We start from the raw sequence: 72,089 nt of genomic DNA, 5'->3' as shown, positions 1-72,089 counted from the left end.
TCTTCAAGAATATTTGAAGCAAAAAGCTCTGTGGTCAACATGGTGATAATATCTTACAAACCAAACTAGACAGATCCTCAATTAGATTATTTCACTGGGCCTACGATCAAAGGTTTTCCATTTTGGTATTATACCCCACAGTGTGTGGTCTGCAACCATAAGCTTTTGAGCAATATAAAACATAAATTTTGTGAAAAAGATACTGTTCTTCATGTATAAAATGGAAAAAAGAGAGAAAGAAGGAAAAGAATCTCATTTAGATATTGACAATGAAAGCAATTAATAAAAATAATGATTTATTTCTCAATTAATCAATAATTATTTCATAGATGAATGCCAAACCAACAATCACTCTGCTCCTGAAAGCAGATCACAGATCTACTATAAAATCAAGTAATCTAAAAAATTAGCCAGAAGAATATCCAAAGAAGTAGCTTAAAACAGTATTTTCATTACTACCAATGACACATTATTGTTTCAATAACCAAGAAGAGCTACTGTATAGTTACCATTGAAGGTGTAGGTATTCCATGTTCAAATATCCCAGTGTTCTCTTGCAAACTGTCATCAAAATAACCTTGAGGAAAATATCAAACTCAGAAAGCCCATGATGTCTTTTCCTTAGGTTAATCCCTTTGCAAATGTCAGTCTAGAGGTGTGACCCATCTGAATTTAATTATAGTCATAGTCAATGAAAGTTATTTTAAGCTACCAGGGACTATGTAAGCACTGGGATGAAAATACAAAAAAAAAGAAAGAAAGAAAAAAAAAGGAGAGAGAGAGAGAGAGAGAGAGAGAGAGAGAGAGAGAGAGAGAGAGAGAGAGAGAGAGAGAGAGAGAGAGAGAGAGAGAAAGGAAGAAAGAAAATGCAAGAAAGTGAGAGAGAAGAGGGAAGGAAGGAGGGAAAAAAAGAAAGAAAGGAAGGAATGAGGGAAAAGAAAGAAGGAAGGAAGACTTCCTACAATTTACAATCTAATGGGCCATGACAACACACAAAAAGAAAATGGAAATCAGGGAGTAGGAAAGAGGTCTGATTCAAGGGAATGATGGAGAAGTCAGAAAAGTTCTGGGGTAGTGTTCTCAGGTGAGAAATGAGAAGTTCTGAAGTGAACTTCCTGTTTAAATGGAAGCTCATGAAATGGAGTACCAAGACAGATGGAATCTTTCAGGATGCTGAGGCTTTCCTTAATAAGCTTCTTGAGAGCTATCTAAACCAATCCACTGCTATACCAATCAAACAGTCAAGAAATTACTTTATTGAGCTAGAAAAATATTAATAACAAAATTCATCTGGAAGAACAAGAATTTTGATTGAATTAATGAAAAAAAAATACAAAGATAGGTGTCCTAGCTGTACCAAACCTAAAAGTATATTATAAGGTAGCAGTTATCAAAACCATTTGGTTCTGGCTAAGAAATAAGAGCGGTGGTTCAATGGAATAGGTTAAATATAAAACACAGTAGTCACCAACTATGGTAATCTAATGTTTAATAATCCCAAAGCCCTTATACTTCTTAGATAAAAACTCACTATTTGACAAAAATTGCTGAGAAAACTGGAAAACAGTATTGCAGAAACTAAGCATTGACCAATATCTAACCTCCCATACCAATATAAGATTGAAAAGTATTCATGGTTTAGACATAAAAGGTGATTTTTATAAACAAATTAGAAGAACAAGGGATAGTCGACCTCTCAGATCAGTGGAGCAGAAAGGAATTTATGACCAAAGAAGAACCAGAGAACATTATGAAATGCAAAATAGATAATTTTGATTATATTAAATTAAAAAAAATATATTTGCACAAACAAAACCAATGCAGCCAAGATTAGAAGGGAAGCAGAAAGTAGGGAAGAAATGTACCAGTTTTTTCTGATGAAGGCCTCATTTCTAATATATATAGAGAACTGATTCAAATTTATAAGAATACAAGCCATTCCCCAACTGATAAATGGTCAAAGATGAAGAAAGTGATTTTTAATCATTTGAAACAGTGCCCTAAATCACCATTGATTAAAGAAATGCAAATTAAGACAATTCCAAGGTACCATTTCACATTTCTCAGATTGGCTAAGACAGGAAAAGATAATGATACATATTGGAGGGTGTTGTGAGTGCAACAGCTAGTGGTTGCTGGGGATCTAATTCTGACCATCAGAATAGATCCCTTCATGTGAGAGGATAATAATGATACAAGGAGACTGAGAGGCAGTTACATTTTCTGACCTCTCTCCTCTTCCCTCTTGCCTCCAATTTATTTCATTCCCAATTCACAAACAACAACTGTGTCAGTAAAGGCTGCTTTACACTTCCTTTAAGTGTGTTGTGATTCACAACTGTGGGATCTTTGGCACTTAGGCGTAGTCCTTAACAATTCCCCATTTTTTGTTTTATGAGAACATGATTCTTTTTCCCCTGACGGCATGGTCAGTTAGTTTGTGCAGTGGCTGTTATCTGACTCCGAATGCAAACAGCACTGTCAAAGTCTTTTATCTCCTATTCTTCTGGATGGTTGTAAGGTGAGACACTATAGCAGCTGGAATATTATAGTTCTATAAAAAATGATGAGCAGGCTGATTTCAGAAAAGCCTGGAAAGATTTACATGAACTGATGTTGAGTGAAGTGAGTTTCTGTACACAGAAGCAAAAGATTATATGATGATCAACTGTGATGGACTCTTTTCACCAATGAGTGATGCAAGAGAGAGAACTGTGGAGACTAAATATGAATCAAAGCATAGTATTTTAACCTTTTGTTGTTGTTGTTTGTTTGCTTTTTTTAAAATGTATTTTCCTTCTTGTTTTTATTTTTCTTGTACTGCATGATGTATATAGAAATATGTTTAGAAGAATTACACATGTTTAACCTATATCAGATTATTTGGTGTCTTGGGCAGGGGTGGGGGAGAGAGAGGAAGAAAAATTTAAAACATGAGATTTTGTAGAGGTGAATGTTGAAAACTTTCTTTGCACGTATTTGAAAAAATGAAATACTATCAAAAGAACAATTAAAATATATAACTCTCCCTTATCCCAAATAAGTTTCCTGAAGCATGACGGGGAATGCAGAGCTGTCCTACATCAGTCAGGCAAGAAATAAAGATTTGTACAAGCAACTTTTGATCACTGGGAAATTCAATATTCCTGTCTTTATATTGCTTTTTTTGCAAAGAATGTATTGGCTATTTCTATGTTTTTACATGTTTGCAATATTTTTGCACCCTAATACATGATCAATTTTTGTAAAAATTCCATCTGGGGCAAAGAAATATATATATATATAGGAATAATTTATAAGGCATCATAAATCTTTTAATTTTAGTTTGTCCTGAAATTTTCTCAGTTTCACATTTTCCCTTTTATCTTTCTGTTAGACTTACCCAAAACTGATAAAGGATATTCAAGTTTCTTGTCACTATTCTGTTAACCTTCTATGTCTTGTTGAAGTTCACATGTTTTCTTTATGAATTTGGATACTAAGACTTTTGGAGGGTAAAAGTTTATTACTGATATTACTTTGTTGCCTATAGTTCCTTTCACCACAATATCATTTCCTTGTTTGACCTATTTAATTTTTCAAATATTTGTTTTTGTTTTGTATGATAACATGATGGCAACTACTGCTTTTTGGGATTTACTTGATGCATAATAAATATTTTCCCCCATCCCCTCAGTTTTATTTTGTATGTATGTTTGTTTTAAAATGCATTTTTATAAGCAATAGATTTGTTTCTTATCCAGTTTGTTTTCTGATTCATGACCCATAATAATCTCTTCTTGCTCTTTTCTCTGTGTTTATTATCCAATCAAAACTTCCAAGATATCCATCTGTTCTAGGTTCTGCCTTCAAGGTGCTTTCTGCCACTGCCTTTTAGTGCTCCCTTATGGATTTCCCTTTTCTGATTGTGTCTTACTTGCAGAACAAAGCCAATTATTAAAGGTGTCAGAGGGAACACTTTCTCATGGTATTTTACCCCCAATCCCCTTCCCACTGATCTATTTCCTCTTTGTTGACTTCCCCCCCCTCTCTACATTTGCCTGGAAATTTCCTCCCTGTATCTCTTGTTTCTCTTTTCTCTAGATGCCAGTTGCCCACAGGAGTTCCAATTTCTCCTCTCCCAAGACATTGCAGGATTCAATTACCTAGGGCTTATTCAGCATAAAGTCCTAATTTGTCCTCACCCAAAGGAACATTATTTGGTGGAAACTCCCACTTTCATGACCTTTGCCTTTCCCCCACCTTTTCAAACTTTTTCCTCTTCTTCTTATCTATTCTTCTGTAGGATCTTCTCTTTCAGAGTCCAAAAAAGTCACCTTCCTCTAATTGCTAGTCTTTGATTTGACTCTGGCACATCACTTGCTCCTGTCCATTCTCCTGCCCATCTTCTTCTCTTCTATGTATACATGTTGTAAAGGAATTCCACAAAAGAATCATTCTTCTACAGGAAGGTTGTCTCCAGGTGTTCTCCATAGAGTCTCTTGACCAGAGATTTATTGTTACCTCTACTACTAGATTTCTGCCTTCACCCCATCTCCTAGTGTACCTTAGAAAGAAGTCTCTTACTAGTGTTTCTGTTGTCATTCTTGTTTTCTGCTTTTATTCACTTCTCTTACAATTCTGTTACTTGTGATGTTTGAGAAGCAAATGATCTCTTCAGTTCTGGTTTGCTTTATTTTGTCCTATATGTTAGGTTTAGGATAGATCGCCCTGGGCTGCATTTCTGAGCCCCCATGTCTTTTGAACACATTATTATTTTTTTTCTTTTCTTTCTTTTTTATAGTGGGTGCAGAAGAGTTTTATGTTATTCAAATATCCTTTGCTTTGATTTTGACAGTCTTTTTCTGGCTTATTTCTCCCGTTGTGGTTTCTGAATTGAAATGTTAAATTTAACCTCTATAAGTCTTGGAGTTTGCAGGTTTGATTTTTTTTCTAGAGGCAATATGTGTTTTCTTAAATCGGGATTCCAATTCTATGTTCAGAATTTCTGGACAACTCTCTTCTATTATCTCCTTCACGATAGTGTTAGTTTATAGTCCTGTCCTTTCTTCAGAGTTGTATGACTCTTAGGTTGTCGCTATACAAATTCTCTTTGAGATCTGTATGTGTTATCTGCATAATGAGCACATTTTATTTTAATATTTTTGCTTCTCTTCTTCTAGATTGTCCTTTGTGTCTGTGTTTTTGAATTCCCAATCTGTTATTCTCTCTTTTATTTCTTTGGTGAAGCTGACATTGCAGATTCAAGTTTTTCTATTCTGCTTATTATTTTTGCTGTGCAGAACATAAATTCTGCTCTTGTCATATTTCTCATTGAAATCACTCAAAAACAGTTTGTTGTTGTTGGTTCCATATTCTCAAATTTCACAGAGTGCCTTATAAAATGTTGAATCATTTTTCTTTACTTTGCAGAATTAAAAAAAAAATAAATGTCTGAACTTGTTTTCTCTCCCTAGATGCCATATTTCCATGTTAACTTTTTTTTCCTGTTGATTTATTTGTTTATGTTTAAGGTCTTTGAGATTTCATTTTCCTTAGATCATTGATCCTTTCAGTCTTTTCTTGTCCCAATCCTTATTTTCATTATTTTTCACTTTTTAGCTTCTTCCCTTTGGATTGTGGTTTCCATAGAGGCTATATCTCAAAATATCTCAGTCTCCTCTTATACTGGACAATGCACAGCCTAGGTGTCTGCCCTGGATGACTTTTGGGCAATCAGAACTAATCCAAGAGAGAAGCTGTACATCCAACAACAGCAATGTATACAGCATTGCTATGCTACTGTACACATGGGAGCAAAAGCTTATCTGGGGCTGCAATCCAAAACCACCAGTACAGCAAAAGGTTTGAACTGTGTCTCAACAGACTCAGAATAGCTGGTATTAGGGAAAGCATTCTTTCAAATGCCAAAGCCAAAAGATTCTTAACCGCTAGTGCTGGGCCAGAAAACTAAAAAACTGTGGTAGTGGAATAGGTCATTAGGATAGGACATTATGCATGAGTTATGTATCATATCACTAAGGCAAGAGTACAGAATCAGCTGGGAACAGTTCTTACAGCCCAACAGTTAATTCAGGCAGAAATCTAGGCTGGCGAATTATGAATTTCCCTATCTAAATGGAGACTGAGATGCTTTGAGATCCAGCTTCCAAGGAAACTACAATATGAGGGGAAGGAGTTAGAAAGTGAATAATAAGTAAAATAAGGTTTGGAAAAGAGGGAGACTGAAATTCTTGAAGTGTTCAGTAAGACTAACTAAATTAGATAGGCAGTCAACAAGTATTTATTAACCACTTACTATATGTAATAAGTGCTAAGAATTTGCAGAATGGCAAAATGTCCCTGCCTATAGGATCAGGAACCCATGCAAACAATCAGGTACTTACAAAATAATAGTATAAATGGCAGGTAATGAGCTTTGTCTGATAATTCTTGTGTTTAAGAAATTCTAATAAGCTAGTTAAAGGCTGCTTGAGCCTGTAAGACTGTCAGTGTGCACTATGCGTGATAGTTATTACATTTTGTTATTCTCTTTGGTTTTTGTGGTTTTGAATAAACTATGTAAGTAAACTATGTAACTAAAACATATTTGTGAGATTAACTCCATGATGCCATAATATATGATTATGGGCCACTGAAAGGCAATATAGACTTCCAAATCATTTGTACAACAAGATGATGGGCTAAACAGTTTCTTCAATTCTATGACCTTTCAAAAATAGAAGAAACCTCTTCAAAACAGAAATTGTGTACCAAAGACAAGGTATTTTCAAGCTTCTTCCATGGTCTAGAATGCCCAGGATACAAAAGAAAGTTTAAAAAGAAAGTCTAAATTCAGGATCTGATGTTTAGTGCCCCTGGGCTCACTTGATAATTCTTCTCCATTTCCTATATTACTTACCTACAGCAAGGCCACATTAGCATACCCAAGTATACAATAGAGGCTACACAGGCTTTCATCAAAAACCACTCTTGCACCCTTTTCTCTCCTCCTCTCTTTTCCAGCCATAAAGATCCTGGCTCTAGGCTGCAGAAATTTTCTTAGGCTTTGACCTGTTGGCCTGGCCACAAGCTCTTTAGAAACAAAACTGCCATTTCTTTAGAATATATGCCCAGAATATGTTTTATGCTATTTCTTTGCCGATTATTTTTCATTTTCCATGTTGTCTGCTTCCTGGCTGAGAACGATTTGAAACACAATTGTGCATGACTCATCAGCTCGTAAATATGCTATATTGAAATGTCAGAATTAGGATTTGTCACTTTGACTGGGCCAGAGCAAGGAGAACTGGACCCAGCAGACCTCATACTTGATGGCTAAGAAAAAGAAGGAGGTCTGTACAGGTGTGTAGAGCATCAATGAAGTTTGATATCAAGCATTTGGTAGAAGTTTAGGAGAAGAGGTATTCAGGAAAACCTGGCAATAAGTATAAAGTGTGTGTTTAATGACTCAGAAAAAAAATGATAAATAAAAGTTATAATGATGAATTTTAATAAATAATAATAATATCAAGAATTTATATAACATTTTAAAGTTTACAAGATATTTTATAATATTATTTTATTTGATCTTCACAACCATCCTGGGAAGTACATATGAGGAAACTGAAGCTGAAAGAAGTAAGTTATCGATGGTCTTACAGCTAATAAAACTGAATTAGTCAGATCTCTCTGACTCCAAATTCTGCATTCTAGTTTAGTCTAGTGGTAAGCAAAAGACATAGGAGGGATCCCAGGTAAGTAGTCAGTGTTTGATAGCAGGTAGTGAGGATAGAACCGTGTGTATTTGGGTACAGGACAGGGATTCAGTTTTTGGAAAAGTGGCAATAGAAAATCCCAGAAGTACTGGGGTACCTCTCAGGATAACAAGACAGAGATCCACTAATGAGAAAATAAGGAAAATGCAAGAGTTTATTCTCTAGAACTGGGTGAACAAGTTAAGGCCTTATTGGACTAGTCATATGGAAAAGTAGATTCTTAACTTATTGGATCATGTAGTTCTTTATTTTCCTTTACTAGGTGTTAGGGGCATAGTGGATAGAGCACCTTGGAATCTGAAGATTCATTTTCATGAGGTCAAACCCAGCTTCAGATACATCTGTAGGATTATGGGCAAGTCATTGTTTGTTTCAGTTTCCTCATCTGGAAAGTGAGCTAGAGAAGGAAATGGAAGTTTGCTCTAATTTCTCTTCCAAGAAAACCCCAAATGGCATCACAGAATCAGACACAGACCAGAATGAAACAACCCAAGATATTAGGGTTCCATGACACAGAGAATGAAGGGATAAGAAGGCATGGAGCCAGTGTAGGTATTCCCCAGCAGATATAAAGGACAAATTTATGTGTGTGTACCTGTGGTTAATAAAGACATACATTTTCAGAAGAATTCTTAATGAATTGTTTGAATAGGTAAGCACAACTACAAACATGAACAAAAATTAAATTGCTGGTTATGATCCTGAAATTGTTACCCTTTATATAGGAATCTGATGTGTTTGTATCATTATTTTCTCCTTTGATTCAGCCAGGTAAGAACAATCAGATTGAGAGGATCCCTTTGAAGTCATCAATAATGGCCATTGTAAAAGGGATTTGTTTTGCACCCTTAATGCTGACAGTCTCTAAGCAGGTACATAATAGCAAAGGCTAAACATGATGTAGTAGGTATCCATGTGAACCTTAGGAAATCATAATAGATTCAAAGAGGCGGTCTAAAATATTCACCTTCTGGACAGGGAGTTTAAAAGCATGTTTGTAGTGAGTAGAAAGTTAGACTTGTTCAGTTTTTGAATCTCAATGAAAATGGTGACAGTATGGTAAGACTCTGGATTGAGAATGAGAAGATCTGGGTTCAAATTCTGACTTCTATTGACTATGAGATTCAAGTTTCCCCACTGAGAATATAAAGATAGATTATTAAACTATCAGCCTGATCCTGTCTCCATTATGGAGTCTCTTACTAGTTGGGTGAAGTCACTTAACCCCACCTGCCTCAGATACCTCATCAGTAAAATGGGGATAATTATAAAGCCTCTCTCCCAAAGTTATTGTGATGATCAACTCTACAAAGTGTTTTGTAAACCTTGAAATGCTATATAAATTCCTGTTATTTTTATTGTTGCTATCCTGGCTATCTCATAGGGTTTTGAGTAGTAAAGTAGTGGGGAGCATTTCTCCCCCCTCATTATTTTATTTTTTAATTTTCAAATAATTTTATATACTATATCTGAAGCCTCACAATCAAATAGATTATGCATAATTGTTTTTGTTTTTTACTGATTTTTCTTTTTTTAATTTAATTTTTTAAAAATAGTATTTTATTTTTCCAAATACATGTAAAAATAGTTTTAAGTATTTGTTTTTGTAAGACTTTATGTTCCAAACTTTTCTGCCTCCTTCCCTTCCCTTCTCCCTCTCTAAGACAGCAAACAATCTGATAGAGGTTAAATATATGCAATTCTTTTAAACATGTTTCCATCTTTGTCATGTTGTGCAAGAAAAATCAGACCAAAAGAGAAAAAAAAAACCTATGAGAATGAAAACAAAGAAACAAACAAAAAGTAAAAATACTATTCTTTGATCCATATTTTGTCTCCTTAGTTCTGTCACTGGATAGGGATGGCATCTTCAGGAATACTTTGTAAACCATCAAACTTTATACAAATATTTGGTGATATTATTCCTGTAAGCATAAAAATATCACAGACATGTTGGTTTGAGAGCTGAGTAAGAACAGAGAGATAATTTTTATTCCCCTTCTTCCCCTCTCAAACTGTAATCAGCACCTGCATACTTAAAACATGTTTAAAAATACTTGGCTTTCTTTTTATGTGATCCAAAAAAGAATAAGGCAGGTCATTTGCATACTTGCAGAGATTAAAGAGACTCACAGAGAATATTACAGTCAATGTTGAAAAGAACAAAATGGGGAAGAAGATCTTCAAGTGTAAATTATAGGAAATGAATTCTAAGAACTGGCAGCTTTTAACCAATATCCTGATTCCCCACCTTAAGTAATATTTGAGATGGCAGAAACTAGGCATGGACCCACATTTAACACCACATACTAAGATAAGATCAAAATGGGTCCAAGATTTAGGCATAAAGAACGAAATCATAAATAAATTGGAGGAACATAGGATAGTTTACCCCTTAGAATTGTGGAGGAGGAAGGAATTTGTGTCCAAAGGAGAACTAGAGACCATTATTGATCACAAAATAGAAAATTTTGATTACACCAAATTAAAAAGTTTCTGCACAAACAAAACTAATGCAAACAAGATTAGAAGGGAAGTAACAAATTGGGAAAACATTTTTACAGTTAAAGGTTCTGATAAAGGCCTCATCTCCAAAATATACAGAGAATTGACTTTAATTTATAAGAAATCAAACCATTCTCCAATTAATAAATGGTCAGAGGATATGAACAGACAATTTTCAGATGATGAAATTGAAACTATTTCCACTCATATGAAAGAGTGTTCCAAATCACTATTGATCAGAGAAATGCAAATTAAGACAACTCTGAGATATCATTACACACCTGTCAGATTGGCTAAGATGACAGGAACAAATAATGATGAATGTTGGAGGGGCTGTGGGAAAACTGGGACACTGATGCATTGTTGGTGGAGTTGTGAAAGAATCCAACCATTCTGGAGAGCAATCTGGAATTATGCCCCAAAAGTTATCAAAATGTGCATACCCTTTGATCCAGCAGTGCTACTACTGGGCTTATATCCCAAGGAGATACTAAAGAGGGGAAAGGGACCTGTATGTGCCAAAATGTTTATGGCAGCTCTTTTCGTAGTGGCTAGAAGCTGGAAAATGAATGGATGCCCATCACTTGGAGAATGGTTGGGTAAATTATGGTATATGAATGTTGTGGAATATTATTGTTCTGTAAGAAATGACCAACAGGATGAATACAGAGAGGCTTGGAGAGACTTACATCACCTGATGCTGAATGAAACGAGCAGAACTAGGAGATCATTATACACTTCAACAATAATACTGTATGAAGATGTATTCTGATGGAAGTGGATATCTTCAACATAGAGAAGAGCTAATCCAATTCCAATTGATCAATGATGGACAGAATCAGCTACATCCAGAAAAGGAACACTGGGAAATGAGTGTAAACTGTGAGCATTTTTTTATTTGTTTTTTTGTTTTTCTTCCCAAATTATTTTTACCTTCCGAATATAATCCTTCCTTTGCAACAGCAACAATAACAAAATTCGGTTCTGCACATATATATTGTACTAGGATATACTATAAGATATTCAATATGTATGGGAATGCCTGCCATCTGGGGTGGGGTGGAGGGAAGGAGGGGAAAAATTCGGAACAAAAGGGAGTACAAGGGATAATGTAAATTGTAAAAATAAATAAATAAATAAAATTACCTATGCATATGTACTGTCAAAAATGTTATAATTATAAAAATGAATAAAAAAGTAATATTTGAGAAGTTCCTCTTCAAAGATAGATGCATCAGAGAAACTGGGACCATTCTCAGAGTCCTTCAGATGTGAAACCTTAATTCCAATAATGAAAATGTTTGGTACTTAGCAGATTTAAGAAGTAAAATACCAGCTTCCAAATCCCTTATCCCATAAAAGAATGATTTCTTTTCCATGGAGATAGAGTGCTTGTCATCAAGACTTGTGTTCAAATTCTACTCCAAATATTTATTAAATAATATCACCCAGGGGAAGTGAACTTCTTTCAGGCTCAGATTCTTCATCTGTAAAAGGAGTAGGTTACATGCAGTAGCCTCTAATATTCCTCTTCTGAGTCTAAATTTTTGATAGTATGATTTCTATATGATTTGTTGTTATTGAATCATTTTTGGCCATGTCTGACTCTTTGTAACCCCATTTGGGGTTTTCTTGACAGGGACTGCCTTCTCTTTAAGTACAGAAGCTGAATCCTCAAAATATTGGGGTTCCAGGCTGGTGTTGCAAGGTATCTCAAAAAAAATTTGTAGGTTTAGACCTTCTTCAAATCAAGAAGCAAAGATTTTATTATTGTGCCAATTAATGGTGGGCTAAAAAGTGTTAGGGAAGAAGTAAGGGACTACTTTTATAGAACAGAAATAATTTTCAGGATATGACATCTATAGTGTTTGGTCTTCTGATTGGATACAGTAACCATGGGAATTCAACTAGGTCCCCTTAAAGCCCACTTAAATTCAACAAAGGCCCTCTTCTATCAATTCCCCTCCTTATAGGTCTCCTAGCTACTAATGACATGTTCTTTTGCTGGGATCTTATTCACCCCATCAGTTTGCCATTTTCTTCTCTATAGATGAGGAAACTGAGGTAAACAAAGTTAAATGACTTGTCCATGGTCACATAGCCAGTAAGTGTCTGAGGCTAGATTGGAACTTGGGAAAACAAGTCTTCTTGACTCTGGTTTGTCCACTTTGCCACCTAGCTACTCCTTCTGCATAGTAGATTAGAAATTTTTTCAGAAAATGTAGAAATCCCATCAGTATTCCTTCAATGTCTCAAAGAGGCATGTAAATAACCTTGGTTTTCCTAAGGCTAGGCATTTGCTTTGTCAAAGCCTACGTGGGAGGGAGGGGAAGGAGGGGAAGAAAGAACTTCAAGAACATATCTAATAATGCTTTGTGTGCTTGTTTTCCTAGGATCAGCCTCTAATTAAGATCAGTGTCTCTCTACCATAAGGCTAGCCAGTAGTTGCTGAACCTTTTGGAATTAAAGTAATTCAGTACTTCTATTTTCTAATGGTTGGAACTCTTTCATTGATCTCTTTCATTTTGATTTTTAAAAAGCAGATCTTTTAAGTACTGAATAATATGAGTATTACTAATTCTTAAATATTGAAGAGGTATAATGAATAGTCCTTATATTAAAAAGTTTTCTTTAGATCCATAATGCATCTACAAGGTTAGACTGGCCTTGCTTTATTTTTCATTTTCTTTAGCATCAATCTTATTTTGCTCAAGGAATTATCAATGAGATACAAATGTCTAATTGTTATGGATATGTTGAAACCCAAGGTAATAAATGACCCCTTAAAAGATCTCATTTAAAGGCCCAGTGTCACTCCCAGTTTCTGTCTTCTGTAGCCTCATGTCCTCTTCATTCATCTGGATGGGAGCTGCCCTTTTGTTCCCAATTCCTGAAACTGTAACCATTGCATTTTGAAGATCTATTTTGACTTAAAAGGAAATGAAATCAGAGTAGGATTTTTTGATATAGTGGAAACTAGCCTTCTGGGTGTAATTCCATAGATCCTTAGGTTCACAACAACAACAACAAAATCAAAGAAGGTTTTTTTTTGTCATATGTATAATGGAGGTTTTATAAGTTCTTCTGCCACACAAATAAGTGACTGAATGATCTTCACAACATAACTTCTTCCTCCCTACCCCCAAAATTTGGTTTTCTTGCATCTTCCTGAATATTGTCAGTAACAAGAAGCTTACTTCATTCAGCTCCATGCAATGTTGGTCATTTTGATATGATCTTGCCAGCCTGGAACTCAGTGGTTTAGATCACCTTGATCTTTTCTAGAAAGTCCATGGCCTTTTCCACTCAAGTTAGAGTAAGTTGGAACCTTGGAAAATTTTGGCTTCTGGTGAAAACTCAAGGCCCACCAGATTTCAACTTCTGGTCAGAAAATCACTGGAAGCATTTTTACTCTTCAGCAAACTGGGGTTGTGTGTTAGAGAGGAGGGAGGCTCTCCCAGCTCTAGGCTTGATTTTATTCAGCTGAAACAAAAATTCTAGAATAGTCTTTTAGGTGTGTGAGGGGCCTCCCCAACCTCACCCCTGCCCCTTCCCTAGCTAAAATCAAGAAAGTTAATCATGCGTTTTTGTGAGAGTTCCAGCCTCAGACATAGGTCCCCACATCCTTCATAGGGCGGGGCTCAGCTCAGTGCTTCCCTTTGAGAAAGGGAGGAGTAGATTTTAAGGGGACCAGCAGAGGGAAGTTTCCAGCAGGTGCTTTTGCTGTGGACTGGAGGGGGAGGGGAAAGTGAGGTAAAAGACAGGAAGGGGAAGTTGAGGAAGCTTAGTAGTGGCTGGGAGGGGCAGGTACAGAGTATGAGTGGGGGTTCTAGGATTCAATTAAATTGATGCATTATTTTGATTTAGAAAGGGGGAAAACAAAGGCTTTTGGCTTTTGGAGAAATCTGGTTGCAGATGAAGTAGGCTGGGCAAACAGGAAATATTCTACCCCAACATCTTTAAGTCTTTTTTGAGTATGAGAACCCTTCTGCCTTTTCAGGAAAAGTTATGAAAATGTGCTTAGGCATGTTAATTCTGGAGCTGGAAGCTTGATAGTTGGAGAAGAGAGGGAAGTCCAGGGAAGAAAAAGAAAAGAAAGGGACATTACCTAGTTTCCAATACAAAAAAGATGGGGCAGAGCCTACACTGGGGGGGGGAGCAGACAATTGGCAGGAATTTCTCTTGTGTGGTGTCTCTTGGGCCCTTGGTTATACACGGTGGAAAACTTCCCTCTTCTCCTCAAACCAAGGCTGTTGGCCAGTAGCATGAGAGGAAGGGTATGGGCTATCTCAAAAAGATTTAGGTCTTAGTTATTCCCAGAATTCTAATGGTATCAATTTTGGAAAACCATTGTGGAAAGGTTATTGAGGATAGAAGGGGACAGACTCAGAGTTAATGCATGTAAATGAAAACATTAATTGTGGAGTCTGGGAATAGTCTGGGAAGAGAGGTTTTGCCTCTCTCTTGATTTCTCTTTCCATGTTCTATATCCCAATATCATACCCTTTCACTTATTCTTCTCCCAGTCTTCCCTGGGTTCCTGGAACCTCTTCAATTCCCCTTAATGTATGGTCTTTTCTCACTGAAAGACAAGCTATTTGAAGGCAGTGTATATATGTTCACAGGACTTAGTAGTATAGTACTAACACATAGTAAACACTTTAACTTTCTATTTTTATCTGTCTCTCTATTCCTTAGCCTTCTTAGTCTCTCTGGATATCTCTTTCCTTACTGACAAAATTGTGGAATTAAAGTCATCATGATTTTTGTTGTTGTGTTATTGTTAACTCATGTCCACCTACATGTGACTCATTTTGGGGTTTTCTTGGCAAAGATACTGAAGTGAGTTGCCATTTCTTTCTTCAGCTCATTTTACAGATGAGGAAACTGAAGCTTACAGGGCTAAGTGACTTGCCTGGGGTCAAACAGGTAGTAAGTATCTGAAATCAGATTTGAACTCAGTTCTTCCTGACTCATGGAAGAACAGCTAATTGTTGTGGCTAGAACTCAGGCTGTGGAGTCAAGGATTGAAATCTGACCTCATATATTTGCAAACTGTATGACAGTGAGTCAGTCACTTAGCCCTATGTGCCTCAATTTCCTCATCTATAAAATGAACTGGAGAAAGAAATGGCAACCTCTGGTACCTTTACCAAGAACAGCCAAATTTGTGTCACAAAGAGTTGAACACAATTAAAATGATTCAACAACCTCCTGACCTCAGACTTAATTTTTCCTTTGCACCACCACAATGCAGTTGCCCCAAAATAATCATGACAACATTTCAATATAATGCTTTAAAATCTGCAAAGCTCCTTCCAAAATTATTCTTTTTTATCCTCACAAAAATCTTGGTAGTTAAGGATATTATTCCCAATTTATTGCCAAAGCAGACAAAGATTAAATGTCCTTTCCAGGGTCATACAGTGTCTGTGTAGTAAGCGTCTGAGGATGGATTTGAAGTAACATCTTGCTAATAACTCCAGATTCAGCAAGCACTGCCTCGCTGCCTCATTTTTATTTCATTGTTGTTATGGAATAAAAGTGCTTATTTTCATTAATATTATAAGTAGGTGTATTGAAATGTTTCTGTCTAAATAAAAGTCAATTCCTCCCTCAAAAAAAATTAAATTGGGATGCTTTTTTTTTCTTATATGTGGTCTTCAACTGATTTTTCTCCCCTGTGAGTTAGTAAATCTCAATATAAAAATGGCTTTTCACACCTGCACATGATACAAAGTCCGTTGCAGAATGGTAACTCGGAATAGTTCTCAAGGATTTCCCCCACAAACTGGCACAAATTACTTGTTAGGCTGGACATGGCTCATAGGCCTTACTCTGCTCAAATCCCTGTAGAAGCATGTTTAAGTAGCTGAGAATGTATTCAGTATACAAAGGATTGATACATATCATAAAGTGTTACCATTTAATACTTTTCATTGGAAGAATGCAATTCATTATATCATGGTGTGTGTATAATAGAGGGGCAGTGAAAATAATTTGGACAAAAAGCCTTGCCTTAATAATAAAAAGTTAACTTTTACATAGTGCTTTAAAGTTTACAAAGTATTATTTAAAGATCTTCTCTCATTTGATCTTATGACTCCATTTTTATTCCCTTTTTATCAAAAGAAAGCTGAAGCACAGAGAGGTAAAAATACTTGACCAAGATCAGGTAGTTAATTAGTACCTGAGTCAGAATTTGAAATCAAGTCTTTCTGACATTTTGCTGTCATCCACTATGAATCTATCAGATGAAAATGGATATTTGAGATGGAATTGTATTTTTTTAATTATCTGGATAATAATTCCAAACTTTCATTTTGAATGTGAGGATACTGTGTCTACATTAGAATATATTGGTTATCTATCTAGATGTTTGATATTATGTAGACAAAATATCTCAATATTTGGCTATTTTTCAATTTTCATCCTAGTATATGGTATCATGTAAACATAGACACAACTTTACTTTAGCAGTTATGATGCAAAAAGAAAAATGACAGAGAAATAAAGCCCTATTATAATATGTCTTTCTATTACATTATACAGGATTAGAGACTGTGGAAAAAAATACTTTTAAAAAGTCTGGGCAATGTAGCTCCAATTTTTGAGCTGTATGATAGATACCATTGCATGTGATAATAATCAGTGCTAGTTTATATGAACACATATATGGATAAGTCTCGGAGATATTCTGGCATTGTTATTATGATGAACCTCTATGTAGGGAGTTCTCGTAAGGCAGCTTTGTCCTTATACCTAGTTTCTGCCTACCAGACTATTTCTGTAGGGGATATATACCCATGGTGGATGTGGCAGGTATGTTACTAATCTTTAAGAGACCTTCGAGAAGGCAGAAGGCACTGAGTTGATTACTGGTAGATAATAAGAAATCTGTCAGAATTTAGATGATCAAGATGTATCATGATTTATCTCTTGGGGAAGACACCTCTTCAGTAGGTTGTATCCAAAGTCCTCAAAAATATAAAACGCATTAGCCCTTTTCAGGGTTAATGAATCATTGTGGGAAGAAAGGGTGACTTGAAAGCTTTTATTTTTTAAAATAGACTTGGCATCTTTCATCCAACATAAAGTTAAATCAGAAATAAATCCCAGAGAAAAGGAGTGATTTCAGATATTTGGTAGCAAGTTTAACTGATCCCAAAGGTTTTGCTTGCCCAAATTAGGCACATTTCTTCAAGTGATATGTGATACCTCATAGTTCAAAAGGAACAGTGAAGAGGTACAGATGTCCTGGACTTTTATTTGAATCTCACATTCAGTATTTCACAGATTAACCATGTCAGACACGGATCACCTTGGCAGTCTAGGCCAATGAACTTGTTACATGCTTTCACTTGCAGAGGCAAGTTTCATGGAAATGAAATGGTCTTATGTGTTCTTTTTTTGTTATACATTGGCTTGACACATTTCCCTGTATATTTGAATTGCTTCATATTGATTGATTGTGACCAAGCATCTTTTCAATATGGAGCCATTTTTTTCACCATGTGTTCCAATATTATTTTGCTTCCCTGTTTAGTCTGAATGGAGCTTTCCAAATATTTACTCCAAACCATGCATTCATTTGAAAAAGAGCAAGGAATAAACTTCGTGTTATTTCCAAATCATATAATTAGCTAGTTCTCTCAAAGTCAGATTTACTTCTTTCTTCTCCTCAACAAGGCTCCCTCCTCTGCTCTAATCCAATCTACTCACCATTTCCTATATATTCTTGATGTTTCTTTGTGTTAGATTCATCTTCTGCTCATAGCTACAAGATTTCACACTGGAAAAGAGTCAATGTATGCTCCTGACAGAGAGAAATTGATGTGGGTTAAGATTCCTTTCTAATTCCCAGCCCCCATCAGATCTGAGCTAACTTGGGCTGTCCCTGTCCCCATTCTAATGATCTGTTCAGATTTCCCCAACCCCCACCCCAAGCATAAACAGTTCCTTATCTAAAAACCCATTGAATTCTATGCAAATTCTAGCCCTGGCTGAAACCAGCCAGGAACCAAAAGCTCCCCCCTCCCCCTTATAAAAAGGAGAACCCTGGAGTCCACTCTTTGCAGGAGCCCCAAACATTGCATCCTTACACTTGCTATGTCAAGGGTTTCTGCCCACCTGGTGCCAGCCCTGGTCCTGGTGTCTTTCTACCTTTAACCTTACTTGTAAACCCCAAAATAAACCTCTTTTATCAATCTAGGTTTTCAGGTCTGTAAATTCCTTTACAGAGACCTCTTCCGCTGCTACTAGACCTCATTTAACTCTGAATCCTTGCACTGAATCCAAAGGGGTTGAGGATTCCCTGTACCCTGAACCTGCCACTAGATCTCAATTAACCCTAATTTCATTTAGGTACCTCTTACTTAATTCTCATCAAAATGACTCCCATAAGGAGAGCACTGAATCAGCCAGAGTGCCGTTTTAGTAGTTGTGCTTTTCTGTCTTCAATTCCAGATTACTTTACTTCCTTCAAAGACATTGCCTCTGCTAATAACTTTTATTACTGGCTCAAAGATTTTAGCTATCCCCATACCTAACCAATCAATCAATTAATCAACCAATTAACATGTATTTAAGTAAGATACAGAGAGAAAGCCATTTTATTGCATGCCAATATTTGCTTCTCTTTTGAATATTAGATTTCAATTTACTAGCCTATAATCTGAACAACATTGCTTTGAATCAGTTATCAATTATTTGTCCTTTTTAATTGACTCTGGTCAATTTGATCCCCTTAGAGGTAAACTTCTCTAGAACTCTCTAGCCCTGCTCTCCCTCAAGTGTGGCTCTTAAAATAGGTCCTGCCCAACCTCCCAGTGTGGAACAAAGGACTCTCATCTGTTCCTTTGCTCATGTCTTTTCCACTACATGGTCTCCTTCCTCCTCTAACCAATCTACATCCAGAACCATCTTTGATCTACCTCAAAACCAGTGCTCCCTTCCTCTCTTCCTTCCCCCTTTCTCTATCTTTTTTCTCTTTCTCTTTCCTCTCTCTTTCTGTCTCTCTATCTGTGTCTCTTTTTCTCTGTCTCCATCTCTCTTGTTATCTGTTTCTTTTTAACTAAACTCTAAATTACTTGAAGCCACAGATCAAATCTGCCACTAAAAAAATTCACAGGCAATCCTCTAAAAAGACTAACTTGATGGAATGGAAGTGTGTGTGAGAAAATGGAATAAACATTTATTAAGAATGTACCATGTGCCATGCACTGTGTGCTAAGTGCTTTGCAAATATTATTTCAAGGGGTTCTCCCTATATATTTTTACTTTAGCAGCTACAAAACTGGAAAATAAACTTGGTGGATTTAATAGTAGGTCATCTCTAGAGTCTGATTTCAAGGAAGAAATAGACTCCTTTAGCTGAAAGGTCTTTAACCCCCAATACTAGACAACCTCCACAGAGTCAGTTCTGAGTTCTCTTCTGAGTCAAGATGAAAGCTCTTAGCACTTTAAACTCTTAAGGTCCTAAAAGCAGGAAGTGGTAGGGCTGCCTTCAGACTTAGCCTTCAATTTTTACCTGGTGTGTTGGAAGCTTTTGAAATTTTGTTCTTGTCTCAGTATCCCATGCAAAGGACTAAACTTTTTGGTCATTTTAACGTCTCTGACTCCACTTCAATTTTTGAATAGTCTTCCTGACTCTGATCTCTTCAACCTATACCTTAAACAAACTTCCTCTTAGTACTCCCCCAAACCCCTAATCCACACCCACAATGAGGCAAACAAATGGGTCACCTTTTTACCCATGGTAAATGTGGCCTGAGCCTCCAGAGATTCACCCCTGAACAGACCAGTAGTTCCTCCCTTCCTATATCAAGGAAGTACCTCTCTGGTAATACTTTATTATGTGAGCCAGTCATATCATTAAATTGAAAGATTTTGACACCTTTTATTAGGATTATTAGTGTTTTAAATTAAACAATGTGTTCTCATCTCCAAGATGTAGCTCTCTGAGAATTTTGGTGATTCTAGATACTTCTCAACAAAAGGTGCATCAGATAAATCTATTTTCCTATGGAAGTTAGCCCCATTCTATTATTTAAAGTCACTTCAATTTACATATAAAATATGTAATTTTTGGCATTGTTGACCACAGGCTCATCCACAAACTAATGTAAGTATTTCCTGCTTGCAAAGCACAAGATGATCTGGTTTTCCTCTTTGAAAAGAGAAGGGCACCAATTGTATAAGAAAACAAGTGGAAGTCATCAAGTTGTCCATGATTACCAAAGGATATGCAAGAAATATGTTCTCTGAAGTCGAAATTGCTACCCTTGGGTAACAGGAAAAGGAGGACATTACATTGTATTCAGGAAATGGAAGATAATGAAATAGATGCCAAGTACAGGACACCAGATAAATAATGCAACCAAATAAAAGACTTTGCATCAAATCTCTCCCAATTCATTTTTGAGATTTTATCTTCTCTAGGGCATTTAAACTTGGTCTCCAATATCATTTGTTGTAATAAATGGAAAGATTTCCCCAGTTACTGTGTTTGCTGGGTGACTAATACAAATAAAGTCATACTGAAATATCTACTCAATACAAACTGGCCCCAAGATTGAAAATTATCTCTGGGGAACTAAAGCCAATTCTTGAATTGTCCCCACCCCCACCCCCATTATGTCAAATGGGCTCTGTTCAAATGCCCTGTGGAAAGTCAGAACCAAGTCAATTACATTTAATACTTAATGCACATGAGCTTCACAAGAATTTGTGGCTCAATAACAGTGTTAAGAGGGTATTTTTCAAACATTCTTCTGTGCTTATTTCCAACTTAATTCTGCAAAGTATTGTAAAGGCAAATCTTTACCGGTTCTTTATTCTTTCTTTTGAATTCTGCTTGAATTTCTGCTGGCCTTTCTGGGAGTCCTTAGTAGTAGCCTTTTTGATACAGAGCAGGAAGGGAATAAGACTATCAGCACTTGGGGACATCAATTTTCATGTAACCTCCCTAACAAGGCTACTCCAGGACAAATTTATTTTTGTGGTTTTGTGCCCATTAAAATCCATATTTAATAACTGTGTGGGATGGGTGCTAGACCCCCTTTCCCAAATTAACTAATCAGAGAAATTTTCAGGTATTAAAAAAAAAGCATTTATTTAGTCCCTGCAGAGAGAGGCCTAAACACATCAAGAAGGCATCCCAGCTCCCACCATGTACTTGCAGACCTGACATGCAAGAAGCTTGTCAGGATTTAAATAGCAAAAGCCTTTTCACTGGATAGACTAAAAGGAAGTAATCATCCTTGACCAATGGTCACCAATGTTGTCTGCTTCCTGTGGGTCACGTCACTTCCTGTCACTGATTTATGGGGTCTGACTTTAAGAGACCTAGGCCCAGAGATCATGTGACTTCCTGCAACCTGAGGCCCAAGACCTCATTTTCTGGCTCTGCAGACCTCTGGGAATAGGGATCACGTGACTTTGGCCTAGTCTCAGATATCTTGAGAAAACAACAGCAACAACTAATGCTCACAATACTTTACTCACAATACTGTTTTTTTTTTCTATTTTTAAGGAACTGAATATTTTATTCTTTCCAATTAAATGTATGGTATCAAATAGGTGCAAGATTATAGATTCTCCATAACCTCACTTTCAACATCACAGTTAAACAATGCACAAGAGGAAGAGTGGGCTCTGTCCTCTCTTTTGACTTAGCACATAAAGCCTCATAGATAAAGCTCTTTAGAGAAAAGTAATTACCATACTCCTACCAGTCAACTCAGTAGGAGAAAATAAAACAAAACAGCAACAAAAAAAATCTGGCTTTTTCTTTCAAGAGGGTTGTTGAGTCTTGGTTATAATAGATTTTTGTCTTTTGAAAGGGATTCCTTGCTCCAGGAGTCAAGTTTTTAAAAACATAGAATAGTCCCAGATAATTATTATCTACAAGTTTGCCTGTTTTCCTTCTTTACCAAAGGCAAGAGTTGTAAAAGTCTTATTCTGACTTCATCAGCTAGAATATTGAAATTACTCTGTATTTATTTATTTGAATGTTTCATCCTATGATGCACATGGCTGTGCACAGGTATGTCCATTCTTTATGATTTTTTTTCCATGTTTGTCCAAAATTTTTTCTATAAAGGGGTCCAATGACTGAGTGAGGGTGGAAGGATTTCTTCTTCTTTTCCTCTTGATATCCTAAAAATGTTGATGGAGTGCACAAGTAAGCTTTACTTATGAACTTTACTCTTCCCAGTCCATTTTTTTTTATCAATCATTTATTTCCCTGGTAATGCCCTTTATTCCAGTTGTTTAAAGTTTCTTATTTGTTCTGTATTTCATCGTTTTCACAATCAAGATGTATATCACTAGCACTCTAATTTTTAATTCTTTGGATATTATTGTGTTTCATGAGGTAAAACCATAAAACAGCACTGTTATAGTATTGACATTTAAAAATGAAACTTTTTCTCAGTTATTTAAGAAGCTATTTAATTTCCTGAAGATAATATAGTCAGTTCTCTATCTGTTTACAACTGAGTCCAATATATTACCTATTTGTACAGTATACACAACACACACCCATACACATATATGTGTATTATATTGTATACATATATACAACTGCATTTCTATATCCACACATACACATAGATGAATAAGCACTGAAGACTATCATAGTCTGCATAATGCATTTTTCATCTATTTGTTTTTTCATCAGTGAATAGATACTATACTTTTTTGAATGACTATAGAATTCTTCAAGGAGTCTCTTTAATGTTTCAGGACATGAAATAAATGAATATTATCTAATCTGAAACTGGAGAATCTGGGAGAATTTCAACATTTATAAGGAATCACTTTTGTACTTAGTCTTTACAATAGACTTCCTCCATAGTGCATATAGCTTTGGTGAAAATGTTACTCTATTTTATGTCTCATCTGATAATTTTTGATCAGAGGGTCATCAATCAAGCAAGATTATCTCTGTTGTTTTGTCTTTCAAATAATCTTGAATAATTTTGAAGTGTGATTGAGGATATCTTGTTGAAAGGGAGCCTTTAAAGTATTTTGTTCTTATAAAAAAATGCTTTTAAAAAGTGGTTGACAAATAAGTACAATTAAATCCTATATTACCTACATTTTAAGTCATTAAGAATAAAAATGTATTCTAATGTGGAATATTTCTAATAATTTGCAAGATGATGACCTTAATATGTGTATAGGTTTTAAATAGATGAAAAAGAAGATACATAGGTAGGTTGTTTATTTCTTACTCTCAGTACTAATAAGTCCTGACTCTTCATGATCCCATTTAGAGATTTCTTGGCAGAGATACTAGAATGATTTGCTATTTCTTTCTTCAGCTTATTTTATAAGAGAAGAAATTGAGGCAAATACAGATAATAAGTGTCTGAAGCCATGTATGAAGTCAGAAAGGTACTTTTTTTTAGCTTTATACTTCTTTTGAGCTTTACTCTAGCAAGGTAGTGATCTAACTGTATACAAATGGTTCAAAAATATCTCTCAAAGGGCAGCTAGTTGGTATAGTGGATAGAGCACAGCCCTGAAGTCAGGAGGACCTGAGTTCAAATCTGATCCTGGCTGTGTGACTCTGGGCAAGTCACTTAACCCCAATTCCATCAGCAAAAACAAACAAACAAACAAAAAAACCTCTCAATTAGTAATGAGCCATTTCCCAGCTGTTAAATTAAAATTAATTTCTTTCCATGTATCTTTTGCTGCTCACCAGGTCCAGGACCATCAGTTTCTTTTATCAAGGAATGTATCCAAAAAGGGATGAAACACTTAATACATGGTAGAAATATTGGATTTGGAGTTAGAGGAATTAGATTTGAATCAAAGATCTATTACTAGTTTACTAGAGTCTAACGTCAATCATGACTTACTTTCAGATTTTGTATATTCCTAGATATTAACTTGCATTCTTGATTTAAAACATTAAAGTCTGAGTTAAAGTTCTGATATTTGTTTCATAAATTTCCTTCAAAGATAGGAGGAAAAGAAAAGAAAAGAAAGAACGAATCCAAGAAACATAGGTCTGAAGGTCTCCTGTGGTCCCTAAGTTTTTGGTTTGTATCTCATTCTTTATTTGATTCCTATTTTTTCTCATTTATCTCTTACCATCCTCATCTATTTGAATCTTTACTTTGATGTCAACATGTTTTAAATATAAGTTTATTTGATTCAGTGGGTTTTATTTAGAGCATTCCTTCATCCTTTCATTCTTTGGAACAGATAATGGTGTTAATTGGTGTCATGGTGATCTTTTTGTTTAAATACTCATCAATAGTATTACAATGGGAGATAACTCAATTACCCATAAAGTGATATTTCTTATTCCTTTGGGCTCAGGATAAAATCAACTTTTAAAATTCCTTTATTTATCTCTTCTAGAAATCCTATGGACCATCTTTCCATTCTGACTTAGGGTTAGGAATTTCTTGTGGATATATGACTTGATGACTGATTGCTAAACTGCACAAAGAAAGTATTAGTTTAGAGGCTGCTTTTTAAACAAACTTCCAAAGGCTTTCTAGGTTTGAGGCTACTTTATTTTTCTCAATCCCAATGTACTTTTGATCTTCTATACACGTAATTGAGGAGATGGAGTGAGATGAGAAGCACAGGAACAAAACTAACCCCAAAGGTCAAAGTTATTATTTTTTTCTGCCTGGCTTTATTCCTAGCATCAATAGGTATACATGGCCATAAATAAGATCTCCTATGATAATAACAATAATAAATAAATAAATAAAGATAGATAGATAGATAGATAGATAGATAGATAGATAAATAAATAAATTACATTTATATAGCATTTTTAGGTTTAAAAAGCTCTTTATACCCATGAGTACATTTTTTCCCTCCTAACAGCTTCTTGAGGTAGAAAATGCAAACACATTTAGCTAATAAAAATTAAAACTGTTTTATAGAAATCAAAACTATTTTATAGAAATTAAAACCCTGTTTTATATGTAAATAAGACAAAAAAAAAAGACTCCTATTTTTTAACTGTAGTGCAATTGTGACATTGTGTCTGCTTGAGAAAGTTTCTCACCCAGTTCCCTCATTTTACAGATGATAAAACTCAGATAACAGAGAGGGGAAGTATGTTTCTTAAAGTCACACAGCCAATGGCAGAGTTGAGGCTAGAATTCTTCCAAACTTTTTGTAATCAGGGCTATTAAAGAAGAGCTGGAATTTTAGCTCCTTATTTGTTCTCCATTCTACAGTTGCTCTAAGGAACATGCTAATTAGGTTTTAACTTTTAAGGGTCAGGCAACCAAAGGGAGCAGAAGAAGTTTATCTAAACCCCAAACCAGATAATCCGCCCCTATACCATGATGTATTGGTTGTTTATAAATGGATTTGTGTCCTGTGTTTCAGAGCAGGGGAAGTGGGCATTTTGACCATGAAGACAAGTCATGCATACAATTCACATGATTTTTTCTGCTTAGATAGTGATATGGCACTGGAGCTATGTAAGAGTCAGTCTTAGAATGAACAACAAGTTCTAGGTGCTGAGGAGCTGAGGAGGAGAACTAGAGGAAATGAGAAGTACAGAAATATTTCTGAGTCCGTAAGGAGATTTTATGCTTCTCAATTCACTAATATGAAACTGTTTCCCTACTACCTTCCAACTCCCCAGACAAAAAAAAGGGGGGGGGGGGCCTTGAGACCTACATAAGCAAGGAATTCCTGAGACAGAGTACAGGAAATACATCTTTAAATCTTGCATCCACTGCAACCTTCATTTTGCTGGAAAACAGGTCTTCTTCTTAGAAACCATGATCAGTCATACATTATAAGGTCAATTTACACATGTATGAGTCATGAGTCATGCTACCAGGTATTCTCAGTAATCTCTGGACATCCCTCTCATCCCACTGCCTCCCTATTCCCCCACCACAGTCCTGGAAACTCTTTGTGTATAACGCCTCCTTATTGAGATGTCACAGCACAAGGAATTTATCAAGAGGACTCAAGTTAAATGTAAGAGCAAAATATGTTTCCTTAGACAAATTTGGCAATTTCTAAATTTTCATTAGCAACCAACTCTTCTAAGGTACTGCTTTTACCTTGAATAATAACTTTGTAATAATGTGATGACTGTAAACAAATCATCACAATGTGTTCTTTGGACAATTTGTAATGCTGACACATTTATTAAATGCTTTGTATGAGTACTGGTGGAAGAGCAAAGATGGAACAAAACATCTGAATAGCTAGGTGGTGCAGTGGGGAGAGTGGTGGGCCTTAACTCTGGGAGATTTTGATTCAGATTTAATCTTAGATATTTACTAGCTCTGTAACCCTAGACAAGGCATTTAATATCTGTTTGCCTCAATTTCTCCCCCTATAAAATGAGGTTACAACCCCTCCTCCTAGGACAACTACTAGAATAGTTATTAGACTCAAATGAGAAAATATTTCTTAAGTACTTATTTAGCAGAGTACCTCAGGACACTTAATAAAAGCTTGCCCCTCTCTTCTTCCCTTTGTGTAATTCATAGATAAGAAAAATGGCACAGCATAGATACACACAAAGATAATGGAGATATCAAATGATATATGGTACATTCTCAGAAAATGTGTTATTTGTACCCAAGATCCAGCAGTGGAAGGCAAACCAGACTTGACACATCATCCCAGGAAACTGAAATGATGAAGCAATGAAGTGTCCCTTAAAAAATATCGGGTCATTGTTTAGCTTTTATACTCTAAAAAGAAAAAAAAAGTTTTTCCACACTTGAAAGATGTTACTACTCTTTCAGTGGTTAGTTAAAAATAAATCACCTATCCCACTGAAGGCTTGTTCCATTCATAGTCTGGTGTCAGGCACTGTGAATATAACAATGAATCATCTTTAAGTGAACTTGTTTTCCTCAGGCTTTGTATCTACAAGACTGACCATACCACAAGGCATAGATAGAAATTTAAGGTACCCTAATAATAGTAATATAGTGATCAGGAATGAAAATAGGGCTATAACCACAGTTCTGTTCTTCAGAGAGATATAACTCACTCCAAAATAAGCAATAATAATAATAGATAGCACTTACATGTTTTATGTCACATATACACATAATATACACACATATGTATTTATATGTGTGTGTATATGTATATATATATATATATATATATACATATACATATATATGTATATATATATATATGTATATTCCTCACTCTTATTCTGAGGTGTGATGGCTATTAACCTAGATAGGTGCCTATGGCCAAAGAACTGTTCTCATTGATGATATGATTTTATGAAACATCTGTTGGATAAATATTCATTAGTTCGGGTCTTGAGTCCAAAGAAATTCAACTAGCACTTTGGTTTTAGGCTTATCTAATCTCATGATTTGCAAATTCAAAAGTAGTTGGAGCATGGAGCTCCTTTTACCTATCTATGGAAAACTCCTACCTCACTCCCACCCCAACCTGACCCTGACCCTGATGTCTGCCAGTCATTCAGAGCCAGCTGTTTGCCTGGAGTTCACTTATATAATCTTGCAGATTCACTTTCCAAAGTTAACCAAAGCAGGAGCTTAGAAGATTTTGTTGTCCTTATGTGAGCCAAGTATTCTCTTCGTGGTTTCTATGCTATTCAATAAATGCTATAGTAAATTTAAGGTATCTGTGGCTGTATCACTATTCATTGAAGTCATTGAACCTGACAGTTCTGTGGCAACTGTAAAATGTTATGATCCCTGGAAAATTTGGATAGTTTTTGGTTTTGCCCCCATTTTACTTCCCTAATCACTTAGGACTGTTGCCCTTTTCTTACTCTGAGCACTCATAATAATTTCTTAATAATAATCTCTAAAAGAGACACTGCAAATATTAGTAGCCCAATTTTACAAGTGAGGAGATTGAAGCTCTGAGTTGTTAAGTGATTAATTCCTGATCATACAGGTAAAGTAAAATCCCTAAGGTGTTATTTGAACTTAATTCCATACCTCAAGTCCAATGTTAACTCTGTCTTTTTTAAGAGTACTTTCATAAACCCATCCTAGGCAATTTGACCAGCATTTGGGGTACTTGTCTCAGATGACATTTAAAACATTGGCCTTCTAATTTTTGCAGTAGCAAAATCTCGTTGTTACCCCTTGAAAGAACCAAGGAAATATGAGCCTACTGGGCATTGTACTGATTGCATGTTATTGTCTGTATTGGTGTTCATCTCACTTTCTACCTCTTCTGCAGGAGATTCAATACTATGTTTAAAAGAAACAGAGAATTCTAATTCTGCAACATCTATTGATTTCTGAAGACCCTCACTATTCACTACTACCATCTAAACCTTTATGTACAATGGATCAGTTGGCAGGCATAGTGGCATTCATCAAAATGGGCTCCCAGGGAGGCATAAAAAAGCAATGAATAGAAGATTATCTTCAAAAATGAATATTGTCTTGTAACGTGCTCTCCTGGCAGTTACAATTACTATTCTGTCCTAGACCCACCAGAGTACCTTTGACCACTGTCCTTTGCAGTGTGAGCTCTACCCGGCTCACCTCCTCTGAGGCCTTCTAAGGTCTCTGGCCACAATCTCTTGAATCTATAGCTTAATAACCGGTAGCGCACTCAAGAACAACCACGTGTAATCTTAAAAGCCTTTATTATACCTACTCACATAATGCCCTAGCTGATGCCCTGACTTGTTGGTTCCCGAGTGAACACCTGGTCAGAAGACCCACGTGTTCACTACCAAAATCCTTACCTCTTTCGGCTACCCATCTTGGCTTGGCCACCCAGGCTAGGAGCCAGGGTGAACAGCACGAGGTTAAAGAGGGCGGTTGCTGCCTGCAGTGGGCTTACATAGGGCCTGTGAGGTCACACACACAGCCAATCAGCGAGAGAGTCACCCATTACGAAACTATCTCAATATGGCCAGGATCCCGCCCAAGGGCAGTCCTAATATCCACAGAAATTACTTCCGGGCCTCAATCTCCCGATGCACTGTGTCCGCCCATTTAAAGGGCCCTTACAATTCCCTTTCTCTTGTTTTGCGGGAACCGCACATCTCACCAAGCTAAACTTTTAGCACCAGCTCTAGTTCACTTGATCCATGAGATGACAGTGTTATGCCCAAGGAGGTACAAAGCAGCAGATCAGTAAACAGAAGTATGACAATGAGAACCAGGATCAACAGTGGCCCAAGTGTTCAACCCATTCATCAAAGTCATACTCGAGATAATAGGCCAAAGAGATTGGATGCCAATGAGGTAGGATGTCAACACTGAGGTGGGAAGTCAACAAGGTAAAACATCACAATTCTAGTTAACAAATATCAGTAGGTAGGTTGTCACAATTCTAGTTACATTTATCACAGTTCTAGACCAATTCTAGTTTCTTACAATTTTCTGTTGCACTTTTCACACTCCTAGAACAATTCTAGCTTATCACAATTCTCAATTGCACTTGTCACAATCCTAGAACAATTCTAGTTTATCACAATTCTCTATTGCACTTTTCACAATTCTAGAACAATTCTAGCTTATCACAATTCTCTATTGCACTTTTCACAATTCTAGAGCAATTCTAGCTTATCACAATTCTCTATTGCACTTTTCACAATTCTAGAACAATTCTAGTTTCACAGGTGCACATAAGCAAAGTCATGTCCAGTAACATTGTCTCAATAACAATGGCAGGTGGGTGTGTTGGTTTTTCACCCACTAATTTAAAAGCATAGGGCAAAGCCTCTTCCCAGGCCACCATATGGCAAGTGGCTACGGGAGAAGCAAGCAGGCCCATTGTCCATTTACAGTCTTTATATCGCGTATCACCCAAAACAGTCCATTTCAGCTGCAACACTGGAACTGTGTCTGGTGTCTCTGGTCACGGTCAGGAGGGGCATCGCTGCCATCAGCGTCTGAAGGGCTGCTGACATCTGGCTGGTCCCTCTGGCCGGTTGTCTGGTCCTTCTCTTGGATCCCCAGGTTACAAATGTCTCTGGTGGGGATGAACTCTGCTGCTGGATCTGCACCTAGGAAGGAATGTCCCCGGGGCCCAACTTGGGCCTTTCCAAATGCCATCCAGGCCTTTCCACATCACAGTGGAAACAAAGTTGTTGTCAAAAAGATTAACAAAAGTCAGACAAAAGTCAGTCAGTCTGTCACTTAGCTGCACTTTCTGTGTATTCCCGAAGTGCATTGCTAAGGTAAAAGGCAAAGAATTTAAAAATGTAAAACCAAAATAATTTAAAAGTGTAAAACCAAAATAGATTAAAAATATAAAACCAAAATAACTTTAAAATGTAAAATCAAAATACTTTGAAGATGTAAAATCAAAAATGTTTTAAAATGTAAAATCAAAATTTAAAAATTGTAAGCAATCACATATCCCAAAATTCCCTTCTCTTGTTTAGAAGAGAAGATCTTGGGGATAGTCTGCAGTAATGACTTTACTAGAACACTCGGCTATATCCCTGAATTCTTTTGCCTAAAAATCAAAGTTTGAGTTTCTGATACCGAATTGTACTTCAGGAGTGTGAATCAATAAATCTGATATTTTCCTCCTGGGTCAAAGATCACACACTGTCTATTTATTCTAGTGATTAAAACAGCAATTTTCCAACCCATTCTAAACATAAACACTGTTTTATAAGTACCCGTAGGGGGTTGGGAAATCAAGCTCACCTGTGGAAGTGGAAAATCCACGAGGTAAGAAAAAAGGAGTTTCAACTCTCCAAAGACGATCCTAGCAGTTTTACAAGGATAAAACTCCACTCTCTCTAACTGCAAGGTCTTATCCCTGTAAGGTTTCTTAGAAATTAACTGAACTGTATTTTTAAAACTTTTCTGATTATACTCAATACCCCACAATTCCTTTTTGCCTTGGGGCATAAAGCCTACTCCTGTCCTTTGAAATGAAGACACAGGAGTTTTAAATGGATTAATGGGCAGTGCTGATGATATTATCGCCCTTCCTTTTCCTCCTCCCCCTTCTCCCTTGGCCCAAGAAGGTGAGGCAGAGGGAAGAAGAATTGGAAAATCCCCCAAAGGCTGATTCCAAATCAAACCTGAGCTTTGCACATAAAAAGAACTAAACTTCTTCTCAATGGAAGAGTAATGGATAAATTCCTTAAAACAATGCACAAGGTAAACCAACAAAACGCTAAGAAGAATTTCTACAACTGAAGTCCATGTGATTCGTTTATTTCCTTCCTTAGTTTCAGCCACTGGTTTGAACTCTTCCTGTTCTATCTGTAGTAACCTAGCTTTTTCTTCTTTCTCTATCTCCATCTGTAGTTTAACCTGCAATTCCAGCAACTCTTGCTGTGGCATTTTATACTCTCTACTGTCATACAATCGCATTAGCTCTAGGTTGCTCCCTCTCCTAGCTCTATTTACTGGGTGTGGGGATAGCCTTTGTGGAGCTTGATTACAAGCTTCCTGCTGTTCTTCAGTGGTGATCTTTGTTAAAAGATCTTCCATCTGGCTCTTTAACCTCTTGATATAAGCATTATATTCAGCTGTGTCCTTGAGTCTGATCCCAGAGTTACCTGGGTCCATATTGCTTCTCTGTCTTCCCTCCTAAGTGGCGTTTCTACCGGATCTTTCAGAATCTTAATTCTGAATATTAAATATTTTTAAAACCTGATAATTCCTGATGCGTCCCACGTTGGGCGCCATTTGTAACGTGCTCTCCTGGCAGTTACAATTACTATTCTGTCCTAGACTCACCAGAGTACCTTTGACCACTGTCCTTTGCAGTGTGAGCTCTACCCGGCTCGCCTCCTCTGAGGCCTTCTAAGGTCTCTGGCCACAATCTCTTGAATCTATAGCTTAATAACCGGTAGCGCACTCAAGAACAACCACGTGTAATCTTAAAAGCCTTTATTATACCTACTCACATAATGCCCTAGCTGATGCCCTGACTTGTTGGTTCCTGAGTGAACACCTGGTCAGAAGACCCACGTGTTCACTACCAAAATCCTTACCTCTTTCGGCTACCCATCTTGGCTTGGCCACCCAGGCTAGGAGCCAGGGTGAACAGCACGAGGTTAAAGAGGGCGGTTGCTGCCTGCAGTGGGCTTACATAGGGCCTGTGAGGTCACACACACAGCCAATCAGCGAGAGAGTCACCCATTACGAAACTATCTCAATATGGCCAGGATCCCGCCCAAGGGCAGTCCTAATATCCACAGAAATTACTTCCGGGCCTCAATCTCCCGATGCACTGTGTCCGCCCATTTAAAGGGCCCTTACATTGTCTGAATGAAAGGCCTCCAGAGTATCTAAATGTTTAAGAAATTTAGTGTTTCAAGATTCTCTAGATTGGGAAAAAAGGAATGGTAGTTTTTCTTTTCTTTTTTTTTTCCATGAAGTCCAATATTTTATTTTTTCCAATTACATATAAAGACATTTTTGGACAGTTTTTTAACATTAAAAAATTTTAAGTTCCAAATTTTCTCTTTCCCTGAAAAGGGAAACAATTTGCTATAGACCTACATATGTGTAGTCATGCAAAACATATTTCCACTTAGCCATGTTGCAAATAAAAAACAAATAAACAACAACAAAGAGAGAGAGAGAGAGAGAGAGAGAGAGAGAGAGAGAGAGAGAGAGAGAGAGAGACCAAAATACCAAACAAAAAGACAAAGAGAAAAACTTTTAAAAACTATGGTTCAATATGCACTCAAACTCTGTTAGTTCTCTCTCTAAAGAAAAATAGAATTTTTTATCTTATGTCCTTTGGAATTGTCTTGGATTATTGTATTGCTGAGAAGAGCTAAGTCATTCACAGATGATTGTCATATAATATCACTGTTATAAACAGCTTTCTCTGGTTCTGCTTACTTCACTCTGCATCAATTCAAATATGTCTTTCCAGGTTTTTTTTTTCTGAACTATCCTGTTCATCATTTCTTGATAGTATTCTATTACAAATATACCACAACTTTTTTGGTCATTCTTTAATTGATAGGCATCTCCTCAATTATCAGTTCTTGACCATCACAAAAAGAGCTGCTATAAATATTTTTGTACATCTAGGTCCTTTTCATTTTCCTTTAATTTCTTTGGCATACAGACTGAATAGTGGTATTTCCAGTCCAAAAAAAAAAAAAATATATATATATATATGTATATATATATATATATATATATATATATATATATATATATATATATATATATATATATATATATATATATATATATATATATATACACACACACACACATATATACCCAGTTTTATAGCCCTATACAGAAATATTTCTAAATTGCCTCCAGAAAGGTTAGGTCAGTTCATAGCTGTACCAATAGTGCATTAGTGTTCCAATTTGTCCACATCTCCTCCAACATTTGTTATTTCCCTTTTCTGTCATATTAATCAATCTGATAGGTGTGAGGTGGTACCATCTAATTGTTTTAATGTGCATTTCTCTAATGAACAGCAATTTAGAACATTTTTTTCATATGACTACAAATAGCTTTGATTTCTTTTTCTGAAAATTGCCTGTTCATATCCTCAACCATTTGTTAATTGATGAATGCCTTGTATTTCTATAGATTTGACTCGTTTCTCTACATATTTGAGAAATTAGGCCTTTACCAGAGAAAACTGATATAGAATATTTTCTCTAGTTTTCTGCTTTCTTTTAAATTTTGATTGCTTTGTATTTGTAAATAAATATTTTGTAAACAAATAGTTTTGATAACATTAAGTTAAAAAGTTTGACTGAAAACTTTTAAATTTAATATTATTTTTTTTCTTTTTCTTTTTCTTTTTTTTTTTTTTTATGAGTCTGGGGTTAAGTGACTTGCCCAGGGTCACACAGCTAGGAAGTGTTAAGTGTCTGAGACAGATTTGAAATCCGGTCCTCCTGAATTCAACGCTAATGCTCTATCCACTGTGTCACTTAGCTGTCCCTTAAATTTAATATTATTGACATTTATTTTACTTCTTATAATTCTCTTTCTTTTGTCATAAATTCTTCCATTATCCATAGATTTGATAGGTAAACTATTCCATGCTGTCCTAATTTGCTTGTAGTATCTCCCTCTAGGTGTACATCATGTATAAATTTTGACTTTGTCTTAGTATAGTATGTGAGATGTTTGTATATACCTACTTTCTTCCAGACTGCTTTTCGGGTTTCTCATCAGTTTTTATCATTGGTGAGTTCTTGTCCCAAACATTTAGATCTTTGCATTTATTAAATAGAAGATTACTGTGGTCATTTACTGTATTTCACAGGTCCATCACTCTAGTTCTTAGCCAATACCAGATTGTTTTGATGATTACTGCTTTGCAATGCAGTTTGAGATCTGGTATTGCTAGGCTGACTTCCTTGACTTTTTGATTCATTGATTCATCAATATTTTCCAGTTGTTTAGATCTGACTTTATTTGTATGAAAAAAAAAAATGTTTTGTAATGGTATCTATAGAGTTACTAGGCTTGTTTCGGCAGTTTTTTTTAAATGGAATTTCTACATCTCTTCCTGTAGAACTTTGTTGGTAATATATTGAAATGTTGATGATTTGAGTGGTTTTCTTTATATGCTGAAGTTGTTAATTATTTCAACTAGTTTTTTAATTGAGACTCTAAAATTCTAACATCATACTCTCTGCAATGAGTGGATAATTTTGTTTTCTCATTGTCTATACTAATTTCTTTAATTTGTTTGTTTTCTAATTGTTATAGATAGCATTTCCAGTACATAATAGTGATGATAATGGGCATCCTTGCTTCATCCCTGATTTTACTGGGAAGTTTTCTAGTTTATGCCATCCCAAATAAAGCTTGATGTTGGCTTTAAATAAATACTACTTATGACTTTAAGGAAAGCTCCATTTATTTCTACATTTTCTAGTATTTTTTAAATAGGAATGAGTATTTTTGTCCAAAGCCTTTTCTACATTTATTCACATGATCATGACTTTTGTTCTTTTTTCTATTGATATGGTCAATTACACTAACAGTTTTGTTTTTGTTTTTGTTTTGATATTGAACCATTGTTCTATGATTTTCTTTCTTTGTTTTCTTCATGATTTAGGTTTCAACATCATATTTATCTTGTAAAAAGAATTTGGTGAGATTTCTTTGTCTATTTTTCAAAATGGTTTGTATAGTATCAGAATTAATGGTTCTTTTAATGTTTTGCAGAATTCACTTGTGAATTCATCTGGTCCTTGAGATGTTTTATCTTTGTCTAAGACAGAATTATTTAAGTATTCTATTTCCTTCTGCTAATTTGAGAAATTTATATTTTTGTAAATATTCATCAACTTCACTTATATTGTCAGATTTATTGACATATAATTGAGAAAATTGAGTTCTAATATTTGCTTCAATTTCCTCTTCATTGATGTTAATTTCATTTCTGATAGTAAAAATTTAGTTTTTATCTTTCTTTTAAAATCAAATTAACCAATTCTTTATCCACTTTATTGTTTTTTCTTTGAAAACCAGCTCTTAGCTTTATTTATTTGTTTTCTTATTGTCAATCTAATTAATTTCATTGACATAATGATATGTCAGAACAATTTTCTCCAGCTGTTATGAGAGACAATAGGTACATTTAACTGACCAAAGAAATTGCTCAACTTGGTCTTTACCTTGATATATCTATATTTATTAAGTCTATTCAGTAGAAAAGAAAAATATCTCTGATATTTCCATAAGCAACAGTCTTTCAAAGCTCATACTACCTTCATCTATATACTGGTTTAGTGGCATATACTACTCCAACAAGTTGACATATTAAAAAAATTTATGGAGATAAAGAATTCTACCAATAAAGAGAAATTGTGAATGTGTCCAATTTCAATTCACAATTGCAAAACATTTTAAAATTTAACAGATAAAGTAAAAGGATGATAAGAATTTAAAAATAAGAAAGGAAGAAAGCTCTCACAATGAAATTTTGACAGGAAAATCAGCTGAGAGATTAGGAAAATTAGCAAGCAAATGACAACTGCTAATATATTGAAGAAATATCTATAGGGTAAAAGTTTGCCAGGAGAAGCATCCATAAAAAAAATAATAAATCTATAATATCTACAATGAGAATCCCAAAAAAGATTATGATTTGGCCACTAGTATAATTGTACTATTGGAAAGAATTAAAATATAATAATAAAGTTGCAAAGTGGTATGTCAGTAAGGAAAAACCTGTACCCCAAAGAATAATTTATCCCCCAATATTAAGCAAAATTCTAAATGGAAAATATATTAATCAAAAACTAAAAAAAAGATTTGACATCTTAGAATGAAAGATGGAAAAATTTAACAATACAGTGAACATCCGAAAAAAGAGTGTAGAAGAAATCCCTCGGAAGAAAGAAAGAAAGAAGAAAGAAAGAAAGAAAGAAAGAAAGAAAGAAAGAAAGAAAGAAAGAAGGAAGGAAGGAAGGAAGGAAGGAAGGAAGGAAGGAAGGAAGGAAGGAAGGAAGGAAGGAAGGAAGGAAGGAAGGAAGGAAGGAAGGAAGGAAGGAAGGAAGGAAGGAAGGAAGAAAGAAAGGAAGGAAGAAAGAAAGAAAGAAAAAGGAAGGAAGGAAGGAAGGAAGGAAGAAAGAAAGAAAGAAAGAAAGAAAGAAAGAAAGAAAGAAAGAAAGAAAGAAAGAAAGAAAGAAAGAAAGAAAGAAAGAAAGAAAGAAAGAAAGAGAAGGAAGGAAGGAAGGAAGGAAGGAAGGAAGGAAGGAAGGAAGGAAGGAAGGAAGGAAGGAAGGAAGGAAGAGAAAGAAAAAGGAATCATGGAACAAGATTTTGTAGAGCAGAATTTTTTTTAAAAAGTTAAATTTAAAGAAAAGGTGAGAAATAGGAAAAACAAACAATAGTTTAAAAAACAGTAAGAATATTAGAATTCTTGACTTGTCATTGAAAAAAAAGCAGGATGAGACAAAAAAATCTGAAATACTATATTTTTAAAAATAATAAAATTACCCAGGAGTATTAGAAACAAAAATACAACTATAAAATCCATACAATGGCACCAAAAATCAGAACTATAACTCATTCAGACATGAGGTTGTGAAGCTCAAGATTTTTCAGGTTAAAGAAAAAAGATTTCAAGTGACCATGAGAAATAGGTATTTACTAAGGAATTGTAATCAGAATTACTCAGGGCAACACATGCTTATTGAAAAGGAGAGGAAAAATGGCAATATGCAATGTCAATGAGTATGGAAAAACACATGTACACAGGGATAATTCATCTTTCTATAGTAAGCATAATTCTAAATGGAAAAATAGATTTTTTTTTCCAAATTGACTTTCAAGGTTTGGTGTTGTTGTTGTTGTTGTTGTTGTTGTTGTTGTTGTTGTTGTTGTTTTGTTTGTTTGGTTTTTTTTGGGAGAGGGGAAGAAAATAAGAATTTGGGTAGAGTAGTTGAAATGCAAATATAGTAAAGAAACTTTTTAAAAAATCAAAATTGCAAAACTCAGAAGGTCTAGGAAAAGATTCAGTACAAACATACTGAAAATTAGAAACAATGCTATTATTACTTCATAGTCTTTATCACCCAACAGCCATTATAGTGTCAAAGAAATACAACCTCTTGGACTGGTCATTCTAAAAGAGGTGCTCCAGAGGACAAGGGGAATAAAAAGACTTACTATTTAATTTAAAAAAAAAAAAAAAAGGCAACATAGTTGAATATTCAATGTAGAAAGATGACGAGAGGAGGAGATATGATGAATAACATTTTAATCAGTGATTACTCTAGGAAGGCAAAAAAAAATTGATAGCAGGACATGTAGACTAAAGTGAGAAGGTGGCTAGGATGGGATAAGGAAGGGAGGAAAAGATGTCTCAGCTTGAAAATAATAATTAAGGAAGAGAAATCACTTCAAACAAAGCGAACAATAAATATGGGAAGTTGCTTACTATCACTCCCATTTTGCCCCTTCTCCTGAAAACTTTAAAACTTTGTGGGGCAGATTTAGTGAATCTAACCTAAGTTGGGAAGGAAGGGAAAAAAGAAAAAGGAATGGAGAAAGAAGAAAAGAGATTATTTTGCACCACAAAATTGCAAGTGCCTATGCTAATTTTTTTTTAAAAGGAAAGGAATTTTTAACAGACTTTTATAGAAGGAAAACTTACTTCAATACTACAACCATATCAATGGAAGAGGAATATATGAGTCAGAAAAGTTAGTAGTCAAATTATGTATTAGTACCTACTATGTGCCACTCACTGTATTATCATTGGGGAAGCAACTAAGAAAGAGAACAAGAGTCTCTATTCTCAAGGAGTTTATAATCTAAGAGGGAAAGACAATACTTAAAAGGAAGTTGGAAAGCAGGGTACCTAGCTAATGGGGCATGATACTCATGAAACTGAAACCAAGAAGATGAGCTAAAATGAAGCTAGCTGGAAAATTCTGAGCCCTCTGTAAAGGGCTTTGGAGGGGGTTTATTGCTCCACTCTCTAGCCCTTTGGTTAGAGGAGAGAAGCAGCTATAGATGCTGAGTATAAAAGCTAAATTAATCTCCATGATGATGAGATTTCAAATGATGAACTTATCCTGAAGGAGACATGAAATTCAGGGTGTTGAAATCAAGAAGAAGGGAAATAAAATGGAAGGGAAGTGAAAAAAAAATCGATTAGAAACAAACAAACAAAAACCCTGCTCTCTACAAATAATACATATTTCATATAGAATTAAAACAAGAGGTTGGAGTAGAATTCATGATATCTCAACTGAGTAAGACAAAAAAAGTGTAATCATGAAGGGTATGGTTTTTTAAAAAGCAAACATTACTAAAAGACATGTGCCATCAAAAATATACAGTCCATGCATCAAATATCATATTATTGAATTATGTTTTAGATACTTTCTATTCATGCAACCCTGTAAATTTCTTACTCTCTGTTCTACCCTCTAAGTTTTCTCCTCTTTAAAATGAGGAGATAAGATTGCTTAAAGTCCTTTCTAATTCTAAAGTTACAAATCTATGAGCCTATGATCTAAATATTTTAAAGCTGAATTACAAAAATACTTTTATAATTCTAATAATTATAGGTGGCTTCAATATGATTTTCACATTCAAACAAATCTATCTGAAAGTTAAAAAAAGATTTCATAACTGGAATGGAACATAAAAAATCATAAGCAATGAAAAAGGATAATCTCAATTAAATGAAATTTTTTTAAAAAATCACAAATCCTCATAGCTAGAACAAGAAAAAAATCAATTTAAAATAAATATAATATGGAATTTAATATTTCATAAAAGTAAATGTTCAAAATTTGTATGGGTTTGACATAAATCTTTAAGATTAACAAGTGGTTAAATTATAAGGAAGAGTTTTCAAAATAAGTAATATAACTATGAATATGTAAAAAAATCAAAATCACTAAAAACCAGATAAATGAAAACTAAAACTAACCTGAGGTATCACCTCATATTTTACAAGATATCAAAGATACTGAAAGATGAGAATATTCATTTTTGGAGGACTTTGAGAAGACAGGCATCCTAATTAAGTTAGGCTTTTTTGGTTATGCATAATTCTAAAGTGGAGCCATCCTTGATGTGCCATTCAAGTATACTCCATTTGCTGAATGTGCTACTTGAACTGGACATGCCCAGACCAGCCTTTTTGTTGTGTTGGAATCTTTGTGATCCCATGGATTATAGCATGCCAGATCCTTGTATCCTCTACTTTCTCTCAAAATCTGTCCAAATTAAAGTTATTTCCATGATACTATCTATCCATCTCATCTTTTGCCATTCTCTTTTCCTTTTGCCTTCTATTTTTCCCAATATCATCTTTTCCAATGATTCTTGTCTTCTCATTGTTTGGCCAAAATATTTAAGCTTCATCTTCCACATTTGACCTTTCAGTGAATAGCCTGAATTAATTTAAATATTGGTTGATTTGACTTATTTGACATCCAAGTGACTCTTCTCCATTGTCATTGATTCTGCAATGCTCAACTTAGTCCTGCCCTCAGAGCCATGCATGACTGATTAAAAACACACACACACACACACACACACACACACAGAGCTTTGACTATATGGACCTTTGTCAGAAAGATGGTGTTTCTGATGTTTAATATGCTTTCCAGATTTGCCAAAGCTTTCCTTCCAAGAATCTTTTAATTTTGAAACTGCAGTCACTATTTGCAGTGATCTTTGAGCCCAAGGATATGAAATCTGACACATTTCTTCTCCCTCTAAGTACCAGGAAGTGATGAAACCAGTTGTTAGGGTTGTTGTTGTTGTTGTTGTTTTTGTTTGTTTGTTTTGTTTTGTTTTTTATGTTAAACTTCAAGCCAGCTTTTACACTGTTCTCTTTCACCTTCATCAAGGGGCTTCTTAATTCCTCTGCACTTTTTGCCATCTGCATATCTGGGATTGTTCATATTTCTCCTGGTCACTGTAATTTCAATTTTTAACTCATCCAGTGTGGTATTTTGCATGATGTACTCTGCATATAAGTTAAATAAATAAGTGAGAATATGTAGCCTTGTCATGCTCCTTTTCTAGTCTTAAACCGGTCAGTTGATCCATGTTTGTTTCTAACTTTCTTCTTGACTTGCATACAAATTATTCAAGAGACAAGTAAGATTATTTGGTTGGTATTCCTATCTATTTGAAAACTCACCATATTTTGTAGGGACTATATACTCAATATATATACTCAATATATATCTTTCTTTTTCATCCTTCCCTTTTGCTTTCCTTCTTGCTCTGCTATTTGTAAAGCTTCACTAGACAGTTATTTTGCTTTCTTGCTCTCTTATCCTTTTGAGTTTTTGTTGTTGTAGTTGCCCCCTATAATTTTTTAGGCACTCTATCTACCAGATCTATTCCCTTTAGTCATTTCTCGCTTCTACTTTATATTCGTAAGAGATGTTATTTAGGTCATACCCATATTATCTGATGTTTTCTCTACTTTTTTCAATTTAAACCTGCATTTTCCCAATAAGAAGCTCATAAATGATCCACAATCAGCTCCAGGTCTTGTTTTAACTGACTGTAGAGAGCTTCTTTACTTTTGCCTGCAAAGTATATAATTAATCTGATTTGTATACTACCCGCCTATTGTTGTATAGGGATAGCATTGTCTTTTGGGTTATTGAAAAAGACTGTTTGTTATGAACGGTGTTGTTTTGATAGAACTTTATTAGTCTCTGCTTCATTTTATACTCTTAAGACCAATGTGCCTATTATTCCAAATATCTTTTGATATCCTCCTTTAGGATTCCAATACTCTGTGATGAATGTGACATCTTTTTGTTGTTGTTTTTCGAAGAAACTATAGGTCTTCATAGAACTGATCAAACTTGGCTTCTTCAGCATCAATGATTCAGTTGTTTTTTGAAATTATACTCCATTATGCTTTTCTCATCCTTTTATTGATTATAAGTTACTGCATTTCTTCTAAGGGTTTCTTGCCCAAAGCAATAGATATAGTGATCATGTGAATTGAACTCACCCATTCCAATCCATTTAAGTTCACTGACCCTCAAGATATCACATATTTAATCTTACCATCTCCTAATTGACCACACTCAATTTATCTTGGTTCATAGATCACATATTCTAGGTTCCTATGCAATGTTGAGCTTTATAATTCGAGACTTTCCTTTTGAAACCAGACATTTGCAGCTGAGCTTCCTTTCAACTTTGATCTAGCTGATACATTAATATTGGAGCTATTTATAATTGTCCTCTGTTCTTCCCAAGTAGTGTTTTGGAAACCTTCTAATCCAAAGGGATCATCTTCTAATGTCATTTATTTTATCATTTTATGCTATCCATGGAATTTTCTTTGCAAAGATACTGGAATGGTTTGCCATTTCTTTCTCCAGTGGTCTGGTGGATCACTCCAATGGATTACACTAAATTTTAATTGGTGAAGCTGCACCTGAATTGGTGAAGCTTGTTCTGGAAAATAATTTGGAATTGTATAAAAAAGATTACTAAATTGTTCCTACCCTTTGACCTAATAGCTTCTACTGGTTTTTGAGAACAAGAAATGATCCCTCTTTATATAAGGGTTTCCATATTTCCTCTATGCATACAAGTGGATGGGTGGAATGATGTAATCTCTGCACAAGTCACCAGGTGGCACTCTGAACTGAGTTAGCATTCAAAACTTTTGAATCAATTTTGAACATGCAGGAAAAGGTCCTAGATTCCCCCCCTTTCCAGCCTTCCTTATAGTTCCATCCAGAGTCTATTTTACCTCATTTAATCTAGATTTAAAGTGCAAATATTATTACAGTTAAATCTATCAAAATTGGCTTCAGTTCCATTCTTATTAACATTGTCTTCTTACCAACTTCCTGTTAAGTTAAATCAACATGCATTTATAAAGTACTTACTATGGGTCAATCCTGAGTATTCAAATAAAGGTAAACATGGTTATTTGCCCTTAAGGAGTTTACAATATAATGTGAAACACAGCATGCAAACAACTCTGTGCAAACATATTATATAGAGGATAAAATGGAGATAATCTCAGAGAGAATACATTAGCTTTAAGAGAATATAAAGGCTTCTTGCTAAAGGAGGGATTTTAGATGAAATATGAAGGAAACCAAAGAAATAGAAGCAGAGAGGGGAAGGAAAAGGGAAGATTCAAGGCACAGATGATGCCCTTTGAAAACGCATGGATCGAATTCTGATGGATGTGGCTCTCTTCAACAATGAGTTGATTTAAACCTGTTCCAATTGTCCAGTAATGAAGAAAGCCATCTATACCCAGAGAGAGGACTATGGGAACTGAGTGGGGACCACAATATAGCATTTTCACTTTTTCTATTATTGTTTGTTTGCATTTTTGTTTTCCTCCCCAGGTTTTTTTTTTTTCTAGATCCGATTTTTCTTGTGCAGCAAGATGACTATATAAATATGTGTGCATATATTGGATTTAACATATAATTTAACATATTTAACATGTATTGGATTACCTGTCATCTAGGGGAGAGGGAGGGGGGAAAGAGGGGAAAATCTGGAAAGAAAGGTTTTGCAAGGGTCAATGTTGAAAAATTACCCATGCATATATTTGTAAATAAAAAGACATTATAATAATGATAAAGAAAATGCATGGATCAGGTGATGGAATGTCATGTGTAAGGAAGCAAGGAAGCAAATTTTACCATATTATATAGAAAGCAGTAGGGTATTAAGAAGACTAGAAAAGTAGGAAAAGACAAGATTATGAGAATATTTTTTTATTGATTCTGGAGGTAATAGATAGCCACTGGGATTAATTGAATTTACATAGTTGACATGGCCAGACCATTAAGTAGATAATTTTGATAACTGAGTATAGGATAGGCAAGAGTTAAAAGAGGTTTAAGACAAGATGAAAAAAACAGACTTTTATAATAGTCTTAGCATATGGTGACAAGGAATTGTACCAGGATGGTGGCAGTGTCAAAAAGAACAGGGCATATAGGAAAAACATTGGGAGTGTAGTACCAACAGCACTTGACAAGAGATTGGATGTATGAGATGGAAGAGATAAGGAATAATAACTATGATCCAAAGAGGTAGAAACTTTCATTTCTATTTGCTGAATAAAATTTAGATAAAGTGACTTTAAAACGATTAAGTAGTTGACAACTTATCATTCATAGCAAGAATAGGGGCATATAATCAAGATTTAGAGCTGAAAATTATAAGTAGGTAATAGGGCAGAAAGGAACCCAGAAATTGTCAGGAAGGTCTGTATTCCAATCTCAGAGAGTTGTGTAACACTGGTTAAGCCACTTAACATCTATTTCCCTGAATTTCCTCATCTGCAAAAAGGGGATAATAATAATATCTACCAATCAACGTGGTTATGAGTGCTTTGTACAGTTCCTGGTACACAGTAAGTACAATATACATGTTAGATATTATTATTATGTTAGCTATTATTATTATTAGATGGGAACATTGAGACACACAGAAATTAATGATTTATACAAGACAGAAATAGGATCTGAATCCAAGTCCTCATACATTATTGTCAGTGTTTTTCTACTTTACCACATTGAGCTCCTCTTCACAAGACTTCTTCACTTTTGCCAAAGGACCAAATAGCTTGAGGCTATTGGCAAAAGAGCTTTTTTTTTTTTTTTTTTTTTTTTTTCTTTCTTTCTCAGCATCTTTCTACTCCAACTCAATCTCCACTTAGCTGTCAGATCAATCTTCTTAATGCTCAGGTCTGACCATGTCAACCATATTAATTCAATAATTTCCCTACTCCTCTATCCCATCCATCTTTAAAAGAAGTACAGCTAAATTCTTTGTGATTTTTTTTAGTGGAGCTGTGAACTTGTATAACCACTTTATTAACTCAAGAAAAATAAAAGTTTTTAAAAAGTATATTCAATTTGGATTTAGACATTATTAGTTCTTTGTCTAATAATGGATAACATTCATCACAAAGTCCTTCAGTATTGTCTTGGAGTATTGTATTGCTATGAATAGCTAAGTCACTTACCTTTGATCATCTTACAATATTGCTATTATTTTGTATATAGTACATTTCACTTTGCAGCAGCTCATGAAAATCTTTCCAGTTTTTTCTCAGAATTTCATATAGCACAACAGTATTTTATTACAATCACATAGCACAATTTGTTCAGCCATTCTTTAATTGATTCCCCCAATTTCCATTTCCCTGCCACCAGAAAAGAGCTGCTATATTTTCATAAATATAGGTTTCTTTTTTTCCTTTTTTAAAAATTCTTTTTGGATATGCACTTAGTATAGTATTATTAGGTCAGAGGACATGCACAATTTTATAGCCTTTTGGGCATAGTACCAAATTACTCTAAAGAATAGTTGAATCAGTTCACAATTCTACCAATAGTGCATTAATGCACTATTTTTCTCAGATCCCATACATTTTTCCTTCTCATCGCTGTCCTATTAGTCAATTTGCATTCTTCCAATCTATAGTGATTTAGAACATCTTCTCATGTAGTTATAGATCACTTTTATTACACTATCTGAAAACTGTTCATAATTCTTAACCTTTTATTAATTGGGGAAGAGCTCCTTTTAAAAATAAATTTGTCTCAGTCCTCTATATATTTGAGAAATGAAGCCTTAATTAGAGAAACTTGCTTCAAATTTTTTTCACAGATCTTATGCCCCATCCCATTTATTCTATTCTCTCTTTTCTTTCATCCTGTTCACCCTCAAAAGTATTTTGATTCTGATTATTACCTTCCCCAATCTGTCCTCTTTTATATCTCCCCCATCCTCTTTCTCTTCTACTTTTTTGTAGGATAAGATAGGTTTTTATAACTAATTGAGTAGGTGTGTTTTTCCCTCTTCGAGTCAATTCTGATGAGAGTAAGATTTACTCACTCCCCCCTCCACCATCATCATCATTACCACTATCTTTCTCTTCATGTAAAAGCTTTTACTTGACTCTTTTAAATGAAATAATTCACCCCATCCATTTTACTTGTCACTTTTCCTTTCTTCTAATGTATTCCTCCTTCTCACTCTTTAATTTTATTTTTTTAAGATATCATTCCTTCATTTTCAACTCACAACTGGACCCTCTATCTATGTATACACCTTCTAAGCATTCTAACAATAAGAAAGTTACAAGTTACATTAGGAGTTACAAGTATCATTTTCCCATGTAGCTTAACATTATTAAGTCGCTCATATTTTCCCTTTCCTGTTTATCTTTTTATGTTTCTTTAGTTGCTTGTATTTGAAAGTCAAAATATATATGAAACTCTGTTCTTTTCATCAAGAAAGCTTGAACATCCTCTATTTCATCGATTATCCATTTTTCACCTAAAGGATTATATTTAGTTTTGCTGGGTATGTAATTCTTGGTTGTGATTCTGTCTATGTTGTCCTCCAGAATATTATATTACAAGCCCTCTAATCCTTTAATATAGGAATTGCTCAAATGTATTGTCCTGACAATGACTTCACAACTTGCAATATTCTTCCCTTGAGTTCTGGAACTTGATTATAATATTACTGGAAATTTTCATTTTTGTATCTATTTTAGGAAGTAATTGTTGAATTCTTTCAAAAACATTATTTTTAGAATATCAGGGCAGTTTTCCTTGATAATTTCTTGACATATGATGTCTAGGCTTTTCTTTTTCCTTTTTTTTTTTTTTTTTAATTTGTTTGTTTGTTTGTTTGATCATGACTTTCAGCTAATCCAATAATTTTAAAATAATCTCCCTGGATCTTGATCTTTCCTGATGAAATATTTCACATTGTTTTCTATTTTTTAATTCTTTTGGTTTTGCTTATTGTTTCTTTGTTTCTCATAAAATCATTAGTTTCCATTTATTCAATTCTGATTTTTAAGGAATTATTTTCTTTTGTAAGCTTTTTGTGCTTTCTTTTTGGCCAATTCTGTTTTTCAACATATTCTTTTTCCTTATTGGCTTTTTGTGCTTCTTTTTTACCATTTGGCCTATTCTTTTATTAGTGGGTTTTTTTTTAGAAATTTTTTTGTTTCCTTTATAAGAAGTTGACTCTTTTTCCATAATTATCTTGCATTATTCTTTCTTTTTCTTCCAAATTTTTCTTCTACCTACCTTACTTGATCTTCAAAATCCTTTTTGAGCTCTTCTATGATCTGGGACCAATTAATGTTTTTCTTGGAGGATTTGTTTATTGGGGCTTTGTTTTTGTTACCTTCTTTTGGTATGTGTTTTTATCTTCTTTATCCCCATAATAACTTTCTTATTTTTTCAATTTATTTCTTGACTTTTAACATGTTAAGGTAGGAATCTTCTTTCACAGTGGAAGGTACACTCCCAAGCTTCAGGGGTTTTGTGTAGCTATTTACAGAGATACATCTAAATACCTGTAAATGTTCAGTTCTTCTAAGCTGGTATTATCTAAGGAAAATTGTATTTTTTTACTCTCCTCACCTGTGCTCTAGCCTATGAATGATCATAAATATTATTTCCACCATGGCACTGTAACAAGGATCCCTGCTCCACTGTAGCCACAAGTTCTGGTGTATTAGTGCTCCTCCTCACCTTGGAACTGCCACCCGGGACTGCAACCCAGATCTAATGATGGGCAAAGCAAGAGAGTCCTGTCCAAAGTGCCATCAAAGATATTCTTATAATTTCCTTTTGGTCAGTTTTTCAACTCTCTTACCATCTGTCCTTTGTGATATTTTTGACATCATTACAAACTTTTCCCAGAACCTGGGGTCCCTCAATTTATGCTTCTGAGTCTCAAGTGGCAGTGCTTTGGGTAAATTCTAGGTATTACCTTCCAGGAATTTGCAATTGAGAAAACCTGCAAAAGCTAGATACAATGCAAAAATGTTTCTGGTAGCATTATTTGTGATAACAAACCAAAAAGAAAATATGTACCTAGAGATTTAGAAATGGTTGAATCAATTATGATCTATAAAGAGTAGTGGGCCATTATGGTGACTTAAAGAATAATAAATATGATAAATCAAAGAAATAATGTATAAAGCCATACAGAAATGAAGTAAGCAGAAGAACAAAATTAACAATTCCTGAATTACTGTAAATGAGGACACATCTAGGAAATCTTTTTGTACCATGATCTCAAATTTAATGAACACATCTTTTTTTTTTTTTATTTGTTTTGAAAATATAATTTGGTAAAACCAATTTCTTAAGAGTTTATTGGGGAGTATTTGTTGTGTCAAAGCAAAATGTATAATAATGTGTGCTTTTTAAAAGAAAATATTTATGCAATATGGGAGCAGATGTTAGCAATCAAAATGACATTTGAGTCCATATGAACTTCATCATTTACATTGGCAATCAATACCAACCACATATTCATATTTGTTCATCTTCACTATCAACTATAGTCACTGCAATCTGTATCATCTATAAATGTCATGTAGTCATTCATTTACATCATTGATAGAAAGGACCAATAACATTCCTATGATGTTTAACTATCAATTTCCTTCAAAACTAACATAAAGATAAATTAATAACTACTCTTCAGGGTCATTTAACTGGTTCCAACCCCCCTAAGGATACTACCCACCAGGGTACTATCATCTCTATATTTTGTTCACCAGAATAGTATAAGAAACTTTTGTCTTATAAGAACTCCAAATATATATTTACTCCTTTGCCCTAATCTACTATTCTAGTCATTCCATCAAGAAAGAAAATGATAATGGCCTAGTATAACATTTTGATGAAGCCATGCTGATTTCAGAAACCATAAGACTTCCTTCTAAATGTTCAAAAATTATCTCTGAATGCTTACAAAATTCAAAATTTTTGATAGTAAATAATGTGAAGCCATTAACCATTTACCATAGTTTGTATAGGCTTGACTCATTTTCTTCTTTTAAAAAAGATGCATTTCCTTTTCTTGTCCCACAACACTTCTCCAATTCTTTAATGACTCTTGAATGACACTAACAATGACTTAGCAATTGTACTTGCCATTACTAAGATGCAAATCATCTGGACCTGTTTATTTGAATTCACTAAGAAAGTCTAGATTATGCCGAGTTTCAACTCCCTATTAACTAAAATTTCCCTATTTTACCAAGTTCAGAGATAATTTTTTTTGGAAGAGACAAATGGAGCAAGTAAGAGTTAACTAGTTCATTGATAATAAGTCTTATTACTTTCTCACTCATACCAAACATTTCTCCTGTCCATCCTTTGATTTCTGATGGAACTTACAAACAAAAACGTCAACCTTCTTGTTGTCTTTAGCATCAATTGCTAACAATTCCATTCTTTACCCTATTTTTTCCTTCTGTCTCTACTTTACTTTTCTCCCAAGCCTATTTATTCTCACTGAGAACACCCATCATTTATTCCTTCCTCATGCTCCCAATCAATTGCTTCTGCTCTTGCTTTATGTTCTTCCTTTTGAAGTTTTGACCCCATAGTTATAGTTACACAGCATTCAACTATAGCCTGCTTTCTATCCTTGAAACCCTTTTACAATTGCTGCTTTTGTCTTGTCAAACTTTATATTGGAAATAAGCCATCATCTTGCTACTTAAGGAAGTCACAAAATATACTGACTGGGTAATTGCAATTTTAAAAACTTTCTTGCTACTCTCAAATTCTTGATTCTTTTTTAATTTACTCCCTTGTGCACCTCACAATAAATATTCCAAACTTGCTTTTCTTTTTTCAATGTCTTATATCACCTTTTGATCATCCCTCTTGAGTGAAGAATTTACCTTTTATTTTACTGACAAAATAAAGACCAACTTTCGTCTTCTTCTTTGATATGTTCCCTGACAGAGATATTCACCCCTCTACCAAAACATATTACTCCACAACTGATTTTTATCTTATCTTCTCTCATCTTATTTCAGAGCTTTATCCTTTTATCATCTGTTTCCTTTCATCTTCAGTTTCTCCTTATGTAGTCCTTTTGTAGCCTCCAAGCAATCCCAGGTTTTCCTTATATTTAAAAATCTTACTTAATTCTACCATCTCAAATTATTTTCCTAAATCTCTCCTCCCCTTTCTAGTCAACTTTTTAGAAAAAGACATTTAAACACATTGCCTACACTTGCTCACTTCCACTCATTTATCATTACTTTGCCTTCTGGCTTTTCATGCCACCATTAAATTGAAAATCCTTTTTTAAATGTTGTTACGTAGTTCAGTAGCTACAGCATTGAGCCTAGAGTTAGTAAAATCTGAATTCAAATCTGACCTCATATACTTGGTAGTTATGTCACTTTGGGCAAGTCATTTAACTTCTGTCTGCTTCAGTTTCATAAACTGTAAAAATGGAGATAATAACACCAACTTCAAAAGATTTTTTTCTTTTTTTTTAATGCATTGTTTTTTTTAAGCTTTTTATTTTCAAAACATATACATGGATAATTTGACATTAACCCTTGCATAGCCTTTCAGATTTCTCCTCCTTCCCTCCATCCCCTCCTCTAGATGGCAAGCAATATAATATATGTTAAACATGTTAAACTGTATGCTAAACCCAATATATGTATATATATATATATATATATATATATATATATATATATATATATATATATATATATATATATATATGCTCTAGCTGCACAAGAAAAATCAGATGAAAAAATAAAATAAATGAGTAAGAAAACAAAATGCAAGTGAACAACAATAAAAAAAAGTGAGAATGTTATGTTGTGATCCACATTCAGTTCCCACAGTCCTAACTCTGGGTGTAGATGGCTCTCTTCTTCACAAGATCATTGGAAGTGGCACCAATCATTTCATTTTGGAAAGAGTTACATTCATCAGAATTGATTGTCATATAGTCTTGTTGCTGTGTACGATGATCTCCTGGTTCTGCTCATTTCACTTAGTATCAGTTCACATAAATCTCTCCAGTCCTCTCTGAAATAATCCTCCTGATTATTTCTTATAGAAAAATAATATTCCATAACATTCATATACCATAACTTATTCAGCCATCCTCCAATTGCTGGGCATCCACTCAAGTTTCCAATTTCTTGCCACTATGAAAAGGGCTGCCACAAACATTTTTGCACATGTGGGTCCTTTCCTTTCTTTAAGATCTCTTTGGGATATAAACCCAATAGTAACACTGCTGGATCAAAGGATATGCATAGTTTGATAATGTTTGAGCATAATTCAAAATTGCTCTCCAGAATGGCTGGATCAGTTCACAGTTCCACCAACAATGTATGAGTGTCCTGTTTTCCCACATCCCCTCCAACATTCATCATTATCTTTTCCTGTCATCTTATCCAATCTGAGAGGTGTGTAGTGGTGTGTTAGTGTTGCCTCAATTTGCATTTCTCTGACTTATAGTGATTTAGAGCACCTTTTCATATGATTAGAAATGGTTTTAATTTCTTCATCTGACAATTGTCTTTTTGTATCCTTTGACCATTTATCAATTGGAGAATGGCTTGAATTCTTATAAATTTGAGTCAATTTTCTATATATTTTAGAAATGAGGTCTTTATCAGAATGCTTAAATATAAAAATGTTTTCCCAGTTTATTACTTCTCTTCTAATCTTGTTTGCATTAATTTTGTTTGTACAAAAACTTTTCAACTTAATAAAAACAAAATCATCTATCTGGTGTTCAATTATGAGTTTCAATTCTTCTTTGGACACAAATTCCTTCCTTCTCCATAGATCTGAGAGATAAACTATCCTATTCTCTTCTAATCTGCTTATAATATCACTCTTTATGTCTAAATCATGAACCCATTTAAATCTTATCTTGGTAAGTGTTTTCATACGTTTCCAATTTTCTCAGCAATTTTTGTCAAATAGTGAGTTTTTATGCCAAAAAGCTGGGATCTTTGGATTTTTCAAACACTAGATTGCAATAGTTAGTGACTATTTTGTCCTGTGATCCTAACCTATTCCACTGATTGACTACTCTTATTTTCTTAGCTAGTACCAAACAGTTTTGATGACCACTGCTTTATAATATAGTTTTAGGTCTGGCACAACTAAGCTTCCTTCATTAACATTTTTTTTTCATTAATTCTCTTTAAATTCTTGACCTTTTGTTCTTGCAGATGAACTTGTATTATTTTTTCTAGATCTGTAAAATAATTTCTTGGGAGTTTGATTGGTATGGCATTAAATAAGTAGATTAATTTAGATAGTATAGTCATTTTTATTATATTCACTCAGTCTATCCATGAGCACTTGATATTTTTCCAACTGACTAGATCTGACTTTATTTACGTGGAAAGTGTTTTGTAGTCGTGTTCATATAGTTCCTGACTTTCTCTTGGCAGATAGAGTCCCAAATATTTTATACTATTGACATTTATTTTAAATGGAATTTCTCTTTGTATCTCTTGCTGCTGGATTTTGTTGGTAATATATAAAATTGATGTTGATTTCTATGGATTTATTTTGTATCCTGCCACTTTTCTATAGTTGTGCATTGTTTCTAGTATTTTTTTGGCTGATTCGGTAGGGTTCTGTAAATATGCCATCATATCATCTGCAAAGAGTGATAATTTGGTTTCCACATGATCTACTATAATTCTTTTAATCTTTTTCTTCTCTTATTGCCAAAGCTAATAATTCTAATACAATATTGAATAATAATGATGATAATGGGCAGCCTTATTTCACTCCTGATCTTATTGGAAATTATTCTAATTGCCCCTATTACATATGATGCTTGTTGATGGTTTGAAATAGATGCTACCAATCCATTTATTCCTATACTCTCTATTGTTTTTAATAGGAATGGGTGTTGGATTTTATCAAATGCTTTTTCTGCATCTATTGAGATAATCATATGATTTTTATTAACTTGCTCATTGATATATTCAATTATGCTAATAGTTATCCTAATATTGAACCAGCCCTACATTTCTGGTATAAATTCTACTTGATTTGCTGTTTCACCCATTCATTATTTAGGATTAGATTATTTAAGTTCCAATTATTTTTTAGTCCATTTTCTCCTAGCCTTATATTGCATGTGATTTTTATTGCATCATGATCTGGAAAAAAATGCATTTACTATTTCTGCCTTTCTACATTTGCTTTTGAGGTTTTAATTTATTTATTTACTTGTTTATTGCTGAGGCAAGTAGGGTTAAGTGATTTGTCCAGGGTCACACAGCCAGGAAGTAAGTGTCTGAGGCCAGATTTGAACTCAAGTTCTCCTGACTTCAGGGCTGGTACTCTATCCACTGTGCCACCTAGGTGTCCCATTTTGAGGTCTTTATGCCCTAACATATGGTCACCCCTTTTTGTCTCCATTCAATTTTCTTCAAAGATCATCGAACCTAACTTTTCTAACATTTTGTTTACCTCCTTAACTTCTTTCTTATTTAAATAAATTTGATTTGTAATAAACTTAATATAAATATACTTATATATATAACATATTTATAATATGTATATTATATATATATATGTGTGTGTGTGTGTATAAATAATTAAATAAATTGAATTTAAATTTAAATAAAGAAATAACTTTTTTATTTATTTTGTGCTTTGATCTATCTAGTTCTGAGAGACCATGGTTGAGATCCTCAACTAGTACAGTTTACTGTCTATTTCTCTAGGAATTTGGATGCTATACCACTTGGTACATATATGTTTCGTATTGATTAGTAAAATATAGTTTCCTTCCTTATCTCTTAATTAGATCAATTTTTGCTTTTGTTCGATCTGAGATCATGATGGCTACCCCTCCTTTTTTAACTTCACCTGAAGCATAATAGATTCAGCTCCAGCCCTTTACCTTCACTATGTGTCACTATGCATTAAATGTGTTTCTTGTAAACAAGATATTGTAGGATTCTGGCTTTTAATCCAGTCTGATATCTGCTTCTGTTTTATGAGAGAGTTCATCCCCTAAAGGATTATTTTCAAATAAGATAATATTTGTAAAGCATTTAACACAGTACTTGGCACACAGTAGACACTTAATAAATGCTTATTTCTTATTCTTGTTCCCTTATTAACAATTGTTTCATTTCTAAATTAAATGTCTTTTCCTTGGTCCTCATCTACCTAGATATGTCTATAGTTTTTGACAAAGATGATCACTTCTCACTTCTACCTCCACTGTGATCCCCCATTCCTATATGCTCTCTCCTCCTCAGGTTCTCAGGAAAATGTTCTCTCAAAGTTTTTCTCCTATATAATCACTTTTATTCAATCTCTTTTGCTATACCATCATATATCTTCTCACCATAGGTAAACCTCTCAGGGCTGTTCTGAACCCTTATATATATATATATATATATATATATATATATATATATATATATATATGTAGCTAGTTCTTATTTCTTTTCTGAATTCCAGATGCATATTACCAACTTTCCAACTGAATATCCCTTAAAATCCTTCACAGTCTACCTTTTCAGAATTTTCTAAAACTCATCTTTATGCACAGTACATTTTTCATGCTCAATATTTCCAAAATACAATTATTTTCTTCTTTCTCTCTGTTTAACTTCCCTTTTTCTACTAAGTGTCACTAATCCTTTCAACAATACAGGTCTATAAGCTTATTTATCTTCAATATTATATTCTCTCTCTCTCTCTCTCTCTCTCTCTCTCTCTCTCTCTCTCTCTCTCTCTCTCAACTGCCATTCTTTTTTTTTTTTTTTTTTTTTTTTTCACTGAGGCTGGGGTTAAGTGACTTGCCTAAGGTCACATAGCTAAGAAGTGTTAAGTGTCTGAGACCACATGTAAACTCGGGTCCTTTTGAATTCAGGGTTGGTGCTCTATCCACTGAGCCACCTAGCTGCCCCTCAACTGCCATTCCTAATCAGTTGCCAGGTGTTATACTACATCCACATCACTTGAATCTCCCCACTTCTCTCCACTCAGATATCACCAAATTGAGTTAAGATCTTAACTTCTGTCCATGGACTATTGAAACAGTGTACTATTTTCCACCCTTAGTTGCAATTTTTCTTTAGTGAAGCAGATAGAATATTCAGCATCAAGATAATCTGGATTTGAATCCCACAGCAAAGACTTGTTAATTTTGTGATCCTGAACAAGTCACTTACTGTTTCTGGATCTTATATTTCTCATCTACAAAATGAAGGAAAACTAAACAAATAAACCTTTAAAGTTTCTTCTGGATTTAAATCTGTGATCTCCCTCCAAAATATCCTCCACACAGCTGCTAAAATAGTCTTTCTAAAACACGTCACAATTTGGCTCAAGAATTCTCAATGGTTTCCTATTGCTTCAAGGATAAAGTACAATTCTTATCATGTAAGATTTAAAATCCTTCACAGTCTACCTTTTCAGAATTTTCTAATACTCATTTTTATGTACAATACATTTCAACTAAACTAATCAGTTTGCTATTTCCCAAATTCAGCATTCTGTTTCCAATCTTTGTCATTCAACAATCATCCATCCATACCTAGAATTAACTCTCCCTCACCCCTCTTAGAATTCTTAATTTCTTTCAAAATGCTATCTCATATGATCTTTCCTAATACTCCTAATTGTTGATATCCTCTCCATCTGCAAATTAGTTAATAATTTCTTATCTGTTTATAAATTGTATCTTCCATTGGCATATAAACTACTTGGTAAGGGATTACTTGTATCTGTTTACTTCTATGCCCTATGACCAACACAGTACGTTGCATACGACAAGTGCTTCATAAAAGCCCACTGAACTGATTTGAATTGCTTTGAATTGAACTTCTTTGAACATAGTCTAATTCTCCCATCTATGTCAAGCAATTCTTTCTTATTACATTGATTCAGATGTTTATTGGTTTTTCATTCTTTTTTTATCTTAATCATATCTTCAAAACTTCTTGTTGATTTTTTAAAAATTATTTATTGTTAATACACATTGCTTTATGAATCACGTTGGGAGAGAAAAACCAGAGCAAAAGGTAAAAACTATGGGAGGGGAAAAAAAAAGAAAAAAGTAAACATGGCATGTGTTGATTTATATTCAGTCTCCATAATTCTTTTTTTCTGGAGGCTGATGGCATTTTCTGAACAAAGTCTATTGGGATTTCTTTGGATCACTGAACCACTGAGGAAAAAACAAGTCTTTCATGGTTGTTCATTGCATATTCTTGCTGTTATTGTGTACAATGTTTTTCTGGTTCTGCTTGTTTTGCTTAGCATCAGTTCAAGTAAATCTTTCAGAGCCTTCCTATGTTCAGCTTACTCATCATTTTTTATAGAGCAAATAATATTTCATTGCTTTCCATGTACCACAAGTTATTCAGTCATTCTACATGAGAAGCCTCAAAGGGAAATATGAATTTATCTTAAGCCCAAAAATCCTCTTGGAAAAGCTCAAAAAGGATTTTAAAAATCAAGCAAGAGAGGTAAAAGAAAAATTTGGAAGAGAAATTATATGGGAAAATTATGAAAAAAAGAATTAACAGCTTTGAAAAGAAAGCACAAAATTTAATTCAAGAAAAAAAACTAAAAATAGAATTGGCAAAATGATAAAAATAATCCACTAGAGAAAACAACTCCTTAACAAATAGAATTGGACATATGCAATAAGAGGTACAGAAGCTAATTGAGGAAAATAATTCCTTAAAATAAGAATTTGGCAATATATTAAAACTGTGCACACTCTTTGATCCAGTAATACCACTACTAGATCCATATCCAAATGAGATCATAAAAAAGAGAAAAGGATCCACTTATACAAAACTATTTGTAGCAGCCTGTTTTTGTGTGTGTGGTGGCAAAGAATTGGAAATTGAGGGGATGCTCATCAATTGGGAAATGGTTGAACAAGTTTTAGCATATGATGTTATGGAATAGTATTGTTTTATAAGAAATGATGAGCCATCTGACTTCAGAAAAAAACCTGAAAAGGTTTATATGAACTGTTGCTGAATTACATGAGCAGAACCAGGAGAACATTATACATAATAGCAACAACATTGTATGATTATCAACTACAATAGACTTATTTGTTCTCAGCAATACAATGATCTGAGATAATTCCAAATTACTTGTGATGGACAATACAATTCACATCTAGAGAAAGAACTATAGAGTATGAATGCAGATAGAATTAGATTATTTTCACTTAAACTTGTTTCTCATAGTTTCCTCCTTTTGTTTAGTTTTTTTCTTTCATAATATAACTACTGTGGAAATATATTCACCTGATTATACATGCAAAGTTATATTAGCTTGTTCTCTGTCTTGAGGAATGGAGAGAGAAAAATTTGGAATCCAAATCTTACAAAAATAAATGTTGATAACTATTTTGACATATAATTGGAAAAAATAAAATATTTTAAGTGGGAAAAATTCTCTTTACTACATCATTTCATTCATTCCAGGAAGACCATGCTTTCCCTAATTATCTTAATAGGGATACATTCCAGAGGAAGGATTAATGAGAATGAATATGAATCACAGCATAGTGTTTTCACCTTTTTTGTTGTTGTTTGCTTGATTTTTTTTTCTTTCTCATTTTTTCCCTTTATGATCTGATTTTTCTTGTGCAGCATGAGAGATGTGGAACTCTGTATAAAAGGATTACAGATGTATAATATATAGAGAATTATTTGCTGTCTAGGGAAGGGGGAAAAGGGAAGGGAGGGAGAGAAATTTGGAACATGGGGTTTTGCAGGGATGAATGTTGGAAGCTATCTTTGTATCTGTTTTGAAAATAAAAAGCTATTGTCAAAAAAAGAATAGAAATGCATTATTTCAAACCTTTCAAGCCTCTAATCTACACATTATGCATGTATCAATATTAACTGGTATTGGCAGAAACGGTGAACTTTTTGTATATCCCTATATAATGTCCATTGTTCTTTATACTTTCTTAAGCATTGTTGTATTCCATGAATTCGGTTATCACTTCCATATAGATATTAGCCAGTTGTATATATCTGTCCCCCATTTCTTTTCTGAGTTTTCCATACTTTTGTTGTTTTTGTGGCTAGATGCTATATCTAAGTACCATGGCAAAATACACATTGCTGTAGTGAGTACTTGGTTTCTGGGGATTTGGTGCAGAAAAAGGCTTAATTTATTTATAATGGACTTCTTGTCTTTTTGCATATATAATATTATCTTGTTCAGCTTCCTTTTATGGGCAATTTGCACATTTCTCCCAAGATATAATGTTAAAAAAAAAACTACTTCTGTGTGTATTCTACTAAGAATATCAAATAGAAATCTAACACTCAGAAAAGCTTTCTAGTTAAATTTAATTTCTCACTTCATTTCTATTTGTCTCATGAAATTTCAAAGAGTGTCCTTCACTAAGCAATCCTTTCACTGTGGTTGTTGTTCAGTTGTTTCAGTTATGTCTTACTTTTTGTGACCCTATTTGAATTTTTTCTTGGCAAAGATATTGGTTTGCTATTTTCGAGCTCATTTTACAGATGAGGAGCTGAGGCAAAAAAGTTTAATGACTTGATTAGGGTCACAGGGTATCTGAGGATAGTTTTGACCTCATGAAGATGGGTCTTCCTCACTTGAGAGCTGGCACTTTATCCACTATACTACCTAGATGCTCTTATTGAAGATATTAGAGAAATGAGTAAAAGTAAGAATATTCTTTTTGCTGTGAAGAATAATATTAGTTGGAATAATGTCAAGATCCTTGTAGGAAATAATTATTTCAAAACAATCACAAGTCCAATTTTCCAGAGATTGGACTAGTTCTTCAAGAGTGGGATGGAAGAACTACTGAAACAAATGAAGAAAGAGATGAAGGAATCGATAATTAGTGGATTTAGAACTCTTGAGACAAAAAACAAAACAAAACAAAAAAACTTGAGAAACTAAGGACAATAAAACACAATTTATAAGATCTTACTGAAGAAATGTATCATTTTAAAAAAACACAACAGATGAATCACATGTCAAAATTTCAATTCAGAGTAACTATTATAGTAGAATCAAAAGACAGAAAAATTGTAAGAATGGGAATATATCTATTTTTTAAAAGGACTGACCTGGAAGAGAGACTGATAATAAATAATTTAAGAATCATTGAGTTTCTTCCAAAAGTATGTTGAAACAAATAAACTTGAGAAAGCATTTCCAAAAACCTTAGAGAAAAACTGTTCAAAACTATTAGAATTAAAGGGAAAAGAAACTCACTACCTGAAAGAAATCCAAATATCCAAAAATGTGATGACTAAGTCCCCCAAAGAAAAACTGCTAAAACTAACCATGAGTAGATAGGATATGTATCAGGGGAATCAAGTCAGAACTATGTTACAAATATAAGAAAAAGAAAATTTACTCACCAGCTTATTGACCTTTCCTATATCCTTTCTTGAAATTCTGTACTGACATCCTTGGCTTTACTCTTTGTACCTGCACATAACTTTCCCACTCATCTCATACTCTTGGATTTGACATTCCATCAAAATCTAGGATTTCAATTGACCTGGCTTTCAGCTTAAGGTATTTGAATCTGGATTTAGGCTTTGCCCCTCTTTCTCTAGGAAGGTATTTATTTTCCTAACTACACATCTTAGTGCCAATACTCACTGGCTCCCTGTAAAGGGAGAAAAAATTGATAGTGAGGAAACCAGAAATGGGTATATGATGAAAAATAGAGGTAATTTATATTTATAAGGAGGTCAGATTATAAGAGACCTTGAAAGAAAGGCAAAGGAGTTTTAAATTTATTTAGTTAGTGTAGAACTAATGTATTTACTTAAATAGTTAAATGGCCCATGTGAAAGGGATCTTTTAGTTTAAATCAGTGCTCTTCAATCTTTATGTATGTTAAAAACAACAAAAATCAGCACCTTTTCTCCTTCATAATACAAAAGGCTGAAAAAAAAATTGTTTTTTTTCCCCAGGCATTAACTTTCCACCTATAGCTACATACCAGTGAGAGGGGTAGCTAACCCATAAAAGCTTGTGACTAGATTTGAAGATGTTAATCTTCAAATTAGATAGGCAATATTGTATGGTGGATAGAGGGAGCTGAAATTAAAGCCAGGAATTTCTGCGTTCAAGTCTTGTTTCTGATATATATTAGCTTTGTGATGTTCAGCAAATGATTTAACCCCACAGTATTCAAGGAAACTTGGAGAAAATGCTTACTTGCTTTAGTATAAGGAAGTTTATTCTCTCATATGGAGTTTTCTCTGCCAATGAAATCACAGAATAGTTTCTATCTTTGATCTTCTTTTCTCAAAAACAATATTTTAATAACAAATTAATCATATAACTAACACTGATAAAAATCTTTATGTTTTATATTTATTACATAATTTAATATCTATAATAATATTGTTAATATTACATGTAGGCAAATTTTCTGTGCAACATTTCTCAAATTACTGATATTGATACTTGCAATTTTTAAAGCATTGGTTGATAATGTTACTTTTTGTGTAACAACTATTACATAAATCTCATACAAATATGATGTTATAAATATAAGTAAATTTGCATCACTTTGATAAGCCATAGAACTCTTTATTCACACAAAGTCAAAACATAAGAAAAATTATAGGTTCAATTGTTGTTTTATCATACTATCTTAAAACAACAAGTATTTTAACCATTCTCATTCAGATGTAGTAAAACCAAAAGAACTGTGTTTTTCCACAGCAAATAGATTACTTCTCCACTCATATTTAGAAATATATAGCTCATGAAAGTAAAAGGAGGAATTTCTTTTGTAGATATGCAAATTGACTAAGAGGTATTCTTAAAATTATGAAGTACATAAAATATTATTTTTAACTTTACTCATTGCTCAATTTTTTCTTCACTACTATCACCTTAACTTTTTGAATCACAGCAAGAATTTAAAGAATTTTATGTTGATTTATTTAGAGTAGTAATTATTTTTTCAAAAATATCTACCAAATATACAAGTTTCAGCAGGCAATTTTCTAACAAAATGAGAGTACTTCATCATCATTATTATCCCAAAAGACTCCAACATTTTTTTTTAAACTTAAATACCTTTTGAAATGCTTTGGCATTAGGAAATCAGTTTATTTCATAAGAATATAGAGTGCTATATTTCATCACAGTTTTGCAAAGAATATTCCATTTAATAACCTTTTAAAAAAACTAAGTTGGTTAGAAGATAATAACTAGAAAAACTATGTAACTACTCATTCATATTTCTTAATACAAGTACTTATATTTGAAGTATGTAAAGTATCCAAATTGCCCAAGAGATCACATTTTAAACTAGCATTGGTGCATGTGTTTCATCTTTTACATTGATTGAGCTGTCATTGCAGATCCCCAAACACTTCCCCCATATCCTTTCAACTTTGCAATTAGTTGAGGATAGTAACTGTAGAGGGCTGGAAAGATTGTAGAGGGCTGGAACTCTAAAAAAAGTATACCTGAATCTAAGACAGCAGAGTGCTTAAGGCTAAGTACCTACTCAATGTGAGATAATGGTTCTATAAACATATACTTAGAAGATATGGTGATGTGAAAGCTGGATCCATGTTTGGCACCTGATTGTAATGTCTGGGCTTGGAGAGCCTCAGGATCAGTCAGTCAGGATCAGTCAAAGTCCTTGGTCTTTAGGAAGAGAAGTGAAGGAGGTAGGCAAGCTTCCAGACTCTGGAGTCTGGAGTCTGAAGTCTTCCCTGCTGAGCCTGTTGCAGCAGAGAGACTCTGACTCTTTCCCTCAGCACTCCAATCCCTACAATTACCTCGCCACAACACATTCAGCAGGCACCAAATCAAGGAGAACCATCACATCACCATATTCTCTAAGCATATGTTTATAGAACCTTTATCTCACATTAAGTACTTAGCCTGTACTCTGCTGTCTTAGATTCAAATATATCTTTTCAAGAGTTCCAGCTGTGAAACCATACCAGAGTGGCAAATTTTATTGGCCACAGCTTCAAATTTTACACGGGGTCTCCATTATAGACAACCCAGCTATTACATAACTGGCAATGGATTCTTGAAGAAAAGGTTTCTAAGGTTCCTCTTAAAGGACCAACTATCTTTACAAATACATCCAAACATAACATTTGTGCTGCATACTCTTGTGACAAATGTAAAGAGAGTAGTCAGAACTCCTTTTTAGTCCACTCAGCAGAATGAATTGTATGCAATCATTCTAGCTCTTACTTATTATCCAGGAAATGTAAATATAATAACTGATTCAGCCTATTCAGTAGGTGAGGTACAAAGAATTGCCACAGTCCAAATAAAATTTGTACCTTCTAATATATATCAGCTCTTTAAGGAACTTCAAGAAGGAGTAAGAAAGCATCCAGGTAAGATTTATATCTTGCATGTCCACTCTCATAGTGGACTTCCAGGTCATATTTTTGTGGAAATTCAAAGGCAGATAGCCTTCTAACCATGTTAGCCAATACTCCTTTATTTCAGGCAGCCCAAGAATCTCATTCTAAATATCATCAAGCTGCTGGAGCTTTACATTTCCAGTTTGCGATAACAAAAGAGGAAGCTAGTAGCATAATAAAAACCTGTACAGCTTGCCTTCCTTTCCATGCTCCTATACTCCCTCCAGGAAAGAACCCTTGTGGTTTGAGACCCATTGAAATTTGGTAAATGGATGTGACTTATTATAAATCTTTTGGTTATCTGTCTTTTATCCATGTTGTAGTAGTTACCTTTTCAGGATTTACTTTTCCAATACCAGCAGCAAAAGAGGCAGTCCGAGTGGTCACTGAATTCCTTATATAAGTTTTTGCAATTATGGGTGTGCCACAAGAAATAAAAACAGATAATGGACCTGAATGTACTTCTAAATATTTTGCACGCTTTTGTTCATAGTATAAGACTTTACATACCACTGGCATATCTTTTAAGGACAGGCAATACCAGAGAGGAAAAACAGAGACATCAAGATGCTCCTCCAAAAACAAGAAAGGGGGAGCCATAGGTAACCCTAGATAACTTCTAAATTTAGCTCTTTATACAATTAACTTCTTGATTTTTGATAAAGATGCACTGGCTCCCACAGACAAGTTTTATAACCCACTGGAATGACAGTGTCCAGTGTGAGCAGCTCCACTATCTTTAAGTAATTGGAGAGATCCATAAAGCAGTGAATGGAAGGGACCAGATAGATTACCTGCTTATATGTCTACAGATGGAGAAGGAATCAAATAGATCGATGCCAATGAGCCATATTCACCTTGTCCATCAAACATCATTGACTGTTCCTACCACTGAAAAAGCATGGTAGTTATGGCAACTGACTCATGGACATCAAAAATTGTTAATGAGACTGATGCAGGACTTCAAAACCCGCAGGAATCATTGGAATCCTTGAGATGTGATAAGATTGTTGTAGGACATCAAAATCTATAGGAATCATTGGATCCCCTAACACATAATAAGACTGTTGCAGGACTTCAAAAACTTGCAGGAATCATTGGATTCTCTAACATGTGAAGTAATGGACAATAGATTGGTTTTGGACTATCTCTTGACTGCTGCAGGAGGTATATTGTGGAAATCTTTTACAGTATCATGTTGATTCATTTTGTTTGTTATATCACTACTTGCATGTACAATTCATGTTTGTTATACCACATTGAGCCTGCACTAGCTGTGGGGAGAGTCATCACTAATAGCCTGTGCTTTATTGCTATGTGCTTGTGTAATACCTCCCATGCTGATGGCTTTGCGCATACCTGTTTCTAGTAAGACCCTTCAGCCCAGACACCTGCTAACAATATCTGGTTTGACTCCACACTTTCCTTTAGTGTTTTTCATCTCTCTTTCTGAGAAGTCATGGAGAGAGTGATCATCTGTGTTCTAAAACAAAAGAAAGCAGGAGATGTAGAGGACTGGAAAGATTGCAGAGGGCTGAAACTCTGAAAAGGTATACTTGAATCTAAGACACCAGAGTACTTAAGGCTAAGTACCTATTTAATGTGAGACAATGGTTCTATAAACATATATGTAGATGATTTGGTGATGTGATGGCTCTCTTCAAGATTGGCACCTGCTGAATGTGTTGTGGTGAGGTAATCATAGGGAAGGATTGGAGGGCTGAGGGAGAGAATCAGAGTCTCTCTGCAATAGTACATTCAACAGGGAAGACTTTAGGCTCCACACTCCAGAGTCCAGGATCCATCTTTGATGAGCCACATGGCAGCTTGCCTGCCTCCTTCACTTCTCCTTCTAAAGACAAGGATTTTGACTGATCATGACTCTGATTCTGAGGCTAGCCAGACAGCTAGCCAGGACATTACAAGTAACAATGTTTCTCTTAAAAGCTATTTTTTACATTGAGAAATTTCATAAGCAGATTTATATACTGTAAAGAATTTTTTGATGTCACAAATGTAGATGTTGAAAAAAAAATGAGATCTGGTACTACCAGGTCTACTTCTTTCCCCCCTTTTCTCCCATTAATTTTGTGATATTGTTTACTTTTTTCCTCCAAATGAATTTTGCTTTCACTTTTTCTTGCACTGTGAAATAAATCAAATTAGGTAATACTGTCATTTTATTATGACAGGTTACCCATAAGAAATAAATACTTCTCCAATTGTTTAGATTTTTTTTTATTGTATAAAAAGTGTTTTATAGTTGTGTTCATCTAGTTTGTGGGTGAATCTTGGCAGGTAGACTCCTAAGAATTTTTATAAGGTCTATGATAAAATTTGTCTTTCTATCTCTTCTTGCTGTGTTTTAGTGTTTACATATAGAAATATTGAAAATTTGCAATTTTGCTATTTGTTTATTGTTTCAACTACATTTTTAATTGACTCATGTTCTCTAATGTTCTTCATATGAAGAACTCATGTTCTTCAATGAGTGACAGGTTTGTTTCCTGGTTGCTTTTGCTTACTTTATTTTTTTTTTCTGTCTTATTGCCATAGTTATTACTTCTAGTACATTATTGAATAATAATGGTGATAATGGACATCCTTACTTCACCTCTGATCTCATTGAATTAGAGGTAATACTTATTTTTGTATTTAGATAGATACTACTTATAATTTTAAGAAAAGTTCCATTTAGTCCTATGCTTTCTTGTGTTTTTAATAGCAATGGGTATCATATTTTGTCAAAACATTTTTTCTGCACCGAATGATAAAATAATGTAATATTTTTCTCTAAAATATATTGTCCTCTGGGAGCAGGTTTCTTGGGGTACTTCTGGAAGCAGCCTTAATTTCAGTTCAGTTTAATAATCATCCCAAATACACCCAGGAGCTAAAAGTTCAGATCCTTTATTGTCTCCTTCAAAATAGCCCAGTTAGCTTTCTTAGAGGCCTATCTGTCTCCTTGGTTCAGAGAGCTCTTGCCACTAGTTCTTTGTCTCTTCCAGCTTCTGCCTCTAGCTCCCTCTGAATGTCTCCAGCCAAAACAAAGGTGGAAGTTGGAATGAATCTGTCTCTGCCTCCGAGAGTGAGCTTGTGTGTCTGGCCCTTAGAGCTTCTTGCTTATATGTTGTACACTGAGTATACTCTAATCACTACATCATTAGGAAACCATTATTTGTTATAGGATTAAATCAATGCTCAATTAGATTTAACCATTGTCTCCTCAATTCCACTTAGTACCTTGTTTCAAGTACTGGCCCATAACATCTCCTGGTAGGATCAGATCAATCATACTGAACCATGCTAAATTAGATAATTATTGTCTCTATCGATTCCACTGTCTTACTTAGTACCTTGTAAGAATCATAACATAATAATACAACTTTTGTTTTTGATATTGATGTGTTCAATTACACTGATAGTTTCCCTCATATCAAACCAACCCTGCATCCCAGATACATATCTAGCTTGAGTGTATTATCTTTGTGATATAACTTATTCAATTTTTTTCTAAGATAAGGCTATATAAATATTCTATTTCCTCTTCTGCTAATCTGTGCAATTTATGTTATTGTAAATATTCACCCATTTAGATTAGATTTCAGTTTTATTGGCATATGGTTAGACAAAATAGCCTCTAAAACACTTAAATTTATCTTCATTGCGATACATTCACCTTTTTTTCATTTTTGCTGCTGATAACCTGATTTTCTTCTTTTTTAAAATAATCCATTTTTATCAATTGTTTATTTATTTTCCCATAAAACCAAATTTAATTGTATTTATTAGTTCAACATTTTTTTTGAATTTCACTAATCTCTACTTTGATTTTCAGAATTTATATTTTAATATCTTATTGGGAACTTTAATTTTGCTTTTCTCTTTTTTAGTTGCATTTTTAGTTTGTTGACCTACTTTTCTTTTTCTTTTATTGATGGAAGCATTTAATGATTTAAATTTTCCCTTAAAACTGTTTTGACTACAATCCCAAAATTTTGCTATGTCAACTCATTGTTATTATCTTTAATGAAATTATTGCTTGTTTTTCCATAATTTTGTCTTTTGGCCCACTCATTTTTTAGGATTAAATTATTTCATTTCAATCAGTTTTTAATCAGTCTTTCAAAGGCCCTATATTGATTATAGTTTTTTATTGCATCATGGTCTCAAAAGGATTAATTTAATTTTTTTTCTGAATTTGCTTGTTGTGCTACCGGAGCCACCTGCCCCAGCTGCTAGAAGTCTAATTCGGATCTGTAGAATGGATCTCTTCTTGTGATGAGAATGATGATGATGATGATGATGATGATGATGATGATACAAGGAGACTGAGAGGCAGTTGCTGTTCTCTGACTTCCCTACTGAGAGGCTGTTGCTTTGCCTTACCTCTCTCCTCTTCTCTCTGCCTCCAATTTATTTCATTCCCAGTCCCACAAGCAACATCTGTGTCAGTAAAAGGCTGCCCCCAACTCTCTCAAGTGTCACAAAACCACAGCTGATGAGGCTCTCAGAAAATTTGAGGTGCCCTTTCACCCAGGCATGGTCCTTAACATTTGCTTATGAAACTTTTATGCCCTAGAGATGGTCAATATTTGTGAAGGTTCCATGCACAGTTGAGAAATAGGTATGTAGATTCCTTTCTATTCGCAGTCAATATTCTCCAGAAGTCTATCATATCTAACTCTTCAAAACCTATTCATCTGTATAATCCTTTCCTTGTTTAGTTTATAGTCAATTATCTAGATCTGAGAGAAATAGATTTATGCCCCTCACTAATATAATTTTACTTTCAATTTCCTTCTGTATCATTTATTTTATTCTTCAAGAATTTGGATGCTTTGCCATTCAATGCATATATTTCAGAACTGATATTAATTCACGGTCTATGGTACCTTTTAATAAAATTTAGTTTCTCTGGTAATTAGGTCTAATTTTTATATTGCTTTGTGTGGGGATAATGATGGACAATGATTACTACCATTGTCTTTTTTTTTTTTTTTAACTTCAGCTAAAGCTTAATTGATTCTACTCTAGCCCTTATTTTAATTTTCTGTGTCTTTCTGTTTTGAACATGTGTTTTGTAAACAATGTGTGATTGGATTCTAGTTTTCTACTCTGTTGTGCTATCTGCTTCAAGGATGAAATCATCCCATTAACATTCATTTATTTGTGTATTTTCCTCATCATTTTCTCTTAGATTTTATCTTTTTTTTTTTTTAACCCTACTCAAGAGTTAGTTTTACTTCTGAATACTGCCTTCTAATTTATTTTCCTTTTCTCACCTTACCTTTCTCTCAGTTACTTTTTTTCCTACTTCCCTATTATATTATAAATATTTGTACCCAAATCTGTGTGCTTATGTGTATTCTTCCCTTTTGAATTAGTATAAATGAGAATGATGCTCACAAAATTTCTCGCTCCCTTCTTTATTTCCCCTTTCATTTTAAAAAAACTCTTGTGCCCCTCTTCACCCTTCTTCCTCTCCTTTCTCCTTTCTTCCAATGTATCCCTCTTCATTACTTTTTCATTCTTGTTTGGAGATCATCCATCCATAATTTACCATATCCATGCCCTCTAAGAAAATTCCTTCTGACTGTCCAATGATAATCAAGTTCTTAAGGATTTCTATATTACATATAGAAATGTAAACAGCTTTGCCTTGTTAATTCCCTCATGACTTCTAATGCATTATCTTTTTATGTTTCTTTTGAGTTTTTGTTTTAGTAGCATATTTTCAAATTAATTATGATCTTTTCATTAGGAATATTTAATAGTCTTCTATTTTCACTCTGTAGATTACACTTAGTTTTTCAGAGTTGACTATTTTGTAATTCTAGATTATTTGCCTTCTGGAATATCATATGCCAACCCTCTTTATAGTTGTATCTGCTAAATCTCATGTGGTTACATGGTATTTGAATTGTTATTTTCTGCCTTTTTTCTATATTTTCTCCTTGACCTATGAGCTCTGGATTTTGGTTATAATATTCCTGGAAGGAGTTTTGTTTGCGGGTTTTGTTTCAAGAGATGCTCAAGAAATTCTTTCCATTTCTACTTTGCTTTCTGGTTAAGATATCTAGGGAGTTATTCTTTACAATTGTTATGCCACAGTTCTCTTTTATTGTCCTGGCTCAGTTTCCCTAATTATCCTGCCTCAGTCCTGCCTTGGTTTCCTTGCTTCTCATTTCTGCAAAATCTCCCCTCCCTCTTTATCAGAATACTTGATAAGGATAAAAGATCTTATGTTTTAGAATATCAGAATTTATATATACACATATATAATGTATCAGCATATATACCCACATATACTCAGACACACACATGTATTTATCCTTATATAAACATGCATCTAAGACAATATATGGCTGACAGAAAATGTAGATTTCTCTCTTGATTGAATCTTTAAATTTGACTTTGTCTAAGATCAATGATTACTAGCCTTACTTTTTTCCCTTAATAAATTCTACTTATCCTTGTTGTAGTGCTTTTATATATCTTTTATATCTTATCCCTATTAACTCTGCTACTTTAATCCTGTTCCTTAACATGCCTTGCTATTTAATCTCTCTCCACCCAAGGATCCCTCCCTTATCTTTTCCCTTCACCCTTTCCTTCTTTCTTTATCCTATTTCCATCAATCAATATACCATATCTCACTCTACCATAACTCTACGTATCCTTTTATACCCTACCTTATCCTTTATTCCTTGCCCATTAATCCCTACACCTTGTCCTACTATCATAAATTTACACATTCTTCCATACCTCACCTTATCCTATTCCCTTCCCCCTTATTTCTTTATAGATTTTGCAGGGTGCTATACCCTTCATGGTGTGTGTGTGTGTACATATAATAGTGTTGGGAACACAATCTGTAACTTTGCTTTACCTCTGGTAGATCTTTTCTTCTCTTCTTGTGAGAGGATGATAGTGATTCAAGGAGATTGAGAGGCAGTTGCTGTTCTCTGACCTCCCCACAGAGAGGTTATTGTGTTGTCTGACCTCTTGCTTCTTCCCTCTGCCTCCAATTTATTTTCCCAGTCCACAAGCAACATCTGTGTCAGTAAGGCTGTTTTGGAACTCCTTCAGATGTTCACAACTGTGGAGGCTGTGAGAGAATTGACCTGCCCCTTATGCACTTAGGCATAGTCCTTAACATAATAGTGTTTCCTATCTAAACTATTCCCAATATGAGTCAGTTTTCAGAACTACAAGAAAGTGTATCTTGGAGACTTATTGTTCAATCCTCTTACTATCCCTCAATGCTGGGCTACTCCCTGACATTCTTGCTGCCACTTCGACAGTGCCATGTGTCTAGATAGTTCCTATTCCAATGTCTACAAACCTTGCTTTATTTCTTGCTAAACCTATCTTGGGCTGGAAAAATAACTCATTGTTATTTTTTCTTGACTTTCCTGTTCAGATTTCAGTTTGGCATTTTTCAAGTGTTTTTTTTTTTCAATTTCTCATTTTTTGAAAAAATTATTTATTTTTAATTTTGGTTGTACATGTAAATTCATTTTCTTTACATATCTCTTTATGATTCATATTGGGAGAGAAAAAAAAACAGAACAAAAGGGAAAAACCAAGAAAGAAAAAAAAAAACAGAAAAAAAGAAGAAAGTAAACATTGAATGTGTTGATTTGCATTCAGTTTCCATAGTTTTCTCTCTGGATGTAGATGTCACTTTTCATCCCAAGTCTATTAGAATTACCTTGGATCATTGAACCTCTGAGAAGAATCAAGTTTGTTGTAGTTGATCATCCCATGACTTGTCGTTACAATATATTCCTGATTTTGCTTGTTTTGCTCAGCATTAATTAATGTAAATTTTTCCAGGACTTTCTAAAATCAACTTATCATTTTTAATAGAACAATAATATTATATTACTTTCATACATTTATTCAGCCATTCCCCGAATAATGGTCATCTACTCATTTTCCAATTCTTTGCCATCACAAAAAGAGCAGCTACAAACATTTGCATATGTAAGACCTTTTCCCCCTTTTATGATTTCTTTGGGATACAGATCCAGTAGTGGCACTGTTAGTTCAAAGGGTACGCATAGTTTTATAGCCCTTTGGGCATAATTCCAAGTGGGTTCCCAGAATGATTGGATCATTTCACAACTCCATCAACAATACATTAGTGTCTGAGAGATGTGAGATGGTACCTCAGAGTTGTTTTAATTTGCATTTCTCTAATCAATAGTGATTTAGAGCATTTTTTTTTAATATGACTATAGATGGCTTTAATTTCTTCATCTAAAAATTGTCTGTTCGTAGCCTTTGACCATTACTCAACTGGGGAATAACTTGTATTCTTGTGAATTTGACATAGTTAAGTGACTCTCTGAAACACTGGCTGTAAATTTTTTTCCCTCAGTTTTGTGTTTCCCTTCTAATCTTGGCTATGTTGGTTTTGTTTGTGCAAAATCTTTTTAATTTAATCTAACCAAAGTTGTCCATTTTTCATTTCATAATGTCATTTAGTTCTTCTTTGGTCATAAATTTCTCTTTTCTCCAAAGTTTTGATATATAAACTATCCCTTGCTCTACTAGTTTGCTTATAGTGAAACCTTCATGCCTAAATCATGTACCTATTTTGATCTTATTTTGATATGGGTTTTTTACATGTTGTGGAGTTAAAATGTGTTGGGAGAACCCAGCAAAAATGCTCAGTTTATTCTATCTTAGTTCCCACTCCTTAAATACATGTATTTTGAACTATATGTACATCTTTAACTAACACACATTGGTTAAATTTCAGTGTTATACACTTTAGGATCAAATGGAGTAATCAACATGTTGTCATGAGCCAACCCTGATTGATGGTGATGGTAACTGATTGTAACCACATCTAGATTCAATAAATGCTAATTTAAATTTGACAAAATTCTTTTTTTTCATGATGCATCAAATAATTCCTGTGCCACATTCTTTGTTAGTTGGAGTAAATTTATCATTTTATGTGTAGTCTTTTGACTTTTAACTCTTGTAACTGAAAAAAATAATTATTTACATAGCAAATTTTAGGCACTGCTTTAGCATTTATTCAACAAATATTTATTTTTATGAATTTATTACAAACAAAATACACAACCAGATAATAAGTGAGATATAAATAGAAATGACATGTTTCTTGCCCTAAAGGAAGTTATAGTATAGGAGGGATGATATGACACTAAACAGCATGTTTAATGTGCAGGAAAGATACAAAGAAGATACTGACAGTTCTCAAAAAGGGAAAAAACTCTATTTTGACTAGGAAAGATAAGATAATAATATCTAAAGTAGGAGATAACATTAGACCTTCTTCTTTATGTTTTCCCTTAAGTCCATCTCTTTCGAAATTTCTCTTATATTCATCTCCACATTCAAATAACTTCTCCTGGTTCAAGAGGTCATTGCTTGTTGCCTGAACTATTTAAATAACCTTAAAATTAGTTTCTTTGCTTCTACTTTAGCCCTTATCCATTTTATCCTCATTAGAGCTGCCAAATTCATATTTCTAAAGTAAGGTGTGACCTTGTCATATCCCTTCTCAACTTCACTGTTTCAACTCAAAAAACTCTAGCATGAAACAGAAAATCCTTGACCTAGAATATAAAACCTTACCTAATTTGACACCCACAAACCTTTACTGTTATTTCTTATTATTACCCTTTCTATATTCTTCTTTTCAGTGAAATTGGTCTTCTTGTCTTTAGTCTCACACAGTGTTTTATCTACATTTCCCCACATTATTTCTCACACCTGGAAAGTATTTCCTTCTCATTTTTATGTAATATTGAACAGTTTTCAGGATTATAAAATTGTAGATCTAGAACTAGAAAAGATTTCAAAGCTAAAGTTTTATAATTCAACTCCTTTAATTTAGTTCAGACATAGCACATGTGAAGAAGACTATTTGGAGAAAGCTACAAAGCTACATTGGAGCTGAGGGAGATCTTTTAATGCATAAGTAAGAAGGCTAGACTTCATTTGAAAGGTGTAAAGGGATCACTGAAAGATTGGGATACATGACTTGGTCAAAGCTATGTATCAGGAAGATTTCTGATGAAGACATGAAGCCTAGATTATTAGAATGATTGAATTGGAGGCACTGGTTAGGAGGCAATTGATATATGCATAGGGATGCTCATGATTGTAGGGTCTCTTTCTAAAGTTTAAAACGTTTGACATTTCAGA

This window comes from Sminthopsis crassicaudata, chromosome 1, assembly GCF_048593235.1.
Source record: "Sminthopsis crassicaudata isolate SCR6 chromosome 1, ASM4859323v1, whole genome shotgun sequence".
NCBI lineage: Eukaryota > Metazoa > Chordata > Mammalia > Dasyuromorphia > Dasyuridae > Sminthopsis > Sminthopsis crassicaudata.
Note: the sequence above shows the minus strand (reverse complement) of the source record.